The sequence below is a fragment of the Nicotiana sylvestris genome, chromosome 9, assembly GCF_000393655.2.
Source record: "Nicotiana sylvestris chromosome 9, ASM39365v2, whole genome shotgun sequence".
Classification (NCBI taxonomy): Eukaryota; Viridiplantae; Streptophyta; class Magnoliopsida; order Solanales; family Solanaceae; genus Nicotiana; species Nicotiana sylvestris.
In genome coordinates this window covers 67,626,391-67,687,223 of record NC_091065.1, presented here as the reverse complement: position 1 = coordinate 67,687,223, position 60,833 = coordinate 67,626,391, and the positions used below count along the sequence as shown (strand labels likewise).

Genomic DNA, 60,833 nt, shown 5'->3' with positions numbered 1-60,833 from the left:
AAAATTGCTAATTTTAAAAATAACTTCAAATGTCATTCATATTTCTCGATCAACTTCCTGAATTGTAATTTCTCCTTCCCAGAGGCGGCCCAACGGTAAAGTAGATTGTCACGACCCAAAATTACCCGTCGTGATGACGCCTATTGTGAAACTAGGCCAGCCTCAACTCAACAACCCAACACCAACAGCAGTAAGTTTGAAAACATTAATGGAAATATTTAACATTAAATGTCACGACCCTAATCCCGAACCCGGTCGTGATGGCGCCTCTCGTGAAGACAAGGCTAGCCAAACCAAAACAGAACACCTCTTTTAAACAGTTAAATACCATAAATAGTTCTAAAACATGATATAATAACCATAATTTGTGTAATTTACGATAACAACAGTAGAAACCATTCCGACACAGCCCAAACCGGAGTGTCACAAGTCATGAGCAACTAAGGATCCTGATACGAGTCTACTAGATATAATATCTGGTACAACTGTTTGAAGAATATAAAAGTAATAAGATAAGGGAGGCACGGGGGCTGCGGACGCCAACAGCTACCTCGTAGTCTCCGAAAACACTGCCTGGACTGGGAGGATCAGCTCTCAGGAGCGAACTCTGCGATGTCTGAATCTGCACACACGGTGCAAGGAGTAATGTGAGTACTCTGACCCAGTGAGTAATAAATATAAATAATGGCTGAAAGCAAGAAAACACGTAAAGGCACAAAGCCATTCTATATCAAGCAGTAAAAATCACTTAAAGCAGTAAATCAGTGAGGAAGTCAAATGAAATTCTTTTAAACAAAGTAAAAGAGGTAATTTAACAGGTAAATAACAAGTGAAAATACGCCCATCGGGTACAGTATAAATCACTCAGAATAGTATCAACTCCTCGGGCTCACTCTCATCACTTAGTGCTCATTCTCAGCTCTCGATCCATATATCTCTCATAATAACAAAAATTAAAATAATCGCTGCGGCGTGTAGCCCGATCCGTACATCGCTGCGGCGTACAGCCCGATCCATATAGTTAGTCGACTGCGCTCACTAGGGGTGTGCAGACTCCGGAGGGCCTCCTACAGCCCAAGCGCTATATTGCTATGGCGTGCAGCCCAATCCATATAAGTATTGCTTTGGCGTGCAGCCCAATCCATAACATATATAATATCCTTATCATTGGGTTCTCAACCCCTCTCAGTCATTAACCTCACAGCCTCTCGGGCACAATAATAGAAGATAGGGATCTCAGCCCACAAATTCCTCTCATTTAGTAATATTATGATAAAACTGACTCGAATCATTTAAAATAGATAGAAACATGATCGAGGATATGATTTTTAACAAGTATAGTGAGGAAAAATCTACCTCGTCCAGTAGCTCGCATCCTCACCATCTATGAGAGAATAGAATAACAGAAGTTTAGTTCTCGGATCAACAAAGTCGCACGACAAGAATTTCAAGAATATGAAGTTTTTCCTAAAGGTTCTGCAGCCTCTCGAGGATAAATACAAACGTCTATGTACCGATCCGCGAGACTCTACTAAACCTGCTCATGACTCGTGAGACCTAAGTAACCTAGGTTCTGATACTAACTTGTCACGACCCTAGCCCCGAACCCGGTCGTGATGGCGCCTCTCGTGAAGACAAGGACAGCCAAACCAAAATAGAACACCTTTTTTAAACAGTTAAATACCATAAATAGTTCTAAAACATGATATAATAACCATAATTTGCGAAATTTACGATAACAATAGTAAAAACCATCCCGGCACAGCCCAAACTGGGGTGTCACAAGTCATGAGCAACTAAGGATCCTGATACGAGTCTACTAGATATAATATCTGGTACAACCGTTTGAAGAATATAAAAGTAATAAGATAAGGGAGGCACGAGGGCTGCGTACGCCAACAACTACCTCGTAGTCTCCGAAAACACTGCCTGGACTGGGAGGATCAGCTCTCAGGAGCGGACTTTCCGATGCCTGAATCTGCATACACGGTGTAGGGAGTAATGTGAGTACTCCGACCCAGTGAGTAATAAATATAAATAATGGCTGAAAGAAAAAAACACGTAAAGGCACAAAGCCATTCTATATCAAGCAGTAAAAATCACTTAAAGCAGTAAATCAGTGAGGAAGTCAAATGAAATTCCTTAAAACCAAGTAAAACAGGTAATTTAGCAGGTAAATAACAAGTGAAAATACGCCCCTCGGGCACAATATCAATCAATCAGAATAGTATCAGCTCCTTGGGTTCACTCTTATCACTTAGTGCTCATTCTCAGCTCTCGACCCATATATCTCTCATAATAACAGAAATCAGAATAACCACTGCGGCGTGCAGCCCGATCCGTACAACGCTGCGGCGTGCAGCCAGATCCATATAGTTAGTCGACTGCGCTCACTAGGGGTGTGCAGACTCCGTAGAGCCTCCTACAGCCCAAGCGCTATATTGCTGCGGCGTGCAGCCCGATCCATAACATATATAATATCCTCACCATTGGGTTCTCAACCCCTCTCAGTAATTAACCTTACAGTCTCTCGGGCACAATAATAGAAGATAGGGATCTCAGCCCACAAATTCCTCTCATTTAGGAATAGTATGATAAAACCTGCTCGAATCGTTTAAAACAGATAGAAACATGACCGAGGATATGATTTTTAACAAGCACAGTGAGGAAAAATCAGTCAAAATCCCTGAAGGGTTCAAATAGTTGGCACGAAGCCGAAATATGGCAATTAGCCCCAAATCATGATGATAACAAATAAATTTCAGTCAAATACGCGGTAAAATCATCAGTCGGGATGGACCAAGTCTCAATCACCAGTAGTAAAAGACCCCACACTTATCATCCAGCGTGTGTCTCACCTCAATATAGCACTACGATGTGCAATCCGGGGTTTCAAACCCTCAGGACATCATTTACAATCATTACTCACCTCGAATCGGCTACAACTCTAGCTCGCGACGCCTTTGCCCCTCGAATCGGACTCTACGCGCGTCGAATCTATCCAAAATCAGAACGAATATGTCACAATATGCTAAGGGAACAAAGCCCAAGCAAAAACAATCGAAAAATATAAAAAATCCCAAAATCAGCAAAAGCCGAGCCCTGGGCCCACTTCTCGAAACTCAGAAATTTTTACATCAACGGGTTTCTTATCCTCCCACGAGTTCATACACATCAAAAGTTCTCAAATCCGACCTCAAATGGTCCTTCAAATCCCAATTTAAAAGTTCAAAATCCCAAGCCCTAGTTCTTCCATTTTAGCTCAGGTTCCATGAATTTCTAGGTTAATTTCACAATAGAATCACATTTTAGGTTCTTAAATCTTACCTCCAATCACTTCTCCTTGAATCCCTCTTTAATCTCCCTCAAAGAGCTCTCAAAAAGATCAACTATGGTGGAAAAATGACTCAAAATCGCGGATGAAATAACTTATAAACTTTCTGCCCAGGTCTGACTTTCCTTCTATGCGAACGCGGTCAACCTCTCGCGTTCGCGTAGCACAAATTTACATTGACCAACTTTTACCTTACGTGAACGCCACACGCCAGTCGCGAACACGATGCCTCTTCCGCCTTGACCTTCGCGAGACACCTGATGCGAACGCGATGAGCAATTTCCACTGGACCCCAAATCCTTATACGCGAACGCGGAGAGCCTCATGCGAATGCGAAGCACAAACTCCTAGCCTTCCGCGAATGCGAGACCTCAAACGCGAATGCGAAGGCTAAACTCAGGCCAACCCAAAATCCTTATACGCGATCGCGATGGACCCTATGCGATCGCGAAGGCTTCGCGATCGCAAAGGCTTAAAACCTGCAACATTTGATCAGCCAATTCTGCAACTTCTCAAAACCAAAAATGGTCCGATTGACCATCCGAAACTCACCCGAGGCCCCCGGGACCTCAACCAAAAATACCAACACATCCTAAAACCTCATTCAAACTTGCTCCAATTATCAAAACACCTCAAACAACATCAAATTACCCAAAATTCATCGGATTCAAGCCTAAGTTTTCTAAAACTTCTGAAATACGCTTTCGATCAAAAACCCAACCAAACCATGTCCGAATGACCTGAAATTTTGCACACACATCACAAATGACATAACGAAGCTACAACATCTCTTGGATTTCTATTTCGACCCTCGGATCAAAATCTCACCTAACAACTGGAAATCGCCAAAATACTAACTTCGCCAATTCAAGCCTAATTCTACACCGGACCTCCAAAACCAATCCCGATCACACTCCTAAGCCATAAATCACTTCTCGAAGCTAACCAAACCATCGGAACTCTAATCCGAGCCCTCTAACACACAAGTCAACATCCAGTTTACTTTTCCAACTTGAACCTTCTCAAAAGAGACTATATGTCTCATTTCGCAACCTACTCAACTGAGCGGTAACAAAGCATAATAAAGCAAAAATGGGGGAAACGGAGTAGTAACTCATGAGACGACTGGCCGGGTGGTCACATTAAAGAAAAATAGTTGAAACATAAGCAAAACCCAAAGTGATACCATCCAGCCCAAAACCAGGGTGTCACTGAGTACATGAGTGTCTAGATCAGAAAATACAACCTAATAAAGTGTCTAAAGATATAAACTGAAAGTACGACAAAGATAAGGAAGGAGAGTCAAGGCTTGCGAATACCATGCAGCTACCTCAATAATCTCCAAACTCTAGAACCTCATCAACAACCGCCGCTACGATCGGTATCGCCTGGATCTACACACGAGGTGCAGGGGGTAACGTGAGTACACCAACTTAGTAAGTAACAAGTCCAAACTTTAGACTGAAAGGTAGTGACGAACTCAACCTCAACAAGTATAACAGAAATAAATGTGCAGAAACGTAGACATGCTTTCAAGTCAAATATAAAGCTCAAAGCAGTAAAGGTAATACAGATCTGAACAGTGTAAGGTATAAAACTCAGCTATCTCTACATGCCAATGCATAGACTGTATGAAATGCACCATGTATTCTCACTCACAAGTGCTCAACCACTCGGTGTTGTATATGGCCATCCGGCCCAGGGAAATCCATCCCGGAATATATACAACATTGACAATAAGTCACCAGTACCAAAGAAAAAGGGCAATCCATCCCTGTGGAGAAATCCATCTCCAGTTATCAAGTACTGCAGACAAATCCATGTCCAGGGAAATCCATTCCTCAATAATATTGTTCGCGCTCACTTGGGGTGTGTTACAGACTCCGGAGGAGCTCCTGCAACCCAAGCGCTATCATAATCATCAATATAACCGTTACGGCACGCAGCCCGATCCCATAAATGTCACTCATAACTAGGCTCTCGGCCTCACTCAATCATCAACCTCTCTAGTCTCACCACGGGCTCACAATGTCATGAAAAGACCTAGAACAATGATGTGATGAATCAATAAATAACTGAGACTGGGATATGATATAAAATGCATGATCTTGACTGAATATGGAATATTAAATGAAAACTAGTGAGATGACAGTAAGAAACGACCGCCAAGGGTCCAAACAATACCGGCACAAAGCCTAAACATGATATCTAGCATAATTTACAACTCAACTACTTTATCAGATGATAAGAACATGGATATCAACATGATAGAGTCACTAAACGGTTCCATGGAATCACCCAGGTCACAATTCTCACGGTGCACGCCTGCATGTCCGTCACTTGGCATGTGCGTCACCTCAATACTAATCACATAACACATTTTCGAGTTTCGAACCCTCAGAGCTAAATTTGGAAGCGTCACTTACCTCAAACCAAGCCAAAATATACTTCGCGATGATTTTGCCTCTCAAATCGGCCTCCAGACCTCCCAAATCTATCCACAAGCAATACAATACAATCAATATAGGCTAAAGGAACCAATCCCACAAGAAAAATACCAAATTATAGCCAAAAACCCGAAATCGGCTCAAACCCGACCCCCGGGCCCACGTCTCAAAATTCAAAAAATTTCACAAAACCCGAATGCCCATTCACTCACGAGTCTAACCATACCAAATTTACTCAAATCCGACAACAAAATCCCCTTCAAAACCTCAAAATTCCATCTCAAGAACTCTTTCCCCCAATTTTCACCCCAAATCACAATTTAGATGATAAAAATCAAGATATAATCTTGGAATATAACCAAAACCAAGTAAGAAACACTTGTCCCAATCAACTCCCTGAAAATCCCTTCAAAAATCGCCCAAATTCGTGGCCACTAGCTCAAATATGAAAAATGGGTTCAAACCCTTGATTTTGAAATTTAATACTGCCTGCCCAGATTCTTTCTTCGCGAACGCGACAGCCCCCTCGCGTTCGCGTAGACCGCTTGGACTGCCACTCAAATTTACTCTTCGCGAACGCGACCTATTCTTCCCGAAAGCGAATCTTTACCAGCTCAACCCATCGTGAACGCGGCCAAACCCTCGCGAATGCGTAGACCAAATAAATGGGGTTCCCAGTTACCTCTCCTCTTATTCGCGAACGCGTTAGTCCTCTCGCGTTCGCGATGCATACACACCTGAACCTTCACGAATGCATCCTCTCCTTCGCGGACACAAAGACCATTTCTTCCTCGACCTCCAGATATGCTTCGCGAACGCGAGACCTACCTCGCGAACGTGTAAGAGAAAACCAGCAACAGCCAAAAACCAGCAGATCAGCTATCTCTCAAAGGCCACAAATGATCCGTTAACCACCCGAAACTCACCCAAAGCCCTCAGGACCTCAACCAAACATACCAACACATCCGATAGCATTATTCGAACCTTTGAATCACTCAAAACAACATCAAAACACCCAATTACCCCGGATTCAAGCCTAAGAACTTCTAAACTTCCGAATTCCACAAACGATGTCGAAACCTACCAAACCACGTCCGAATGACCTCAAATTTTGCACATAAGTTTGAAATGACACCACGAACCTACTCCAACTTCCAGAAAATCCAATTTGACCCGGATATCAAAATTTCCATTGCTAGCCAAAATCGCCAAAATTCTAACTTTCGCCAATTCAAGCCTAATTCTACTACAGACCTCCAAATCACATTCTGAACGTGACCTACGCTTCACCAACGCGAAGCTTTACTATCTAAACCCATCGCAAACGTGGCCAAACCCTCGCGAATGCATAGACCAAATAAATAGGGTTTCTAATTACCTCTCCTCTTCTTCGCGAACACATTATTCCTCTCATGTTCGCGACAGATCTACTCCTGAACCTTCGCGAACGCGTCCTCTCCTTCACGGACGCAAAGAGAATTTCGTCCTCGACCTCCAGATTCGCTTCGCGAACGCATAAGAGAAAACCAGCAATAGCCAAAAACCAGTAAATCAACTATCTCTCAAAGGCCATAAATGATCTGTTAACCACTCAAAACTGACCCGAGGCCCTCGAGACCTCAACACAGCATACCAACACATCCCATAACATCATACCAACTTAGTCGAACCTTCAAATCACTCAAAACAATATCAAAACACCAAATTACTCCAGATTTAAGCCTAAGAACTTCTAAACTTCCGAATTTCACAAACGATGCCGAAACCTACCAAACCACGTTCGAATGACCTCAAATTTTGCACACAAATCAGAAAATGACACCACAAATCTACTCCAACTTCCGAAAATCCAATCCGACCCTGATATCAAAATTTCCACTAGCGGCCAAAATCGCCAAAATTCTAACTTTCGCCAATTCAAGCCTAATTCTACCACGGACCTCCAAATCACATGTCATGACCCAAATTTCGTATAAGGTCGTGATGGCGCCCAACACCATTGTTAGGCAAGCCAATACTAATCAACTAGTAAATTCTCATTTGAATAACTAATACGTGATAACTTTCCATTATTTATTAAGAAATTTAGAGTATAAAATTTAAGCATAGCTAAATGGAAGTAATAAATATGAATTAAAATCATGAAATAAGCCAAAAATCATAAGTTTACCAATGTGTGTGCCAAGACCTGGTGTCACAAGTGTGTGGGCAATCTAGTAGAATATACAAAACTATACTATCCTACTATCTGGAAAAGAAATACACAAGAACATAAAGACAAAAGAGAGACTCCAGCTGCTGCGGAACGGCTCAGAAGGGCAGCTCACCGGAAAGTCTCAAGCTGAGGAGTCCAAATCTATGCACCGGGCTGATGGCCAGATGCACCTGCCTCAAAGCCTGTACATTCAAGGCAAGATTCCTAAAATTACGCCCGGGCCCATGTGGTCGGATTCAAAATTTTCGAAGGAAGTTGTTACACATACCCTAAGGAACATAGATATATGATTAATACTAAGTTTCATGGTGATTTTTGCGATAAAAATCTAATTCTTGCTAAACCCTAGGTTTTCCTCAAATTCCATGATTTTCACTAATCTTTACATGTTAATCTACCCAAAATCTAACTATTTAACTCACATATAGTAGGAATTACTTTCCTCAAAAAGCTTGGTGGAAAACACCTCTCAAGAAGCTCCAAAATCACCCAACAATGGAGTGAAATGTGTCAAAAATGACTAACTCCATATTAAATGAAGGCCACTGCCTTTAGCGATTTCTGCATCTACGATCTCGCTTCTACAGGCAAGTGTCCGCTTTTGCGGAAATGGGTTGGGCCAACTAGGGCCACTTATGCGGAAGGCCAACCGCTTCTGCAGAGAAGGGGCCGCATCTACGATTTTTGGGATGCCTACCCTTATCCGCATCTACGAGTCATGTCCCGCACCTTCGGGCTTGCATCTGCGACTGGCCAACCACAGGTGAAGTTATGACAGTAGCTGGAGCTTCAGCTCCTTCTCAAATTTTCAACTTAGCTCGAGCCTCGTTCGGGGCCCTCGGGGCCCGAACGTACCGACAAGTTTGAAATCATAAAAAGGACTCGCTCGATCCCTCGGAATGCCTAAAACAACATTAAAACTAAGAATCACACCCTAAAACCAATTGAATCAAACTTATGAACTTCAAGTTCTTCAATCTACCTCCAATGTGCCGAAGTATATTATACTACTCGGAATGATACCAAATTTTGCGTGCAAGTCTTAAATGGCATTACGGATCTATTCCCGATCTTAAAATTCTCTTTGGACCTCGATATCACCAAAACCCGCTCCAAACCAAAATTTAAAGAACTTCTAAAACATTCAAGAACTAATTTTTCACTATTAGGCGCCGAAATGCTTCCGGGTCATCCAAAACCCAATCCGGGCATACGCCCAAGTACGAAATCATCATACGAACCTATAAGAACCGTCAAATCTCAATTCCGAGGTCGTTTACTCAAAATGTTAATCGAAGTCAAACTTGGTCTTTTAAGCCAACCTTAAGGAATCAAGTGTTCCGATTTCAATCCAAACTCTTCCAAATCCCCAACTAATCATCCCCGCAAGTCATAAATCAGTAAAAGCAAGTATGGGAAGTCTTATTTAGGGGGATGAGGTTCTAGTATGCAAAACGACCAGTCGGGTCGTTACATTCTCTACCTTTTAAACAAATATGTGTCCTCGAATGCGTTTAGATTCATACCTAATGTGCTAAATAAGTGTGGATATCTGCTCTGCATGTCCTCCTCAGACTCCCAAGTCTTTTTCTCGATGGTTGGCTCCTCCACTGGACCTTTATCGCAGAAATCCTCTTGGATCTTAATTGACGATCCTATCTATCAACAATGGCAACCGGCTCCTCCTCATAACCCAAGCTCTCATCTTGCTGAATAGCACTAAAGTCTAACATATGAGACAAGTCGGCGTGATACCTCCGAAGCATAGACACGTGAGAAACTGGATGAACCCTTGATAGGCTGGGAGGTAAAGCAAGCTCATAAACAACCTCCCCAACTCGCCTCAACACCTCAAATGGGCCTATAAACCTTTGGCTCAACTTGCCCTTCTTCCCGAATCTCATAATACACTTCATCGGTGAGACTTTCAAGAGAACCTTCTCGCCGACCATGAATGATACATCACAAACCTTCTGATCCGTGTAACTCTTTTGTCTGGACTATGGTGTGTGAAGTCTATCTTGAATCATCTTTACCTTTTCCAAGGCATCCTTCACAAAATCAGTACCATATAACTTAGCCTCGCTAGGCTTAAACCACCCGATAGGGGAATGACATCGCCGACCATATAAAGTTTCAAATGGAGCCATCTCGATGCTGGATTGATAACTGTTGTTGTAAGCAAACTCAACCAAAGGCAAAGACCTAATCCCACTGTCCTCCAAAGCCAATCACACATGCCCTTAGCATGTCCTCTAATATCTGAACTGTCCACTCCGACTGTCCGTCGGTCTGAGGATGGAATGCTGTGCTGAGCTCCACACGGGTCCCCAACTCATTCTGAACAACTCTCCAGAAATGCAAAGTGAATTGGGAACCCCTATCTGATATGATGGAAACAGGCACACCGTGCAACCGACTATCTCCCGAATATAAATCTAGGCCAACCTCTCTAAAGTATATGTAGTCACAATTGGAATGAAGTGTGCCGACTTGGTCAACCTATCGGCAATGACCCAAACCGCATCAAACTTTCACAAAGTCTGCGGCAACCCAACTATGAAGTCCATAATAATGGGCTCCCATTTCCACTCAGGTATAGTCATCTGCTGAAGTAGGCCCCTTGGCCTATGGTGCTCATATTTGACTTGTTGGCAATTTAAGCACCTAGCTACATACTCCACTATGCCTTTCTTCATTCGCCGCCACCAATAATGCTGACTTAGGTCACGATACATCTTCATAGCACCTGGATGAATAGAATATCATGAACTGTGTGCCTCCTCAAGAATCTTCTCCCTCAAGCCATCGACATTAGGAACACATAGGCGACCCTGGAGTCGTAGAACACCATCCTCGCCAATAGAAACCTCCTTAGCACTACCCTGTAGTACCGTCTCTCTAAGGGATGAAAAATACGAATCATCAAACTGTCGGGCCTTGATCTATCCCAATAATGAAGACTGCGCAACAACACATGCAAGAACCCAGCTGGGCTCTGAAATATCCAACCTCACAAGTATGTTAGCCAAGGACTGGATGTCCAAAGCAAGTGGCCCGCTGAAATGAATGTCAAGCTACCCATACTCTCTAGCTTTCTGCTTAAGGCATACGCGACCACATTTGCCTTACCCGGATGATAAAGAATGGTGATGTCATAATACTTTAGTAACTCAATCTATCTACGCTGCCTCAAATTAAGATCCCTCTGCTTGAACAAATGTTATAAGCTACGATGATCAGTATAAACCTCACATGACACCCCATACAGATAATGCCTCCATATCTTAAGAGCATGAACAATCGTGGCTAACTCTAGATCGTGCACATGGTAATTCTTCTCATGAATCTTCAATTGACATGAAGCATACGGAACAATTTGCCCCTCCTGTATTAATACACAACCCAAATTAACACGTGAAACGTCACAATACACAGTATATATCCCCAAACCGGAAGGCAACACTAGGACTGGTGCTGTAGTCAAAGCTATCTTGAGATTCTGAAAGCTCGCCTCTCAATCGTCGGACTAATGGAAAAGAGCACCCTTCAGAGTCAATCTAGTCAAAGGTGCTGCAACAGATGAAAAGTCCTGCACAAACCGGCGATAATAACATGATAACCTCAGGAAACTCCTGATCTCAGTCATCGAAGTGGGATGTGGCCAACTCTGAACTGCCTCAATCTTCTTGGGATCCACCTTAATACCCTCCCCTGATACAACATGCCCCAAGAATGCAACAGACTCTAGCTAAAACTCACACTTGGAGAACTTAACATATAACTTCTACTCTCTCAATCTAAAGCACCACTCTCAAATGTTACTCATTCTCCCCCATGCTACGTGAGTAAATCAAGATGTCATCAATAAAGACGATAACGAAAGAATCAATATAAGTCCTGAACACCCGGTTCATCAAATCCATAAATGTCGCTGGGGCATTAGTCAAGCCGAAGGACATCACTAGAAACTCATAATGGCATATCTAGTACAGAAGGCAGTCTTCGGAACATCTGAGTCCCGAATCTTCAGTTGATGGTACCCCGATCTTAAGTTGATCTTAGAAAACAACCTAGCACCCTGAAAATGGTCTAACAAATTATTAATACGCGACAATGGGTACTTTTTCTTGATGGTAACTTTGTTTAATTGGCGGTAATCAATACACATCTACATAATTCCATCATTCTTCTTCATAAATAACACTGGTGCACCCCCAAGGTGACACACTCAGCTTGACAAACCCTTTTGCTAACAACTCTTCAAGTTTCTCTTTCAACTCCTTCAACTCTTTCGGATCCATACAGTACAATGTAATAGATATAGGTTGGGTATCTGGAACCAAATCAATGCAGAAATCAATATCACGATCTGGCGGCATGCCTGGAAGATCAGAAGGAAACACATCGGCGAACTCCCAAACTACTGGAGACTCTACAGTGGTGTGTCGAACATATACTAGATACACCAAACAACCCTTCTCGACCAGATATCGAGCCTTCAGAAAAGAGATAACCTGACTAGAAGTACTAACGGAGGAACCCTTCCACTCCAACCTCGACAACTCTGGCATCGCTAAAGTAACAGTCTTGGCATGACAATCAAGGATGGCATGATATGGAGATAATCAATTCATGCCCAAGATGATATCAAAGTTTATCATATCAAGTACTAGAAGGTCCGCTCTAGTATCGCGACCACAGAATGTAACCACACAGGACTGGTAGATTCTATCCATAACCACAGAGTTGCCCACATGAGTAGACACATAAATAGGGGTACCCAAGGACTCACAAGGAATATTAGGGGAAATGAGCAAACAGAGATGACATATATGAATATATAGACCCTGGATCAAATAATACCAAAGCATACCTATCGCATACAGAAATAATACATGTGATCACGGTATTTGAGGCCACTGCATCTACTGTGGCCGAAAAAGCATAGAATCTAGCTGGAGTGCCGGCTGGCTGGGCTCTGCCTGGCTGAGCAATAGCTGGTTGAACTCCCCATACTTGGCCTCCACCTTTAGGACGACCCCTACCAACTTGTCACCCACCTCTAAGTGGCCGGACGGCCGGTGCTGTAATCATAGGCTGATGACCCTACTGTACTGCCTTGCCCCGAAGTTTGGGATAAAATCTCTTCATGTGACCTGAATGCCCACACTCGTAACAACCCTGCGGTGCCGTATACTACTGTCCTAAAGTCTGACCCTGATGGCCCGAATACCCACTAGAAGAACTCTGAATGGCTGGTGGGAGGTATGAACTCTCTGGCATAGCACTAAAGTAGGCATTGGAATAACCTTGATGACCAGAATACCCGCTGGAGGAGCACTGAATAGCAGACGGGTGGCAAGAACTCTCCGTCATCGCACTGAAATGAGGCCTCACTGGAGCACCTCGAGAAGGTGGTGGTGGTGCTAAATATGGGGGCCTGCTAGGCTGACCTCTCCCAAACTGAACTCTGCCCCTAACTGGGGCACCTCTAAACTCTCTAGAGAATCGGGTCCTCTTGTCCTGCTGCATCTCCTCTCTAAACCCTCTGGTAGTAACCCTTAATCCTCCGAGCAATATCCATCACTAGCTGATACTCAGTCCCCACCTCAACCTCTCAAGCTGTGCTATACCGAAAACCGGGGTGTAAACCCACAACAAACCTCCACACTCTCTCTGTGTCAGTAGGAAGTATCATGAGTGCATGCCGAGACAACTCAGAAAATCTCGCCTCATAGTCGGTTACTGACATCTGACCTTGCTCAAGCTGCTCGAACTAACCTCGCAACTCATCCCTCTAAGATGGTGGAATATACTTGTCCAATAGAAGCTGTGTAAACTGATCCCAAGTCATGGAAGGAAAACCTGCTGGTCTGCTAAGAAGGTAAGATTGCCACCATCAACGGGCCCTACCCTCTAACTGGAAGGCGGTGAAATCTACTCCATGGGACTCCAATATCCTTATTGTGCAGTCTGTCCCTACACATGTCAATGAAATCCTGGACATCCTCATGACGCTCACCTCCGAAGATAGGAGGGTGTAGCCTAGTCCATCTATACAATAACTTCTACAGATCGCCATCCGTAGCTGGTCTAGGCTCAGGTACCACTGCTGCAATTGGCTGAGCACCACCCACGGGTAGGGGTCTGTGCTCCCCCTCCTGACTAAGATGTGGGTGGGTCTGCTGGAAATAAACTAGCCTGAGTTATAGAGTCCATGAACTGCAGCATATGACCCATGACCTCCTGGAAGCCCGGTGCTGTCATGAAATCTGTCGGGGCAGGCTCCGCTGCGGGCATCTTGCTCTGCTCCTCAATAATGGGATCCCCCGCTAGATCCGCCTGTGGTACAACTAGGGTAGCTATAGGATGCCCTCATCCCCTACATCAGGCCGGTGCCCTCCTCCGGTCTCTACCTCGGCCTCTAGAAATGGGGGGAGCAACTCATCCTGGGTCTGGAACGTTCCCCGTGCGCGTCTTCACCATCTATGGGAGAAAAGAAGAAGGAAATTTTGTATACCATTAACTGCACGATAGAAGATGAATAAAGAGTAGTTTCCTAACACCCTATAGCCTCTCGAAGATAAGTACTAACATCTCCGTATCGATCCGCAAAACTCTACCAGGTTTGCCCATAACTTGTGAGATCTACGTGAACCTAGTACTCTGATGCTATGTTATCACGAACCAAATTCCGTATAAGGTCGTGATGGCACCCAACACCGTTGTTAGGCAAGCCAACACTAATCAACTAGTAAATTCTCATTTGAATAATTAGTACGTGATAACTTTTTATTATTTATTAAGAAATTTAGAGTTTAAAATTTAAGCATAACTAAATGGAAGTAATAAATATGAATTGAAATCATGAAAATAAGCCAAAAATCATAAGTCTACCAATGTGTATGCCAATACCTGGTGTCACAAGTATGTGGGCAATCTAGTAGAATATACAAAACTATACTATCCTATTGTATGGAAAAGAAATACACAAAAACGTAAAAACAAGAGAGACTCCAGCTGCTGCAGAACGACTCAGAAGGGCAGCTCACTGGGAAGTCTCGAGTTGAGGAGTCCAAATCTACGAACCGAGCTGATGGCCAGATGCACATGCCTTAAAGCCTGTACATTCAAGCACAGAAGTATAGCGTGGGTACATAAAAATATGTACCCACTAAGTATCTCGTCTAACCTCGAAGAAGTAGTGACGAAGGGTCGACTCTGACACTTACTAGGGCCAGCAAATATAATAATATGAAGCTCAATATTTTAATTCACAATGTATGTAGATAGAAACAAGATCAAGCAAGAATAATAATGAAAATCCTTTCATCTAATTAAGAAATCAAGGCATTTTCTTCAATTAAAACAAGTGACATTCAAGCAATAAATCATACGACACTACCACAAAAAAGGCTTTTACCGATAATTATTTAGTGGCAATTAGCTACTTGCCCCTAATTTAATTCTCTCAGTACAAATATTAGTGGCATTTGTGTATTTGCCACGAAATCGTGTTCTTTTACTAGCCATTCAAAGTAATGGCCAGTAAAGGTTAAAAAATTAAGTCTATTTCTATTGGTTTTATTCTCCCTCCAACTTTTTGCTGTAAAATATTCCCTCCCTCCAAGTTGCAAATAGATCTTCTCTGCTATAGCAAACCGTAATATTGAGCAAACTTCTCTCTCTCTCTCTCTATCATCGTTGTCAGTGCCTAACTCATCTCTCTCACCATCACCGGCCACCATCACCAGGTAATCTCTCGATTTTTTTTCTTTTGATTTTGATTTTGATGACCCTTTGCTCGTGAAATGCAAAGCAAAAGTGTATAAATATTAATTTTGTGTTCGTAGTGAGCACAGAAGAAGGTGTGCCTTCTTTAGGTCCTTATGCCGATTAGATTAAATACAGATTTGATCGAAACTAGGGTTTCTCTACTGGTCACGGCTCTTTTGTTCGTTTCTCTGTACTTTCGACCTTATCTGTTTCTTCTTCCTTTGATGGTAGGCCTCATTAAATATCAGTTTTTTTTCTCTAGAACCTCTATTGGAAAGGTTCAATGTAGACTTAACCTAAGTTTGATCCATAATTTTTATGCGGAATTGAGAAAAAGAAAGTAAAATTTAAGGTGCATTCTGGTGAATTGGGTCTTGTGAAAAAATGGAGATTTCATTTGGTAATTAGAATTGCGATACGGGTATGCTTCTCAAGTTCTGTTGAAGGCAGACATGTTTTATATAAAATCAAATTGATATGCATTTAAATTGTTTGTAGTGAGTATAATTTAATTACTAATATTGTTTTTATAATAAGTGCAGGAGAATTCACAATATAGAGATATTTCTTATGCATTTACATTATGTTGTCTTGTCCCATACTCTAATAAAGTAAGTTTCCCCTTTCTGTTGATAATTGAGATTATAGAAAATATAGTAGCTGATTTTTTTGAATCACATTTCTAGTTCTTTATTATGTCTTTGTATTGAGAACTTGTTCTTGTATTGTTCTTGATATAATAATATTATACATCTGGTAAAAGATGTTCAATCATTTGCAGTAAAATGAATTAATTTATGTATGAGAGAACATTGTCTATCCAATATGTTTTTAAGTTATTTTAACAGTTCATTATATCATTCGTTAGATGTGAATTGTTTACGAACTAAATTTGCTTCACGTACTTATTCATGTTAATTAAATGTTTACCTTATTTTGAGTTGAAACATTCTTGGTTGTATTCCCAAGTTGTCTCATATAGAGAAGAATTAGAAGTGAATTTCATATGAAGTTCTTAAATATTGAAGGCTGAAACCTTATTACTCTGTTTTTTACTAACAAATTGTTCTTATAATCGAAAACTACAATTTTCTATCCACCTTATTCCATTTATGTGCTTGCGACTAACCTTTCAAGATTATATATATATATATATATATATATATATATACACACACATGCATGTATCTAATGTGTTCCGCCGTAATAAACTTGGATTCTTGTTTTCGTGGCATAATACTTTTTTTTCTTATTAAACAAATTAATTCGTATCTTCTATGCGCAATATTAATATTCATCATCTATCAAGCCAAATTATTAAGCATCATATGTCAAAACTATTGAAGTAAGTTAACTGATGCATCCACTGTACATATCAGTTCTGTTGAGATAGAAGATATTTTTCCAACTTTATTATCTTCAAACTGTTGGTGTAAGTTATTGATGGAAGGTATACTAGTTTTGGTTTGCATTAGATTTCATATTTTGACATTCATTTTATTTCCACTTCTAGCTATTTCTTGGTTCTGGTGATACCATTATTTTTTCAATGGGTTTTATTGAAGGTACTGTTATATTGTATCTTTTCGTCTTCTTGAACTGAGGGTCTTTTGAAAACAGTCTCTCTATCTCTCGAGGTAGGGGTAAGGTCTGCGTACACACTACCCTTTCCGGACCCCAACAGTGGGATCTCTATAACGACCCGACCGGTCGTTTTGAACTTTTGCACTTTGATCGCCAGTCTTCGGGCATGACTTGCCTCGTGTATACATTATGCCTTATGTAAATCGTTGGTTTTGGTTTTCAGAGTAATCAGAATGAATTTGGAAGAACAGTTCTCAGTTTGAAGCCTTAAATTTGAAAGGTTTGACCAAAATTTGACTTATGTGTATTTGATCTCAGATGGGAATTTTTATGATTTGGTTAGCTCCATTAGATGATTTGGGACTTAGGAGCTTGATCGGAATGCATTTTGGAAGTCCGTGGAAGGTTTAGGCTTGGATTGGCGAAATTGAGATTTCGCCAATTTCCGGTTGATAGGTGAGATTTTGATATAAAGGTCGGAATGAAATTCCGAGAGTTACAGTAACTTTGTTATGTCATTTATGACTTGTGTGCAAAATTTGGGATCAATCGGACCTCATTTGATATGTTTCGGTGTTGTTTATGGAATTTGAAATTTCTAAGTTCTTAAGCTTGAATCCGAAGTTGATTTGGTGTTTTGATGTTGTTTTGAGTGATTCGAAAGCTCGATAAGGTCTTAATGATGTTGTGGGACGTGTTGGTAAGTTTGGGTTGAGGTTTGAGGGCCTCGGGTGTGTTTTTGGGTGAGTTTTGAGCGAGTTCGGACATTCTTGAACTTAGAAAATGGATGGAGGCAGAATTTTTAATGCTGGGCGTGGTGAATTTAGTGCTGGGCGCGGAAAATGGTCCGCGGGCCGCGGTCATGAAGATCCGCAGGTCGTTGGTCCAACTTAGGAAGCTCATATCTGTTGATCTACAAGGAATGTTGAGATGGTTCAAAAACGAAAGTTGTAGCTCTTCGTGTCTAGTTTCCAGAAAGGTATAGATATTGCAATTTGGAAATCTCTAGCAAAAGTTATGGCCAAAATACTAAAGCCCGTCACTGCAAAGGAAGGCCTATGCGGCCACGGTTGTGTTTGCGCGGACCGCACTGGCTTGCACGGACCGCGGTCGATTTGGTGCGGCCCGCGGTTAGCTGAAATCTGAGGGGGTACCTATAAATACGAGGTTTTGGGTTTTATTTAATATTTTGACCTTGAGAGCTCGGATTTTGGCGATTTTTCGAAGGGTTTTCAAGAAATTCATCGGGGTAAGTGATTTTAACTCAGATTTGGCTAGAATACATGAATCTATCACTGAATTCATCATTTAATTCGTGATTTGGAATGGAATTTGGGAAGAAAATTGTGAAACCTTTCAAAAATGTAAAATGATGATTTGAAGGACCAAATGGTATGAGAATTGGATAATTTTGGTATGGTTAGACTCGTGAGGGTATGAGGATTTTGAAAATGTAAATTTTACCAGATTCTGAGACGTGGTCCTGGGGTTCGGGTTTTGCTAATTTCGGGAGTTTTGATATTTTTCGAATATTTTCGCTTGGGCTATGTTCCCTTAGCATATTGTGACCTATTCGTTCTGATTTTGGATAGATTCGACGCGCGTAGAGGCCAATTTGAGAGGCAAGGGCATAGCGAGCTAGAGTTTTGGCCAGTTTGAGGTGAGTAATGATTTTAAATGATGTCCTGAGGGTTTGAAACCCCGGAATTGCACAACATAGTGCTATACTAAGTTGAGATACACGCTGTGTGACGAGCGTGATGCTATGGGTATTGTGACTTGGTCCATCCCGAATGATATTTTACTACATTTTTGATTGAGACATATACTTTATTATTGCAAATTGGGCTTGTTGCCATGCTTGGGGCCTTGTGCCGACCTGTAGAACCCTTGGGGGATTTTTGACTGGTTTTCCTCACTTACTTTGTTAAAGAATTTATATCCTCAGTCATGTTTCCAATTGTTTAAGAATGATATGAACCAGATTTTCAAAATGTTAATCATAAATAGAAAGAGATATGAGGGCTGAGATCCCGACCGTACATTATGCCCGAGAGGCTGTGATTTTTAAATGACTGAGAGTGGTCGAGGACCCAATAGTGAGGATATTTTATATGATATGGATCGGGCTGCGCGCCGCAGCAGATATATATTTTATATGATATGAATCGGGCTGCGTGCCGCAGCAGATATATATATTATACCTATTATGGATCGGGCTGCACGCTGCAATAATTATTTATATGGATCGGGCTGCACGCCGCAACAATTATATAGCGCTTGGGCTGAAGGAGCCCCTCCGGAGTTTGCACACCCCCAGTGAGTGCAGTCGACTATTATTATTATGGATCGGGCTGTACGCCACAGCGATATACGGATCGGGCTGCACGCCGCATCGGTATATATATTTATTGATTCGGTTATCGTGAGAAATATATGAATTGAGAAATAAGGATAAGAACGAATAAATGAACTGAAATGCTTGAGGAGCTGATTTATACTGATTATATCCATTTTACCTGGTTTAAAGAATTTCACATGATTTCCTCATTAACTGCTGCTCAAATGATTTTACTGTTTTGATATAGAACTGCTTAGTGCCTTTACGTGATTTCTTACTGTCAGCCATTATTTATTGTTATTACTCACTGGGTCAGAGTACTCACATTACTCCCTGCACCATGTGTGCAGGTATAGGTATTCCTGAGGCATAGAGCGAGCTTTCCTGTTGTTCTGTTTTCATCGGAGTTATCGAGGTAGCTGCATGACGTTCGCAGACCCGATTTCTCCTTCTATCTCCACTTATTATTCTGCATTTTAGACATATTTCTGTATTAGATTATTGAAACCTTGTATTAGAGGCTCAGACTTGTGACACCGGATCAGTGAGTTGTTTTACAGAGATTTTTTCGTGATTATGGTTTCCGCACATTTCATCTGTTAAATTCATACTTCTATTTATATTAAATTGGTATTAAATCCCAAAAAATTGGAATTGAATTATAAAGAAAGAGATTGTGAGATGTTAATTGGTCAGGCTTTTCTAGCATTGTGTTGGGCGCCATCACGGCCGGGGTTGGGGCCGTGACAAGTTGGTATCAGAACCTAGGTTACTTGGTCTCGCAAGTCATGAGCCGGTTTAGTAGAGTCTCGCGGATCGGTACGAAGACGTCTGTATTTATCTTCGAGAGGCTGCAGAACCTTTAGGAAAACTTCACATTCTTGAATTCTTATCGTGCGTCCTTGATTCAGCTTGAAAAGTAACTCTTGAAATTCCTTCCACGCGTTCGTATGTGCGCATGAGCGCTCAGTATCAGATATGCCTTGATGGCTTGTGATTCCCTGATCGAGGGGCGAGATGTGATCTCTGTGAGTTTGATGTTGGGCCAGTCTAGAGGACTTGAGGCCGAATATTTGCCTATGGCTTGAGCACCAAGGTGCTGATTGTGTGAGCAAGGATTTTTGAACTTATATGTTCGGTAGTGTCCCTATTAGTAGAAGTGATGGCTGACAACTATGTGATGAGTATGTTAGTATTACGAGATGTATCCATCTTGACTTGAGGTATAGCCCCGAGTTATGGGTGTGCAAAGAGTCTTTTCATGTCTCCTAGTTGGAGTGAAGTAAATTTCATGTTGCGGTATGTGTTCAGACTCAGGAAAATTAAGTGACTGTGTAATGTGTATGACGGTGGAAGGTATACATAAATGTTAGTTTAAGGCGAAGAAGGTGGGTTATCTCATGCGAAGTATTCTGAGATTGTACGATCCTTATGTGTCTGTTAGATTTGCGAGTGAAGGATATGTGTTGCAACTTAAATTGGGTCGCTTAGTGACTGGGTGTAACTGTTGCGAGAGTGGAATGCGAGATTTGCAGAAGAGTTAAAACTCTAGATGATCTGTGTTTTCACAAGCTTATAAAAGATTTGAGTTTAATCTCATTATGGTATCATGTCATCAATAAAGTATAATCGTTATGAGTTATTGAGCGTATGTTGATCTATGGCCTCGAGCCAAGTAGGGGAGTCCGCTATTGAATAGTTGATTGCACGGTTATGTGTTCTAATGGTTCCAGTTTGAGGCATATTTGTGAATCAGTTATGGCTCGAGTAAAGGAAATTTCAATAAAGGTTATGTTATGCTTTATGGGTGTACAAGAATCGGGGAATGACTTAAGTCGTGGTTGGTAAGGAATGCTCGGTGCATAGGGCAGGAAATTGCTTTGTTATATTGAAATGAGGTCACATTCTACAGTGTCGGAGTGCAAATGAAGCACAGGTTGTTCGGTTTGTTTAATCAATTTAACTACGGTTTAAGTAGAGTGGATGCCTCTAGAGAATGGTCCTATTGTGTTCAAAATTTTACATGTAACAATTGGATATTTTCAAGTTGTACTTATGGATAGAAACTGAGTTTTCCTTGGAAGACGTCAAGACTTGTGGTGTTTTCTATATTAATTGTGGGATTCTATGTATTAATATTAGGAGGTAACAGATTTAGATCCGCAGGAAGTTCTTCAAAGCAAAGTATTTTGAATGTAGTGCTTTTTGGAATATTTGAGAGAGTAGTCAGCGGCTTATGGTTCTTAAACAATGTGGTTTTATGCTTGAATCTTGTGTACTAAGCCTGGGTTGAAGAATTATGGTGCTATAGCAAGAGGGAATTGCAAGTTGAAGATGAATCAGAAGGAAGTTTAGATAGATGGAGCAGCTTGATAGTAGACCGGATCAGTATGGTAAGGATATGATTAACTCCTTGTGTGTGTTCGAGGTAATGAGCTCTTACAGGTATTTTGCAGCAATGCTCTTGGGTTTTGATGGCTTGCTTAGCTTGGTCTAGTATAAGGATCAGTTTAATTTGTGCAAATGGAATTCGAAGAGTCCTTGAGGATTTCTACTGCAGTTTGGAGATGTATATTTTCTATAGGCATACAGAGCATGTGATGTATAGTGATTTTTCTTCGTGATGGTATCAATGGAAAGTTCTTGACTAGTTGAGTACGTAGATGTATGTGGCTCGGAAGGGATATGAAGTTCTCATGGGTATCCTAGAATGGTATGGGTTATGCAGTATGTTATAAATGACTGGGAAGTGTGTGCATGAGGTTGCGGTTCAGTTTTGAATGGAAAGTCATATAATTCTTAGGCAGCACAGGCAGTTTCAGATAATTAGAGGAGCGAGTTTCAGATAATTAGAGGAACGAGCTTAAGATAATTAGAGGAAGGGTCTTCGGATGATTAAGGAAATGGTATTGCTAATTTAGGGTGATTTGACGAGGGCATATGTTTCAGAAAGGGCAATGTGATTAAGTTGGTGATACATCGGTAGTATTGCGGCATTTTCCGGTTAGAACGACTGCTGATACTCGTGTTTACTTGGTGGCACAGAGGAATTCTAGATTATCTCTCGTGGAATGATTGAGTATTCGAGGTGTGGTATGCATTCAGACGGCGGAATTGGAACCAGATATGTGGATTCATGGGCCATATGGAGTTGGAGACGGGAAGTTCTCATATTCAGGCTATGTGGAGGTTGTGAGTCGTGTGTATCAGCACTGTTTAGTGACTATCGAGATATGGAGACTCGAGCGGATCTTTTGTTGCTTAGTATGTTAGATTTTGGATCTGATATTGGGTTCAGACTGGTTGTCTCCGTATTGTGTCATTCTGGACTATTACACTAAGGCGACATTGTTGGCTATGCCGGAAATGCCACGGATTGAGTGGCGAGGTCCGTAGGATTATGCCCTAGTGGAGTGGTTTTATATTTAGAAGGCCCATCGGACGGCTGGGAAGGATTTGCCTTTCTTAATTGGGCTCTTGTAATGGGAGCCAGTACTGAGGCTCTTCATATTGATTCAGTTCCGGTGGTGAGGGACTTTTCGGATATGTTTCTTGTGGTCGGGCATGTCGTCGGGCAAGGTTATTGATTTCAGTATTAATTTGATACCGGGTACTATATCGTATGGCACCGGCAGAGTTAAGGGAGTTGTAGAGCAGCTTCAGGATTTTTGTGATAAGGAGTTCGTTGGCAGGCCAACACAGATTCATGTTCTAATTTGACTCGGCTTGGTTGGCTCCGAATTGTATTGCTGAGGGATGTGTTGATTCGATTGTTATTGAGCTTATTAATAATCTGGGGAGATCTATGAGTTACCTTTCTGTGTTGCAAGGTGTTGTGATTCGTTGGCTATAGGCACTTATGGTACGGTTCGATTAGGGTTTCATAGTGGAAGTTGAGCGGGAAGAGAAATTTGGTGTTGCTTGGTGAATGGTGTATTGGTTATGTCCTGTCGGGTTTGTGTGATGTAGGTTATTTGCTCTACCGTGGGTATGATGATTTTCTTTGGTTCTAGACATCAAATTGTACGTGGTTATCGATTTCGAGCATAGTGACTTGAGGTGGTCCATATAGAGCAGTGTTGGATAGGATCGCACATCGCAGAGAGGTTATGTGGAGGTATGATCTTGCAGGTTAGATTCGTGTGTTACGTTCCTACGATGCGAGTCGGGTTCTCAGCCTTGTGCTATGGCGGTACTAGTGAGCTTGAAGTACAACTCTTTCATTTGAGTCATTTTCATGATTGGAGGTATGTTCGGACTGTTGCTTATTGGTGCACGTATTATGCAAGTTGTGGCTTAGGCCTATATTAAGGTACCATGTCACCAGAGTGGTGTGCTGGATTAGAGGAGATCGTTGGGATCATTAATGAATACGAATAGGTTCGATTTCAACATATTGGAAGGATAATATCGAGCTTCAACTCAAAAATTTGTTGTGGTATTTGCCAAAGGAAGAGTGTCCTCTTGAATGGTTAATCTGGGAAATGGTTATGGCTTACCGCGTGTTTTAGTGATCATTGGCAGTATATGAAGGTGTTGGGGTGAGACTCTAGTTGATAAGAGTTTTTCTATCGGTGTTCCGGTGTTGTGTGCAGCTGCTATAATTAGAAGTTATCACTACGAGTGTTTGAGTTATGTGTCATATCAAGTGATTGCACCTGAGATTGCAAGTATGGTGATTACAGCTTGTTCGGGCTAATTATGAAAATAGAAGTGAGATTCTGATCGTATCGATAACTTTAGAAGTGGAAATGTGGTTCTATGGTTTATGGGATTTGGACTGTAAAATTTTTAGTTACAATGTGTTATCAGACCTATATGAGATAGGGTGACATGGGATCACCCCCAGACATATGCATGGTAAAGTTATTCAGCTATTGGTTTGCTTCTAGAACAACTATAGGCACGTTCGAGGACGAACGTGTGTTTAAGTGGGGGAGGATGTAACGACCCGACCGGTCGTTTTGAACTTTTGCACTTTGATCGCCAGTCTTTGGGCATGACTTGCCCCGTGTATACATTATGCCTTATGTAAATCGTTGGTTTTGGTTTTCAGGGTAATCAGAATGAATTTGGAAGAACAGTTCTCAATTTGAAACCTTAAATTTGAAAGGTTTGACCAAAATTTGACTTATGTGTATTTTATCTCGGATGGGAATTTTTATGATTTGGTTAGCTCCGTTAGGTGATTTGGGACTTAGGAGCGTGATCGAAATGCATATTAGAAGTCCGTGGAAGGTTTAGGCTTGGATTGGCGAAATTGAGATTTCGGCAATTTCCGGTTGATAGGTGAGATTTTAATATAAAGGTCGGAATGAAATTCCGAGAGTTGTAATAGCTTCGTTATGTCATTTATGACTTGTGTGCAAAATTTGGGGTCAATCGGACCTGATTTGATATGTTTTGGCGTTGTTTGTGGAATTTGAAATTTCTAAGTTCTTAAGCTTGAATCCGAAGTTGATTTGGGGTTTTGATGTTGTTTTGAGTGATTCGAAAGCTCGACAAGGTGTTAATGATGTTATGGGAGGTGTTGGTATGTTTGGGTTGAGGTTTGAGGGCCTCGGGTGTGTTTCGAGTGAGTTTTGAGCGAGTCCGGACATTCCTGAACTTAGAAAATGGATGGGGGCAGAAGTTTTAGTGCTGGGCGCGGTGGTTTAGTGCTGGGCACGGAAAATGGTCCGCGGGCCGCGGTCATGAAGATCCGCTAGTCGTTGGTCAAACTTCAGAAGCTCATATCTTTTGATCTACAAGGAATTTTGAGATGATTCCTTCGTGTCGAGTTTCCAGAAAGGTATAGATATTGCAATTTGGACATCTGTAGCAAAAGGTATGGCCAAAATACTAAAGCCTGTCACTACAGAGGAAGGCCTGTGCGGCCGCGGCTGTGTTTGTGCGGACCGCGGTCGATTTGGTGCGGCCCGCGGTAGCTGAAATCTGAGGGGGTACCTATAAATACGAGGTTTTGGGTTTTATTTAATTTTTTGACCTAGAGAGCTCGGATTTTGGCGATTTTTCGAAGGTTTTTCAAGAAATTCATCGGGGTAAGTGATTTTAACTCAGATTTGTCTAGAATACATGAATCTATCACTGAATTCATCATTTAATTCGTGATTTGGGATGGAATTTGGAAAGAAAATTGTGAAACCTTTCAAAAATGTAAAATGATGATTTGAAGGACCAAATGGTATCGAAATTGGATAATTTTGACATGGTTAGACTCGTGAGGGTATGAGGATTCTGAAAATGTAAACTGTACCGAATCCGAGACGTGGGCCCGGGGCTCGAGTTTTGCTAATTTCGGGTTTTTTGATATTTTTCGAATGTTTTCGCTTGGGCTATGATCCCTTAGCATATTGTGACCTATTCGTTCTGATTTTGGATAGATTCGACGCGCATGAAGGCCAATATGAGAGGCAAGGGCATAGCGAGCTAGAGTTTTGGCCAGTTTGAGGTGAGTAATGATTTTAAATGATGTTCTGAGGGTTTGAAACCCCAGAATTGCACAACGTGGTGCTATACTTAGTTGAGATACACGCTGTGTGACGAGCGTGATGCTATGGGGATTGTGACTTGGTCCATGTCGAATGATATTTTACTACATTTTTGATTGAGACATATACTTTATTATTGCGAATTGGGCTTGTTGCCATGCTTGGGGCCTTGTGCCGACCTGTAGAACCCTTAGGGGATTTTTGACTGGTTTTCCTCACTTACTTTGTTAAAGAATTTATATCCTCAGTCATGTTTCCAATTATTTAAGAATGATATGAACCACATTTTCGAAATGTTAATCATAAATAGAAAGAGATATGAGGGCTGAGATCCCGACCGCACATTATGCCCGAGAGGCTGTGATTTTTAAATAACTGAGAGGGGTCGAGGACCCAATAGTGAGAATATTTTATATGATATGGATCGGGCTGCGCGCCGCAGCAGATATATATTTTATATGATATGAATCGGGCTGCGCGCCGCAGTAGATATATATTATACATATTATGGATCGGGCTGCACGCCGCAACAATTACTTATATGGATCGGGCTGCACGCCGCAACAATTATATAGCGCTTGGGTTGAAGGAGCCCCTCCGGAGTTTGCACACCCCCAGTGAGCGCAGTCGACTATTATTATCATGGATCGGGCTGTACGCCACAGCGATATAAGGATCGCGCTGCACGCCGCAGCGGTATATATATTTATTGATTCGGTTATCGTGAGAAATATATGAATTGAGAAATGAGGATAAGAACGAATAAATGAACTGAAATGCTTGAGGAGCTGATTTATACTGATTATATCCGTTTTACATGGTTTAAAGAATTTCACATGATTTCCTCATTCACTGCTGCTTAAATGATTTTACTGTTTTGATATAGAACTGCTTAGTGACTTTACGTGATTTGTTACTGTCAACCATTATTTATTGTTATTATTCACTGGGTCGGAGTATTCACATTACTCCCTGCACCATGTGTGCAGGTACAGGTATTCCTGAGGCATAGAGCTTCCTGCCGTTCTGTTTTCATCGGAGTTATCGAGGTAGCTGCATGGCGTTCGCAGACCCGATTTCTCCTTCTATCTCCACTTATTATTCCGCATTTTATACATATTTATGTATTAGATTGGTGAAACCTTGTATTAGAGGCTCAGACTTGTGACACCAGATCAGTGGGCTGTTTTACAGAGATTTTTTCGTGATTATGGTTTCCGCACATTTCATCTGTTAAATTCATACTTCTATTTATATTAAATTGGTATTAAATCCCGAAAAAATGGTATTGAATTATAAAGAAAGAGATTGTGAGATGTTAATTGGTCGGGCTTGCCTAGCATTGTGTTGGGCGCCATCACGATCGGGGTTGGGGTCGTGACAATCTCACTAGATCGTTGTTGTTGTTATTGTTGTTGTTGTTCTAGCTATTTCATTTTCAAAGTTATGCGTTTTTCTTTTATTTTGAAAATGAGGTAAAAGAAAATAGTTCTGCGCGTCTACATTCTTAGCGTGAGATGATTATTTTATGGTGTTTGCATTTTTCGAAGCTGAACAATCCAAACCAAGTATTCAGGCACTAGTCTTTTCTGAATCGATTACTAAGCTTTTGTACAAATTCTAAGTCATTTGGAATTAATAACTGGAGTTATACACCATATGTTTGTTGACAGTTGCACCTTTCATGCTAATTTATTTGAATTCTAGTATTTGTAAACTCTAAAATATACTTCATTGTGTTTGTTTTGTCGATAAACATATCAAAATTACTAAAAGGAAAACGAAAGTATATGCTTATAATGGAGTTGGAACAAAGCCTACTGATTAGTATATTTTGTCGCAATGTGCCACTTAGGAATATAAATCTCGAAATTAGGTATTTTTACTGTGCTGAACAATGGAGTTTATGTGTAAATTTTTTCAAAAAGTTGGCAGTGTAGTTACCTGCTCTATTTCTGATTCTTTTTTGTCAGAGTTTGTTAATAGTGTATAATAGTTAGGCTTTAAACTCCTAAGGTGGCTTTTCAGATTTAATCTTAACATCTATTGTAACCTTCTACTGCTAAAACTTCCATGTAGTTTTCAATGCCTAGAAGAAAAATGAAAAGCTTGACTCAGTGGAGTTAAGTAGATTTAATTTTCAATTCGTTATATGTTCGTGAGGATATAAATCACTAGATACCGCCTCTTCTTTGATGTTTCAATGAGTGTTTTTAAGTGGCTCTAAAATGTTTAGTGTGTTTACTTTAGTTGTTTGGAGCATTCTAGGAGTCAAATTAATATTCTACTAACTTAAATTGTGTAGTGATATTTTTCTAGATTATAAAAAATTATTGCCATGAATCTGCTGAAGTAGTCTCATTGGGGTAGGCACAAATATAAATCCAACATTGATAGGCTAGTCAGACAAGTTCTTGGAGCATTGGAACACTGCTTGAATTATATTTTGAACTGGAGGTAAGAGATGATAAACCCGATGAACTGAATCAGAGGCTATCAAATTTGTGAATTTGTTCTCAAGACATAATAAACTAAATTTAATAAAGTTTACGCTTTATTCTGTACATTAAGGTACACTTTTTTTCTGCTGGTGAAGAGAGATTGGATTGCGAAAAGTGGCCAGGAAAGCAAGTAGGGTCACAAAGCAGGTGAAGAGAGATCGGATTAAGTTGCTCATTCAAGCTGTGTACTTCTTTTTTGGTGTTGACACTGTAAAAGCTATGAATTTATCATTTTTGTTTGTATATGTGATGAAATATTATTTTGTAGAGTGAATATTATCATTCTGTTAGAATGAATAAAAGCAGAGTATTTATTTTATCATTTCAGGCTATAGCAAATGCTGTTAGAAAGGTCAAATTTTTACCTCCAATAAATTGAATATTTGTTAACCATAAACAAAATTTATTAAATGCAAAAAATGCAGATTTAGTTGCCACTAAAAGATGTTACCATTACTAAAATATTTGTTAACCGACAGTTAAGTTCGTCTTTACCGGCAATTGTGATTGCCCCTAAATGTATGAACTAAAATATCCTTTAACCACTTTTAGTGGTCATTTTAATTGCCACTAGTTGTCAGACCTTTAGCAGCAATAATTTGGTGCTTTACCAGCACTCCTATTTATTGCTAAAGCCTTTAGCGACGATGGATTCAACGACAAATGATTAATTGCCGGTAAAAGATTTTGCAGCTATTTTTATTGCCACTAAAGGGATTATCTTTTGTTGCTAAAAGACTTTTTTTGTTGCAGTGCGAATTATACGGGGGTTCCAATTCTATTATCATACACAAGTACTACCGAGGACGTTCGGCCCGATCCAACATAAAAGTAAATTGTGCACTGTCGAGGGTCGAACGACCTGAACCATATATACATTTAATAACCTGACGAGGCGAACGGTCCGCTCCCATGAGATTAGTGAAAATAATCACCCAGCTCGAAAAATATACTTGCGACGCGGTTAAATATAAATATAACGTAATGTTTCCTCAATTCTTTTAAAAATAATAGTTTACTTGAAATCTTTGAAATCATGACATCTTCAACTTAGTTCCATTCAATGCAGATCAACAAATTTAATCATGTAGCGGTGCCCACAAAATATGGTGTAAGCCTAGAACTACCCGGACATAACAGGAATAGTAGCTACGTACAGACTCTCGTCACTTCGTGCGTACGTAGCCCCTGCAATTAATCATACCTTAATTTAAGTTCATTTATGGGGAAATTTCCCTCTTACAAGGTTAAAAAAAAGACTTACCTCATTTCGGGCCTACTTCCAACTCAAGAATGCACTTAAACCTTCAAACCGGAGCCGAATAATTCGAAACTATTCAAGTAGTGTAAAAACCAATCATTATAGGTTCACAAGTTCATATTTTAGCTATTAAGGTGATTGCCCAACCCCAAAGGCAAGATCCCTAAAATTTACCCCCGGGTCCACTTGTCCATATTCTGAAAATTTTCGAAGGAAGATGTCACCCATACCCTAAGGAACATAGATATATGATTATTACTAAGTTTCATGGTGATTTTTGTGGTAAAAATCTCATTCTTGCCAAACCCTAGGTTTTCCTCAAATCCCATGATGTTCACTAATCTATACATATCAATCTACCAAAAATCTAAGTATTTAACTCACATATAGTAGGAATTACTTACCTCAAAAAGCTTGGTGGAAAACCCCTCTTAAGAAGCTCCAAAATCGCCCAACAATGGAGTAAAATGTGTCAAAAATGACTAACTCCCGTATTAAATGAAGGCCAATGCATTCAGCGATTTCCACACTTGTGGTGCTTTGATCGCATCTGCGGTCTCGCTTCTGCGGGCATGTGTCCACTTCTGCGGAAGGCCCACCACTTCTGCTGTTCCGCTTCTGCGGATAAGGGGCCGCATCTGCGGTTTTTGGGATGCCCACCCTTAGCCGCATTTACGAATCATTTCCCACACCTGCGGGCTCGCATTTGCGGCTGGCCAACCGCAGGTGCGATTATGACAGCAGCTGGAGCTTCAGCTCATTCTCAAATTTTTAACTTAGCTCGAGCCTTGTCCGATTGACGCTCGGGGCCCCCGAGGCCCCTTCCGAACATATCGACAAGTTTGGAATAATAAAACGGACTCGATCAAACCCTCTGAATGCCCGAAACAACATTAAAACTAAGAATCACACCCTAAAACCAATTGAATTAAACTTATGAACTTCAAGTTCTTCAATCTACCTCCATTGTGTCGAAATGTACTTATACTACTTAGAATGATACCAAATTTTGCGTGCAAGTCTTAAATGACATTACAGATCTATTCCTAATCTCGAAATTCTGTTTGGACCTCAATATCACCAAAACCCACTCTAAACCAAAATCTAAAGAACTAAAATATTCAAGAACCAATTTTTCACTATTATGCGCTGAAATGCTTCCGGGTTATCCAAAACCCAATCTGGGCATACGTCCAAGTCCTAAATCATCATACGAACCTATTGGAATGGTCAAATCCCAATTCCGAGGTCGTTTACTCAAAATTTTGACCGAAGTCAAACTTGGCCTTTTAAGCAAACCTTAAGGAACCAAGTATTCCGATTTCAACCCAAACTCTTCCAAGTCCCGAACCAACCATCCCCGCAAGCATAAATCAATAAAAGAAAGTACAGGAAGTCTTATTTAGGGGGACGGGGTTCTAGAAAGCAAAATGACCAGTCGGGTCGTTACATCACATTCCGGACGCGCTCCTAAGTCCAAAATCACCTAACGGAGCTAAAGGAACCATCAAAATTCAAATCCGAAGTTGTTTTCACATAAGTCAACTTTCGGTCAATTTTTCCAACTTAACCTTCTGTAACGACCCGACCGGTCGTTTTGAGCTCTAGTGCATCGTTCAACAGTTTGAGGCCATGAGCAGCTTGACTTCAGGTATTATGACTTGTACGCATTGTCGAAATTGAATTTTGGGAAGTTCGGAGTTGATTTGGAAGGAGAATCCTTATTTCGGAAGCTTTAAGTTGAAAGAATTGACTAAGATTGGTGAGTAAATGACCTTGAAATTGGGATTTGAAGCTTCCAGCAGGTTCGTATGATGATTTCGGACTTGGGCGTATGTCCGGATCGAGTTTTGGAAGACCCGGGAACATTTCAGCACATATTGTGGAAGTTAGCATTTTTGGAAGAATTTTATAAATTTGGGTTGAAGTGCATTTCAATGCTATCGATGTCCGTTTGGGATTCTGAGTCTGGAAATAGCTTCGTATGGTGATTTTAGTATTGGGAGTGCGATTGGAAGTGAATTCAGAGGTCTGTAGGTCGTTTTGGAGCCATTTGGCTAAAGATAGAGTTTGAAGGTTTTGAGAAGTTTGACCGGAAGTGGACTTTTTGATATCGGGGTCGGATTCCGATTTCAGAAGTTGGAGTAGGTCCGTAATGTCAAATATGACTTGTGTGCAAAATTTTGGGTCAATCGGACGGTATTTGATAGATTTCGGCATCAAATGTAGAAGTTTGAAATTCTAAAGTTCATTAAGCTTGGATTGGAGGTCGATTCATGATTTTAGCGTTGTTTGATATAATTTGAGACCTCAAGCAAGTCCGCATTATGTTATGGGACTGGTTGGTATGATTGGTTGGGGTCCCGGGGGCCTCGGGTGGATTCCGGATAGTTAACTGATCAAATTTGGAATTTGAAGAAGGACTTAAGCAACTCGTATCTAGTGTAACCGCACCTGCGAGGTTTTGGCCGCAGGAGCAACCTAGGTGCCGCAGAAGCGGAAGTGGCTGGGCTAGGCTGGGACCGTAGATGCGGTCATCTTGCCGCAGAAGCGGGACCGCACTTATGGAAGGAAGGACGCAGATGCAGAAGTTGGGGTCATGGAGGAAGACTGCAGAAGCGGTTAGTGGGTCGCACCTGCGCAACTGCAGAAGCAGTCAAATGACCGCAAGTGCGAAAATGCTGGAGGCAGTGAGGTTCTTTTAAATCGGGGGTTAGGTTCATTTCTTCCATTGGAGCCAATTTTGGGAGCAACTTTGAGGTGTCATTTTCACCACCAAGCTTAGTTTTGAGTTAAATACATGATTGTATATGGATTTGAACATGAAAATTTGTGGAAAACTTGGGGTTTGAGGGAAAACCTAAAAAATTAGTATTCTTGGATTTTGACCATGATTTTGGACATGAAATTGAGAGTAAATTATATATTTGAGTTCGTGAGGTTATGGGTAAACTTTATCTTCGAAAAATTTCGGAATCCGGACACGTGGGCCCGAGGGCAATTTTGTCAACTTTTCGAGTGGAGTTGGGATTTTATATAAGTTGAATTGTTATGAATATTAGGGTGTATTTTCATTGGTTTGCCCGTTATTTGGCTAGTTTTGGAGCGTTGGGGCATCAGTTTGAGTCATCAGAAGGGCTTGGAAGCCGGTTATTGAACTTCGGAGCGGGGTGAGTCTCCTTTCTAACCTTGTAAGAGGGAATTATCCCCATAGGTGAATTAATTGGATTTGTGCTTATATTTGTGGGGGCTGTGTACGCACGAGGTGATGAGAGTCCGTGCGTAGCTACTATTATGTTTAAGTCCGGGTAGTCTAGGACCCAAAAACATGCTATACCTGAAATATTTGTAATCTTATTGACAATCTAAATTGCTTAAATCATATCAAATTAGTAAATGAATTTTCTAAAAGGTTTAACCTCATTTTCTTAACTGATAAAAGAGAAATTTCCTGTCACGACCCGGATTTCCCACCCTCGGGAGTCGTGATGGCGCATACTCGTGGAAGCTAGGCAAGCCAAATATTGTAAAATCATTACCTTCCTTTTTTAAACATGTTCAACAATTTAACATAATAAGTGATTAAACAATAGAATAAATTAAGTAACCAGAATGCGGAAGACGAAAAACTTAATAATTCAACCAAACACTGCTACATAATCTGAAGTACAATACTACCCAGAATTTGGTGTCACAAGTCACATACTATCTAAGAATGCTACAAATAAGGTCTGAATGGAAATACATAAGTTTGTCTCTGAATAAGTAAAAACAGAAAGAGAAAAGATAGGAGGAGACGCCAAGGCCCGCGGACGTCTGCAGGACTATCTCGGGTCGCCTGAATGGATTGAAGACAACACCCTTACTGTGGTCCAAACGCTCCGGTATCAGTATCTGCACACAGTGCAGAGTGTAGTATCAGCACAACCGACCCCATGTGCTGGTAAGTGCCTAGCCTAACCTCAGCGAAGTAGTGACGAGGCTAGGACCAGACTACCAAATAAACCTGTGCAGTTAAATCATATACAACAGAAATAGATACAGATAATTACAACTAAAGTTGGGCGGGGGAAACATGCTGCGAGGAGTGATAGATAACAACAGAATAACAGTAGAGAAATGTAAGGAATGCCATAAATCAATTACCAGCAAAAGATAAGGAAATAAGAAGAACAAGTACACATGTAATACATGCAGGCGTGCAACCCGATCCCATTTCATATAGTACCATTACAGGCGTGCAACCCACTCCCATTTCATATAATACCGTTGCAGACGTGCAACCCGCTCCCATTTCATGTATTACCGTTACAGGCATGCAACCCGCTCCCATTTCATGTATTACCGTTGCAGGCATGCAACCCGCTCCCATTTTATTTATCAACACCAATCATAAAAGAATCCCGGCAAAGGAACAATAGCATAATAACAACATCCCGGCAAGGGAACAATAATATTACAACAATATCCCAGAAAGGGAACAATAATAAAATTCTCATATGAAGCACGAATAAACCACAACGGAGTCATAAAAATTACAATACAAGACTCAGGGCATGCTTGACACCGACGTATAGATACTCGTCACCATGCCTATACGTCGTACTCCATAGTTAACACGTAGAAAATAAGACATGACTCCTAATCCCTCAAGCTAAGGTTAGACCAAACACTTACCTCAAACTTCCACGGCCAACTCAAGCCTCCAACACCGCTTTTCCTTTAGAATTCGCCTCCAAATTACTTATATCTAGTCCAAATTAATTTAACAACATCAATATATACTAAAGAATTCATACCCAACGCTTAATTATAGGTTTTCTATCATTTTCTCCAAAAATTCAAAAATTGACCCCAGGCCCGCTTAGTCAAAACATGAGGTTCGGACCAAAATCCGATCACCCATTTACCCACAAGCCCGAATATGCTAGTTTCGGAATTCGACCCCAGAAAGAGGTCTAATTCCAATTATTCAAAAAGCCTTAACTCTACCCAAATCCTCAATTTCTACCATAAAGAATCATGATTTAGGCCTAGAAATCTAATGGGTGTTAATGGAAATGGAAGAAAACAAGTCTAAGAACACATACCTATGGCTTTGTGGTGAAATCACTTTTCAAAAATCGCCCAAGTTTGAGTTTAACTGATAAAGTTATGAAGTTTTGAATAAATTCCGTTTTGCTACTGTTTTAAAATAACTAGGCAGGGAACCTATGCGTTCGCACACGATTGGATGCGTTCGCATAGAACAAATGGTGACCCCCAGAATTAACTCTATGCTATCGCGGACCTACCTATGCAATCGCATAGAAAAATGATGACCCCCAGAATTAACTCTATGCTATCGCGGACCTACCTATGCAATCACATAGAACAAATGATGACCCTTAGAATTAACTCTATGTTATCGCGGACCTAGCTATACAATCGTATAGAACAAAAACCTGGACACCAACAAACAACAAAAACACCAGATTTTCTAAGTTCGAATCACCCCAACGCCTATCCGAAACTCACCCTAGCCCTCGGGGCTTTAAATCAAACATGCACGCAAGTCTAAAAATATCATACAGACTTGCTCGTGTGATCAAATCGCCAAAATAACATCTTAAAGAACGAATTTAGCATAGAAATCTAAGAAAAATCTCAAAACTTTCAAAGTATCAAATTTTGCAACTACGGGTCCGAATCATATCAAATGACTTCTGTTTCTTACCAAATTTCACAGACGAATCTTAAATGTCATATTGAACCTGTACCGGGCTCTGAAACCAAAATACGGGTCCGATACCATAAATTTCAAATGTAATTAAATTTCCAAAACTCTTATATTTTCAGTAAAATAATTTCTTTCAAAAATTTATTTCTCGGGCTTGGGACCTCAGAATTCGATTTTGGGCATACGCCCAAGTCCCACATTTTCCTACAGACCCTCCGGGACCATCAAATCACAAGTCTGGGTCCGTTTACCCAAAATATTGACCGAAGTCAACTTAAATTTAATTTTAAAGGCCAAATTAACATTTTCATCACATTTCCACATAAAAGTGTTCCGGATATGCGCCCAGACAGCACATGCAAATCGAGGTGAGGAAAAAGGAGGCTTTTAAGGCCTTGGAATACAGAATTTACTCGTAAATCAAGTGACGACCTTTTGGGTCATCAAATCCTCCACCTCTAAAATAACCGTTCGTCCTCGAACGGACATAAGAAGGAAGTACTTGAGTCGGGAAAAAGATGGGGATAACAGCTCCGCATATCGGACTCGGACTCCCAGGTCGATGCCTTAGCAGGCTGACCTCTCCACTGGACACGAACAGAAGGGAAACTCTTCGATCTCAACTAACGAACCTACTGATCAAGAATAGCTACCGGCTCCTCCTCATATGCCAAGTCCTTATCCAACTGGACAATGCTGAAGTCTAATACGTGGGATGGATCGCCGTGATACTTCCGAAGCATGGACACATGAAACACTTGATGCACGGCTGATAAAATCGACGGCAACGCAAGTCTGTAAGCCACCTCTCCCACTCGATCAAGAATCTCAAACGGGCCTATGAACCTAGGGCTAAGCTTGCCCTTCTTTCCAAATCTCATTACGCCATTCATAGGCGACACTTGAAGCAACACCCGCTCGCCAACCATGAATGCCACATCACGAACCTTACAATCGGCATAACTCTTTTGCCTAGACTGAGCTGTACGAAGCCTATCCTGAATTATCCTGACCTTGTCCAAGGTATCCTATACTAGATCCATACCCAAAAACCGTGCCTCTCCTGGCTCAAACTATCCAACCGGCAACCGACACCGCTTACCATACAAAGCCTCACAAGGAGCCATCTGGATACTCGACGAATAACTGTTGTTGTAGGCAAACTCTACTAAAGGCAAAAACTGATCCCACGAGCCTCCAAAGTCAATGACACAAGCTCGGAGCATATCCTCCAAAATTTGAATAGTATGCTCGGACTGCCCGTCCGTATAAGGATGAAATGCTGTGCTCAACTCGACCCGTGTGCCCAACTCTCGCTGAACTGCTCTCTAAAAATGCGAGGTAAACTGCGTACCTCGATCAGAAATGATAGACACGGGCATACCATGAAGACAAACAATCTCCCGGATATAGATCTCAGCTAACCTCTCGGAAGAATAGGTGACTGCCACAATAATAAAATGCGCTGACTTAGTCAGCCTATCTGTTACAACCGATATTCACGTATGTTAGTTCATGCCATAAGGTAGTCGATGTAAATCCATGAAGATATTATCTTTAAGAGGATAAGAAGTTAATCCTATTGGTCTTAAATGATACAAAGGTGCATAAGGGTGGTTAACAATATTAGAAGTTAAACGAATCAAGGATGTTGTCAACCGTATTTTCGGGTAAATCTAGAGGTGCTTAATACACTCAAGAGGTCATGTTTTAAGGTATTTGAATCATATAATATCTATATCATAAGTCTTGAAGTCAAATGAGTTATGAAACAAAGGTCGACAAAAGTTGTCGCAACTTAGGTTCATAATTTTACTTAAACATTAGGTCAAATGTTACAAAGCTTTTCTCCCAATTTACAAGGAATTACGGGGTGATGTACCCACAAAATTAAATATCTATGATCCTAGTTTCCAACGCATTAAACTATTCATTGATACGAAATTGGAGTAGAGAGATATAGGCATTTTTTGCGAGACTACACAAGCTGCTAGATGACAAGTAGGTGTGTCACCTACTTGGTTAAATGATAGCCCAAACCCAAAAATAGGAAATTTCAGGTCAGCTAAAGAGCCCATTTAAAGGGTTATCTCCTGCATTATAACCCTCATTATATATCACAAATAACCAGACCTAAACCCCTACAAACTTCCTCCCAAAAATTATCGACAAACCCTAATCGATTTTCCCTCTCTTTCAAGTTCTAATTGGGGGTAAAACCTAGAGTTTGAAAAACCAAGGGTAGGGCGGAGTTGTCCAACAAGTAAGGTAAGTTTACTGCTCTCTTTCATACATTTTTTCTATTGTGAATTCATGGTAATTCGTTCTAAACATGTAAGAACTCACGGGACGGTGATCGAAAGCCGTGAATTCGAGTTATTCAGTTGTAGCGGACTGGTTTGTGGACTGTTTTGTGTTGCTGTTAGGCTGCGTGTTTTACTACCATTTTGTGGAGTTTTGGAGGAGGAAGGCTGCAGGTCTTGATAGACAGGCAGGTGCAGCTCCCCTACCATAGTAGGCTGTCCAGTTCAGTGATGATTGGCGAGATCCCTTCTTCGGACTTGCCGTGGTCTTGGTATACATTTTTGTTATAGACATTATGGGTATGTTGGGGCCCTGTTCCGGCTATGTTGCAGCACTTATGTTCCTTTAGAGGCTCATAGACAGGTGTCGACTCATGTATAGTTTGGTATGCCTTGTCGGTTGAATTTTTGTTGTATAGTCTTTCATGGCAGCATGGTAGCTCGTACCTTATATATAGTTTCTTGATTGTCTGGTTATCCCATGTTAAGTATGTTCATGCCATCATATTTTATTGTTGGTTGTCCATGATCCATGTCTACCATTTATATTGATCTCGTCATCCCTAAATGATAATAAAGAAAGTTAGATAAAATGTACGTTGGTGCTCGGCAAGTATGGCCGGGTGCTAGTCATGGCCCTCCAGTTTGGGTCGTGACACTATCAAGAATAACCCACATTGCATCGAACTTCCTCTGAGTCCACGGGAGTCCAACAACAAAGTATATAGTGATACGCTCCCACTTCCACTCGGGAAGCTCAATCCTCTGAAAGAAACCACCAGGTCCCTGATGCTCGTACTTTACCTGCTGGCAATTCAAACACCGCGCCACATACGCAACAATATCCTTCTTCATCCTCCTCCACCAATAGTGCTGCCACAAATCCTGATACATTTTAGCGGCGCCCGGATGAATAGAGTACCGGGAACTATGGGCCTCCTCTAAAATCAACTCTCAGAGTCCATCCACATTAGGCACACAAACTCGACCCTAAAACCTCAAAACTCCATCATCTTCTAATGTAACCTGCTTGACACCACCGTGCTGCACCGCATCTCTGAGGACACACAAATGAAGATCATCATACTGCCGATCTCGGATACGCTCCAATAAAGAAGAACGAGCGACTGTGCAAGCTAATACACGGTTGGGCTTAGAAACATCCAATCTCACGAACTGATTGGCCAAAGCCTGAACATCCAAAGCATGCGGTCTCTCACCGACCGGAATATATGCAAGACTGCCCATACTAGCTGACTTCCTACTCAAAGCATTGACCACCACATTGGCCTTCCCTGGATGATATAAGATGGTGATATCATAGTCTTTCAATATCTCCAACAACCTCCTCTGCCTCAAATTCAACTCCTTCTGCTTGAACAAGTATTGCAAACTCTTGTGATCTGTGAACACCATACAGATAATGCCACCAAATTTTCAATGCGTGAACAATGACTGCTTCCAAATCATGGACCGGATAGTTCTTCTCATGAATCTTCAACTGACACGAAGCATAACAATGACCTTGCCATCCTGTATCAACACCGCACCAAGTCCAATATGAGATGCATCACAATAAACTGTATATGGACCTAAACCTATGGTCAAAACCAACACCGGCGCCATCATCAAAGCTGTCTTGAGCTTCTGAAATCTCGCCTCACATTCGTCTGACCACCTGAACTAGGAACACTTCTGGGTCAACCTAGTCATCGGGGCTGCAATAGATAAAAACCCCTCCACAAACCGAAGATAATAGCCTGCCAAACCCAAGAAACTCCGAATCTCTATAGCTGATGCGGGTCTAGGCTAGTCCTTGACTACCTCTATCTTCTTTTGATCTACCTGAATACCTTGTACTGAAACAATATGACCCAAGAAAGCAATTGACCCCAACCAAAACTTGAACTTCGAAAACTTAGCATACAACTGACTATCTCTCAAAGTTTGAAGAACAACTCTCAAATGTTGCTCATGCTCCTCCTGGCTGCGAGAATTAATCAAAATATCATCAATGAAGACTATCACGAATGAATCCAAGTAAGGCCTAAACACTCGGTTCATCAAATCCATAAAAGCTGCTGGGCATTGGTCAACCCAAATGACATCACCAAGAACTCATAATGCCCGTACCGAGTGCGGAAAGCTATCTTAGGGACATCAGATGCCCTAATCCTCAACTGATGGTAGCCAGATCTCAAGTCAATCTTCGAAAATACTTTGGCACCTTGAAGCTGATCGAACAAATCATCAATCCTCGGCAATGGATACTTATTCTTGATTGTAACCTTGTTCAACTGCCGGTAATCTATACATATTCGCATCGATCCGTCCTTCTTCTTAACAAATAACACCAGTGCACCCCAAGGCGAGACACTAGGTCTAATGAAGCCTTTCTCAAGCAAATCTTGCAACTGCTCCTTCAACTCTTTTAACTCAGGCGGGGCCATGCGATATGAAGAGATAGAAATGGGCTGAGTGCCCGGAGCTAAATCAATGCAGAAGTCAATATCCCTGTCGGGTGGCATACCCGACAGGTCTGAAGGAAATACCTTAGGAAACTCACGAACAACAGGCACATAATCAATAAAAGGAACCTCGGTACTAGAATCACGAACATATGCCAAATAGGCCAAACACCCCTTCTCGACCATACGCTGAGCCTTTATATATGAGATAACACTATGGGTAGAATGGCCAAGCGTCCATCTCCACTCTAAAAGAGGCAACCCCGGCAAGGCTAAAGTCATAGTCTTGTCATGACAGTCCAAGATCGCGTGGTAAGGTGATAACCAGTCCATCCCCAATATGACATCAAAATCAACCATGTCCAGAAGTAACAAGTCTACTCGGGTTTCAATACCCCCAATCACAACTATACAAGAACGATGGACACGATCTACCACAATAGAATCACCCACCGGTGTAGACACATATACATGAGCACTCAAAGAATCACTAGGCATGATCAAATGCAGTGCAAAATAATATGACACTTAGGATTATGTAGACCCTAGATCAAATAGAACTGAAGCATCCCTACTACAAACCAGAACAATACCTATGATAACTGTATCAGAAGCCTCAGCCTCAGGCTTGGCTGGAAGAGCATAACATCGGGGCTGGGCTCCACACTCTAAACTACATCTCTGGGATGACCTGCTACTGGCTGGCCTCCACCTCTAGCGGCCTGAGCTCCACCTCTAATACCTCTACCTCCACCTTTAGAACCTCTACCTCCACCTCTAGCTGGCTGAGCGGGTGGTGGGACACTCGGTGCCTGAACCATGGCATGGGAACCCTGGTGCTGAGAAATGCTCGGTTCTTAAGGGCAATATCTAGCAATATGCCTCGTGTCGCCATAAGTAAAACAAGCCCTCGGCTGCTAGGGCTGACGACTCTGAAAACTCTGAAGCGGAGGTGCACTGATAGGAACTAGTAATGCACTGTAGGACTGCTGATCGGAATACTGCATGTGAGAACCATGACCACCTAGGGCACTATGAGAAGCCTAAAGTGCTGACTGAAAAGACCTAGGAGGATGACCTATACCAAAAGAATCCCTGCCTCCAGACAAGGCACCACTGAATCTGCCTGAATGACGAGGCCTCTTGTCAGACCCCTGACCACCTCCCTGTGATAGAACCATCTCAACCCTCCTGGCCACATTGGCTGCATCTTGAAAGGAAATCTCCCTCCCGGTCTCCTTAGCCATCTGAAATCGAATAGGCTAAATGAGTCCCTCAATGAACCTCTTCACTCTCTCTCTCAGTGGGAAGTATAAGAAGAGCATGACGTGCCAAGTCAATAAATCTGGTCTCGTACTGAGTAACAGTCATAGAACCCTGCTAGAGATGCTCAAACTGCCTCCGTTAGATCTCTCTCTGAGTGATGGAAGAAACTTCTCCAGAAATAGCTGAGAAAACTGGTCCCAAGTCAAAGCTGGTATTGTGATCATGCCCAATACCTTGAACAACTCTCACTTGGTGGTATCAGTACTATATACTCAACCCAAGGAGAGGAAAACAAGGGATGGCACAAGCACGACATGACAGATTAAAGGGGAGCAGCTTAGTGATCTAGTGGAAATTTTGACCATCGTGCTGTAATATCAGTTTTCTAGTCTTATATGGAACATAATATGCTCAGCTGTACAGTCCAACAAAAATGCAGACACGTATAGTAACAACTACAAAAGCCAACTGCTGCCCAGTTCTTCAAACTTATGCCAATACTCTCTAATGGAAACCACAGGTCGTGCAAAATGGATAACATGCAGTTGCGTTACACTTTTGACATCACTGGTACATATACAAGCAACACTAGAGAGGATTTCACACAGCTGGACTAAGAATGAGTTACAACTAGGGACACAACAGGCCAACAAATGCACAACATTTAGAACACAGAACAGATGAGTACTAAACAAATTGTCCTCAACATTAAGGGAAATGATCGGAATATGGATTCAAGTAACCAATGTCACGATGAGGTTTCGGAAAATTGAATGAGGAGGCTACAAGACTTTTAATGAAATTCCAGTTGGTGGTATTAATGCTATGAATTCATTCCACTGTAAGGAAATTAAAAATAGGCAAAGGAATGGGATCGAGGATAATTACTCGATAGGAGCAAAAAGCATTGAGGAGTGGGTGCACATGCCAAGGAATATGGTCCATAGTGTAGACATGCGCCTTGGGACAATAAAACTAGGAACTTTGGGTGGATTCTTCAGTACACCTAAAGAATGGGACAAAGCATTGGACATTACAGATTACAACGGAACATTAAAAATAAGATAACTTCTTCTATTTTAGAGGTGCTGGGCAGTGTATGGCAAAGCATGGAATCACAACTGTGAGCGTGTTATTGGACTGCCAATCACAAGTAATCAAAATAACTTAGGCTATTATGGCAATAAGATGTTCACAGAATTTTATAAGGGGCTGGGATGCAAGCAGCTGGGAAAGGCAATCTGGACTGAATCTTCAATAGGCTACGACTGGTACTGGACATTGGCTATCTTGTTCATAGAAGTAAAAAAGTGGAACAAGGATGCATTTTTGGACACTCATTATGCACGACTTATTTTTAAACACAATGCTCATTTTAGATCAAATGTAATATCAATGATGAGTTTCATACTCAATATTGATAATAGGAGTCATGTAATCGTTAAAGTTTATCTCTTTCATTATGTTAGACCACCTGACACTGTATTTTATTTTTGATTTTATTATATATAAAAACTAGCCCTAGGCACTTGCCTAGCGGATTACCAAAAAAAAAAAGTTAAAGCTGGTGACCCAACTGGTCTAGCCAAACAATAATCCCTCCACCAAGTCTTGGCGGATCCAGATAAGTGAAAAGTAGCAAAGTCGACCCCATTGGACTCCTCTATCCCCATGTTCCTGAGAACCTCATGACAACTGTCTAAATAATCCTGGGGATCCTCAGAAGATGCACTGCTGAAAGTTGTAGTGAAGAGCTTGGTGAACCTGTCCAATCTCCACAAGGCATCAACAGACATAACTGCTCCATTACGGGTCTGAGCTACCACACCCAACTGAACTGCTCCAATTGGCTGAGCTGCTGGAGTCTGAAACTGGGGAGCCATCTGCTCCGGAGTGCGAGTATCAGGATTCTGGGCTCCTCCTCCAGCATGAGAGACGGCTGGTGCTATCGAAAGCAAGCCTACCTGGGTGACACTTTCCATAAGGCCCACTAGACGGACCAGAGCATCCTAGAGTATTAGGGTAGCAATGAACCCCTCTAGGACCTAAGCTGGGCCCATCGGAACTGCTTGGGCCAGAACGTCATCATCATACTCAACCTGAGGCTCCGTCGCTGGTGCTACTGCTCTAGGCTGAGCTCTGCCCCTGCCTCGGCCTCTAGCACGGCCTCGGCCTCGCCTTCTGCCCCTCGTGGGAGCTGCTGCTGGGGGCTCGGGCTGCTGATCAGTGGATGAGGAAGCACATGCTCTCACCATATGCGAAAGAAAAGAGTAGAAATTCAATTAGCATTGAGAAACCAATCTGCATGACAAGAAAGAATAAATGTGAAGTTTTTCCTAACTCTGTAGCCTCTGGGGGATAAATACAGACGTCTCCGTACCGATCCCTCAGACTCTACTAAGCTTGTCCGTGAATTGTGAGACCTATGTAACCTAGAGCTCTGATACCAACTTGTCACGACCCAGATTTCCCATTTCATATAGTACCATTGCACGCCTGCAATGGTACTATATGAAATGGGAGCGGGTTGCACGCGTGCAACGGTACTATATGAAATGGGAAATCTGGGTCGTAGCATTTCCATTTCCCTAGATAATTATTCCCTGATGACTTTTTGATTGATTGTTTGTGTGTGTTTAATTTTGGAATGGGCCGAATGCCTCGGCAGATTAAATAGATGCATCTATGGTTCACGCCATTCGACCCTCTAGCAGTGCACAGTTAAATATTATTGGATCGGGTCGTACGACTTCGGCATATTTTGCCCATGCTTGTAATGCTTGCTTGAGATTTATAAACTGATATTGCCTCCCTGGTCTGAGATAAATTGATAAATAATAGATTATGAATTTGGAGACTTCTTAATATAAAAAGGAATGTTTACTTGTTTCTTGACTTACTTGAATTTACTGCCATTTTTAATAAATCCATAATTATTCGCATTATTAATATATTACTATTGGACCACTAGTAAGTGTCAAAGTCGACCTCTCGTCTCTACTTCTTCGAGATTAGACGGGATACTCACCGGGTACACGTTGTTTTCGTACTCATACTACACTTGTTGTGCATTTTTGTTGCACAGGCGCATGTAAGTCTAGTGGCCTAGTTTGGTGTAGCGGTATGGTTGATACTGCTACTTAGGCGAGCTGCACCTCTCGAGACGATCCGCAGCGAGTAGAGTCTCTTTCAGAGTATTGTACTGTATTTTATTTTCTGTCCAATTGTATTTCGGACAGTTGTTGTATTACATTATTTCCTAGAAATTGCTCATGCACTTGTGACACCAGGTTCTGGGATGATTATGGGGTATTCTGTATTAACTTCTAAATATTCTTTTATTTATTTTGTAAAGATTATCTTTTACTAGCCAAATTGAAGGAAAATCATAGTTTTCACAATTATTTAAACGAGAATTTAATTAAGTATATATGATTGGCTTGCGTGACAGCGGTGTCCGGCGCCATCACGACCCTTAGTGGATTTTGGGTCGTGACACTTTCAATTAAGAGACTATGTGTCTCAATTCACTCCGAAACCACTATGAACCCGAACCAACTAACTCGTTATATTATAATGTAGCTGAAGAACACAAAAGAAGCAGGAAATGGGGGAACAAGATATAACTCTCGAAACGACCGGCTGGATCGCTACATAGATGAAGCGGCTGCTTTGGGCCTCCTGCTTTGGAGGCCTAAAATTTTCTATAATTACATATGTCAATTTTTCTTTAAGAATTTTAGATATTTTAAAATAAAGTAAACAATTTTCAAGGAAAGACGGAACCTTTGGAGAGGAGAGTAGTATTTTAGGATTCACTCCCTATTTAATAGTGTGAACATTTACCATCTTGCCTTTTTTTAATGAAATTTTCACCTTCCTATATACTTTTTGAAAATTTTATTTTGGCTGAATTTTCGATTGAAACTCGAACAGAAAGAAGAAGAAGAACACATGACATACAATATACTTATGAAATTGTAGTAAAGTTGTTGTATAATTGTATGTAAATTGTATTCTATTGTAGTTATATATATATATATTATTTTTATTTGAATGTTGTATGAAAGTTGAAAAATAGCTGTATAATGTATAAATTATTGTATAAAATTTGTATCTAATTATCAATATAATCTTTTTACATAAAGTTATTGACATGTATCAAAATTGTATTAAGAGAGAAAGTTTTGATTGGAACTTTGGAGAGGAAGAAGCACACACCACAAACAAATATATACAAATCAGATACAAAATATATACAAAATACATATTGTATAAAATTTGTATGAAAATTATATATAAATTGTATGATGTTGTAGATGTATTTCAACTGGGTAAAATAATATATGAAAGTTGTAGATAAGTTGTAATTAAGTGTATACTATATAATTAATTGTATGAAATTTATTTTTTCGTATGTACGTTATTGTAAATATATCAATTTGTATTAAATTTGTATGATTTTTTTTTAAATTTGTATATTATTGTACCATCAAATTGTAATATTACTTGTAAGTACGATGTATCCATTTTAGTGCTGATTTAAATAGGTTTCATTAATTTGTGATAGATTAGTGTATTGGGTAAGTTAACCAATCAAGTGAAGCAGAGTACTTTACTAGTCCCGCACGATATTTATTAACCTTGTAAAATTTTGTCACAACCCAAAAATCGACACGGTCATGATAACGCCTATCGTGAAACTAGGTCAGCCGACACAATCCTGAATCAACCATTATTCAATAAAAGTCATTTTTATACCATTTATTAATCAAAAATCTCATAATGTAAGTCTAAATAAACAGTGCGGAATAACTACACAAGCCCGACATCGGGGTGTCACTAGTCATGAGCATCTACTACAACTTTCTAACAACATCAAGACCAATATGGCCGGGAAAATCACAAGAATACATAAGGAAGAATAAGAAGGGAGAAAAGCAGGGCTACGATCGCCAGACAGCTACCTTGCTAACTCCGATGAACCTACCACCGAGCTCAAAAATACCTGAAACTGCACACAAGGTGCAGGGAGTAATGTGAGTACGCCAACTTAGTAAGTAATAAAAGTAAATAAAGAATGAGCAGTAAGAAATCGCGTAAACCACGTCATAGCACCACAGTGGGTACAAAATATTTTCAAAACAGGATACAAATCAAATCATCTCGTTCAACTCCCATTTCGGGAAAAAATCTTTTGAAAAATGTCTTTCTAACAGTTTCAGTAGAAGTTCAATGTAATTTATAGTGAAAGTGGTGAAAATCATAATCGGCCCCTCGGCCAAAACATAGTTCGTATACAAACCCTTGGGCAAACATAAGTTCATAACTATCTCATAACTTAAAAATCTCAGTGGAAGTAACAAAGTCAAATCAGTGACTAAATTCCGAACACCTCATAAAAACTTCAGTTTAACTGAAAGTTGTTTAAAATATTTGTTTAACATTTTCAATAGAGGCTCGGTCTAAAGATGAGTGAAAGTAGTAATTTAATCAACATATTCAATAGAGACTCACTTTAAGGAGGAGTGAAAACAGTAAGTTCATAAACAGGCCCCTCAGGCAAAGCATCACTCGTATATGTGTATATATATAGCCCCTCGGGCAAGCCACTCAGTCACTCATGACTCAACTCTCAGCAATTAGTGCTTACACTTAGCACTCACGCTCAATAGGTACCTCATCATAATCGCTGCGGCGTGAAGCCCGACCCATATATCTAGTCGACTGCGCTCACTAGAGGTGTGCAGACTCCGGAGGGGCTCCTATAGCCCAAGCACTATATCGCTGTATCACGCAGCCCGATCCAACATATCACTGCGCCGTGCAGCCCGAACAACCTGACAAGCCACTCGGACTATCAGTCAAAATAGGGCGTTCAACCCAAAATATCATTTATAGCATCAAAACTGGGTAAATAAGGCTGAGTTATGAAATCAGTAAAACACATCATGATTGAGTACAAATATTAAGTCAAAATAGTTAGGAATAGTAGTTAAAAATCCCCTAAGGGTCCAAACAGTTTGCACGAGGCCCAAATATGGCATTTCGCCCAAAACATAGCAATACTTTTCAAAACACAATGATATCAAATAGTTTTCAATAAATACGCGACTTAACAGTCGTACGGGACGTACCAAGTCACAATCCTCAACGGTGCACGACTCCACGCTCGTCATCTAGCGTGTGCGTCACCTCAAAGTGGAAAAACGATGTGAAATCCATAGTTTCATACCCTCATGACAACATATACAATCATTACTTACCTGAATCCGGCCCAAACTCTAGCTCGCGATGCCTTTGCCCCTCGAATTAGCCTCCAATTGCTCCAAATCTACCAAAAATCAAATTCATACCATCAAAATATGCTAAGGGAACAAAGCCCACTCGAAAATAACCAATTTATATAAAAAATCCCGAAATTGGCCAAACCCGACTCCCGGGACCACGTCTCAAAATCCTTTAAAAATTACATCAATAGAATTCGTATACTAGGGCTGTGCATGGATTGGATCGGATCGGATTTAGCACATTTCGGATTGAAATTTTGGATTTTGGATTCCATAAAATGCAATCCGAATCCGATCCGAATTATATCGGATTGGATCGGATTGCATAATTTCGGATCAGTTTGGTGATCGGATTTTAGGATCGGATTCAACAATTCATAATAGAACAAAATTAACATAAACAACAGTTCAATTCAACATAGTTCTAATTCTTGTGAACATTAGTCCTAATCCACATAGTTCTTGGTCATCTCTATAGTTCTAATTCTTGTGAACAAAGTTCTCGAACATCAGTCCTAATTGACATACACATAGTTAATAATTATAATTCAACAAGAAAAGTAAAGCTGCAAATCCTAATTCTTGTGATAGAATCCATTACATAAACAAAACACTATCTTCATAACAAAACAAAATATACTGAAATCTCAAATATATGTCTAATGAACTGAAACCCTCAACCAGAATTCCTTAATAGACTACACAAAAGAGTTCCAAGTTCCAACTTCTATGGCCATCGCACTCAATCCTGATTCCTGGCACACTTTCAAGTTCTGCAACACTGCACTTGTCAAAAATGAGAGGATCAGTAAATCACAGCCCTAAGTAAATGAGAGAAACAATGGTACAAGCAATTTCCACGCATCAGCCATTCAGCCTAATACTGGGCAGAACATTTCTCAAACTTCAAACACACTACAATTGTACAACAGAACAAAGTAGTCTATTAATGCATGTTGCAATATCCATTCCAACAGAACAAAGTATCAATTTGGAAGAAATACCTTAGTAAATGACATATTAGCAAATGCCTCTTTTGGCTACTCTTGCTCTAGCATTTCAAATACTTGGTGTGGTATATGGTGATACGGGCACAAGCCCTTTATATGTTTTCTCAGATGTATTCAGCAAAGTCCACATATTGCCATATAAATAGGAAAGCAACATATACATTTTTTGGATAATATACTTATATTACCATACAAAGATTTCGCAAATGAAACAAATCAAAGTAATTCCTTCAAGTAAACATAAATGGTTAGTAATCTGCCACCAAAAGCTTATTTGTAAGAAAATCATATAATCTTAGAAACTTCACTCCCAAATCATATACTGGATAAAGTCATAAAACTGATGAACACCATAAATGTTGTTAGATTGAACATACTAATGAACACCAGATATACTTTCTCATGCATAATATATCAGCACCCAAATGTATCAATTCATTTGGATAAAAGAAGAATTACTAAAGTCTGGGAAATGAAATCCTACCTTCTACATGTCGACGATGCAAGCCTCTCTTCCAGTATTAATAAAGTCTGTAGAATAAGATAGTAATAGAATAAATTAGTTTAAAAATAATCTAAAGAAACATAACATAAGTATACATTAAACACAAGTAAAGTAATTGAAGAAATAAGATAGTCTTACCCGCTTCAAGTTGTTCAAGATTATCTAAATCTTCTTCAATTTTAACCGGAGTTGTTGATTCGTTCCGAAGTTGTTGATTCACCATCTCTACCTCATCTTCCATCTATGAAACAAAACAAAAAATTAAAAGTAAAATCGGATTCAAAATAGTAGTATAGTATGGTCTATTTCTGTTTAAGAAAGTCAAGAGTGAAACCCCCAATTTATTTCATCAATTTTATCCAAAAAATAAAAGAGAACAAACACTTCCTTTAAGCTCTAAGAAAAGGGGAGAAAGAGAGAGAGAACGAGAGAGAAGGAGTGAGTCTTAGTGTCTTACCAGTGCGGTCGCCGGTCGCTGGAACACAGAGAAGAGATAGAGGAAGCGACGAGCAGGAGCAGCTTGAGGCGTGAAGTGAGCAGCAGTCTCTGGGTGTGGGTGGATTCTGAGTCTCAGATAAGGCTGTGACTTATGAGAAAAGAACGAGAATGAAATAAGACCTAGCCCTAAAAATAAAATTAGTATTTATACTTTCCTTAATAAATTCAGATTTCTGATCGGATCGGGTTCAAACTATACAAATCCGAATCCAATCCGAAAATCCAAAATTTTAATAAATCAAATCCGAATCCGATCCAAATATCCAAAATCCAAAATCCGAAATCCGAAATTGAGCGGATCGGATCGGATTTCGGATATCCGATCCAAATGCACAACCCTACCGTATACCCTCACGAGTCTACCCATAACAAATTCATCAAAATCTGACCTAAATTGCCCATTCAAATCCCCAAAAGAATTCTCAAACTTTTCCTCCATTTTTCTTCAATTTTCACTCTAATTTCTCAAGTTAAATGATGAAATTCAAAACTAAATCATGGAATTAAACCAAATATAAGTGAAGAATACTTACCTCAACCATTTCTCTAAAATTCCCTTCAAAAATCACCCAATTTCGTGGTCTCTAGTCCAATATATGATAAATGGGTTCAAACCTTCGCAAACCCGGTAGCTCCCTCGCTTTCACGAAGAATAATTGCCTCTGCCTCAGAAATCCTTCTACGTGAACGCAATGGCCACTCGCGAACACGAACCTTTACCAGCTCAACCATCGCGAACGCAACAGCCTCCTCGCGAATGCGATGAATACTCAGATCAACCTTCGCGTTCGCGTCCACACCTCCGCGAACACGAAAAACAAAATTACCATCTCAGAAAACATTCTTCGCGAATGCGAGGCCCTCCCGCAAACGCGATGAATAACCCTTTAGCAACAGAAAACCAGCAAAAATCTACTAACACTCAAAACCAAGAATTGGTCCGTTAACCACCCGAAACTCACCCGATGCCCTCAAGACCTCAAAAAAATATTCCAACACATCCCTAACATCATCCAAACTGGTTCCAACCCTCAGAATGCCTAGAACAACATCAAAACATCAAATCATCATCGGATTCAAGCCTAACGATCTGACCGGTCATTTGCATTTCGCGGTAGTTTGGGGGCACGAGTATCTCTATATGATGTATTAGGAATTGTGTACAAAATATGGGTTCATTACGAGTTGATTTGATATGTTTCAGCATGAGTTTTTGGAAGTCGAAAGTTCGAAAGTTCATTAAGTTTGATTTAAGGTGCATTTCGTCGTTTCGATATTGTTATCTGTGTTTTAAGGCCTCGAGTAGGTCCGTATTATGATATGGAACTTTTGGTATGTTTATATGGGGTCTCAAGGGGCTCAGGTGAGTTTCAGATAGGTTTGGGTTGTGTTGCGCTAGTTTTTCTTATGTTTCGACGTCGTTTCTTCAAGCATAAATGATACCACATTGAACACATGAGCTCTGATTTCTGTTTTTATTAAAGCATTAGATCCGTATCGTAATTATGGAGCCATAGCAAAAAGAATCGTCAAAGTTGGACATCGTATGAGGATTTTATGGTCATTTTACTAAGAATTGGGTTACTAGATTTTGTTTCAGATTAATTACGAAATTGCCATTGTTGCGTATTTAAAAATCTGCACTATTTCCAAATATTGAAACCAACATATCTCCTTCAATATAAGGTCAAATGGAGTGATTCAAGAGTCTAACTTAACTAGAATTTTACAAGGAATCTATTGGAGGTATCAAAAGTGAATTTTGAGATCTTTTGGCATAAGAAACGAGGCAGAACAATATTAAAACGAGGATTTTATGCATTTAACATATTTTGAGTTGGGGAGCTCGGAACTGGGCAATGTTTTGAGGCGTTTTTCAGCATATGAATTGGGTTAAGTGTTCTCTACTCGGTTTTGTTTATATTTCATGAATCTATCTTCGATTTTAGCTTTTGGTTGATAAATTTTAAAGAAGAAATTGGGGGGGGGGGTTGGCTTAAAGTTTCATAATATGATTTTTTGAGTTTTGAACACCGATCCGGAGTCGAATTTGAGTGAAACTAGTATGGTTGAACTCGTAATTGAATGGGTTAATGGATTTTGTGAGTTTTGGCGGGTTCCGAGGTGCGAACTCGGGTTGGGCGTTTTAGACGATTTTGGGCTTTTGATTAATGATTCGACCTTTTTCGATTGGGATTGGTTTCTTTAGCATTGTTTGATGTATTTGAGTTATTTTTGATTAGTTTCAAGCCATTCGGAGGTCGGAACACGCGTGATGGAATTGTTGGAGCATCGCTTGGCTTGCTCGATGTCGGAATGGGCTTGTTTAAGATAAGTAACTCTTCTAAGCTTAGTGCTGAGGGTATAAAACCCCGAACTACGTGTTATGTGATTGGTATTGAGGTGACCCACATGCTAGGTGATGGGCGTGTGGGCGTGCACCCTATGAAATGGACTCTGTTGTTCCCATGTCCCTGTATAGTGGCCCTATTTTGTTGATATTCATGTTTTTATCACGTGATAAAGTAATTGAGCTGTCAATCATGCTATATATCATGTTTAAGCTTTATGTTGATATTGTTTGCACCCATAGTGGTTATTTCTTGTTGTCATCTCACTGATTTCCATTGATATTTTGTACTCAATCATATTCATGCATTCATATCGTATCTCAGTCTCACCTATTGTTGTTGATGCATCATATCATTGGCTAGTTTCATGACATTTTGAGCCCATGAGAGAGAGTGATGACTGAGTGAGGCCGAGGGCCTGATTGTATGGATATAAATATATATATATATGGATCGGGCTGCACTCCGCAGTAATATATGGATCGGGATGTACGCCGCAACGATATAGCCCTTGGGCTGTAGGAGGCCCTCCGGAGTCTATACACCCCTAGTGAGTGCAGTCGACTATATATATATGGATCGGGCTGCACGCCACAACAGTTATTATACATCGCTGAGTGATTTAGTGTGTTGAGTATTGAGCTTAGTAAGAGAGGATGCAGGGTAATGAGATTGAGTACTCTGAAAGTGTGAGTACATATTTTATCTATGAGATACATGGCATTCACATGCATACATGACATACATGCATAGAGATGCATTCTTCCTCATGCTATATAGTATCACGTCATTCATGACTTATTATATACATTGATATGTGGGTATGGAGAGGCACTTTACACTTGTTATTTGGAAAGAAAATGAAACATTTTATTTATTGTGGAAAGGATATTTGGAAAATTACAGTTTTCAAACTTACTCGTACTTTTGGCATTTTCGGTAAGAGATCTGGGATTTTTTTTCACTGAGATATTTGAAAAGCATGACCATTTTCTGGAACTGTGAACGAGCTGAGTATTTTACTTTTGAGATATCTCTTTTATTCTTGCATTTATGTTGTTATGACCTGTTGTGAAAATATTGGCTTTGGACCTGATCCTGTGTTAGCTCGTCACTACTTTCAACTTAAGGCTAGGTTTGTTACTTTTTAAGTACATGGGGTCGGTTGTAATCATACTGCACTTCCTACACAGTGCGTGCAGATCTCAGATGCCGATATTGCTACGTTCGATGGTTGCTGGATTTGAAGGCGTACCCACGTTCCTGCTATAGCCGCCTCTTGTTCACGGTAGCCTTAGACTATAAAATTTTGTTTATGTACTTTTCAAATAGACTGTGTGTTCCATTGTTGCTCTATAAACTCCATTCATAGAAGCTCATGATTTGTACTACCATTCCTTGGGAAATGTATAAGATTTCGATAATTTTCTTGTTTAATTATTTTATTAAGTTAAATGAAACTGGATAATTGTTAATTGGCTTACCTAGCGAGTTGGATTAGGTGCCATCATGACGGGTGGATTTTGGGTCGTGACAAGTTGGTATCAGAGCTCTAGGTTCATAGGTTCTACAAGTCATGAGCAAATGTCTAGTAGGGTCTTGCGGATCGGTATGATAACGTCCATATCTATCTTCGAGAGGCTACAGGACATTTAGGATATACTTCCCATCTTTCTTTCCTTATCGTTCGACATTGATTCAACTTGAAGTGTGACTCTTTGAATTCCTTCCACGCATTCGTATGCGCATGTGAGTGCTCGATATTAGTTGTACATCGACGGCTTGTGATTATAGAAGAGGTGCGAGATGTAATTTTGGTATGCTGATGATGGGCTAGTCTGGAGGACTTGAGGCCGGGTTTTGACTGTGGTTTGAGCATAGATGTGTTGATTATGTGAGCATGTGCTTTTGGATTTATATGTCTAGCAGTGTCCCTATTAGTAGAATTTATGGCTAAATGGCTATGCGATGAGTATGATGTGATTGCGGGATGTGTTCATATGGTTGAATGTGACGAGAAGGGTCTGCTTGGAGTGTAGAAAGAACTATTTGGTGCTTGATTTCCACCTTGATTTAATGTATAGTCCCGAGTATGGGTGTGTTGAAGGGTCTTTTCATGTTATTTAGTTGAGGAGTGAAGTAGATTTCATGTCGTGGTATGAGTTCAGACTCAGGAAGATTAAGTGATTGCATATGGTTATGACTGTGGAAGGGCATAAGAAGATGTTAGTTTGAGGCAAAGTAGGTGGGTTATCTCCTGCGGGGTGTCTTGATGTTTGTGTGACTCCTATGTTGTTTGTTGGGAGTTCTCTTTTACCAGTGAAATATATGTGTCGCAATTTGAGTTGGAATCGCTTATGAGATTAGGCTTGACTATTATGAGGATGAATACGAGATTTGCAAATGATTTGAGGTATTATATGGTTTGTATTGCATGAACTTGTGGAGGATTTAGTTGAATCTCACTGCAATATTATGGCTACAATAAAGAATGGGCATTGGGAGTTACGGTGTGTTTTGGTCTATGGCTTTGAGCCAAGTGGGGGAGTCCGCTATTGATAAGCTGATTCCACGGTTATATGTTGTATTGGTTTCGGTTTGAGGTATACTTGTGAACGAGTTATGTTCTGTAGAGGGTGAGACTGAGGATGAGTTGAGTAAAGGAAATTCTGGGTAACCGTTATGAGTATATAAGAATCACGGAACAATTTGAGTTGTTATTGGTGAAGGATGTAATGTGTATGGAGCAGGAATATATTTGGTTGCATTAAGGTGGATTAATTCCTTGTGTGTTGGAGAGCTAATGGGGCACTGGTCGTTCGGTCCGTTTGGTCAGTCTAATTGAGATTTGAGCAAAGTGGAAGACTCTCGAGAATGGTTCAAATGAATTCAAGATTTGAGTGTGGCAATGGGGAATCTTCAAGATGTGTATTTGGCTAGAAACTGAGATTCATATTGGAGGGTGTCAGGACTTGTGGCATTTCTATATCATTATGGATTCTATATATCAGTATCAGGAAGACGAAGGTAATGGTTTTAGATTCGCAGAAGGTCTCTTCAGAGTGGTTATCTTGGTTGTGGTACTTTTCGGGTAATTAAGAGAGCATTCAACAACTTATGAGCCTTAGGGCAGTGTGGTTTATGCCAGGGTCTCGTGTGGTAAGTCTTGGTTGATGATTGTGTATTATGGCAACGAGAAGTATCAATTTTAACGTAATTCAGAATGAACTAGGATAAATAGGACAGTTTGGTAGTAGGTTGGATCGGCATGGTAATGGATATGATTGGCTGTTTTGGTCCTTATGAGGTAGTGAGTTTCTACAGGTGTTTTGTGGCAGTACTCTTGGGTTCTGGTGGCCTGCGTGGCTTGGTTGAATTAGAGAGATTCAGTTCTGATGGTTTGGTTATGTGCATTGGGTTTTGGAGAGTTCTCGATAGTTTCTACCACGGTTTGAGATGTATATTTTCTACTGGCCTAAGGAGCATGTGATGTATAGTGATTTTCTTCTGATGAAATCAAATGGGAAGTTCTTGGTTAATTGAGTGAGTAGTTGCTTGTGATTTGGAGTGAATTATGAAGTTCTCGTATTTTTCGTATGATGGCATAGTATATGCGATGTTTTGTGTAAGATTGAAATTTGCATGTGTAAGATCACGGTTCAGTTTTGAAAGGGAGGTCATGAGAGTATCACTGTGCAACATGGACAGTTTCAGATGACTAGGTAAATAACATTACTATTTGGTATGGCTTGATGAGAGTATACATTTCAGAAGGGGGGATGTGTTTTGGTTTATGGATACTTCATTGGTATTGCAGTACTCTCCTAGTTGATCGACTGCTGGTGTTCAAATTTTGCTTTGTGGAACAAAAGAATTATAGAAGTATTCCTCACGGGATGATCGTATATGAGAGATGTGTTAGACATTCAGGCGGTGTAGTTGGGATTAGATATGGTGATTCATGTGTTCTATGGATTTGGAGACTGGGAGCTCTCAGGAGCAGATTGTTGCATGGTTGTGGACTGTGAAGTGTGGTCGAAGCTAGACAGGTGATAATATGTGTTACGATTCAGTCATTGTGGACTTTCGGAGGATTATTTATCTATTTGTGGGTGACCAGAGTTGATTTGGGGGTCCATTGGTAGTCCCAATTAGGATGTGTATTTTACACTGAGTTGGATTGGTTGGCTCCATATTGCTATTGCTGAGGTATGTGCCATTTGGTTGTTGTTGAGCTTATTCATGTTTTGAAATGATCTATGAGTTACTCTTCTATGCCACGAGGAATGGTGATTCGTTGGTTATATGCACATATGGTGCGGTTCTATTTGAGCTTTATAGCAGAATTTGAGCGAGATGAGTATTTGGGTATTGCATGATTGATTGCACGTTGGCTATGTTCTTTCCTGATTGTGGTATTGTGTTATTTGCTCTCCATGGTTATGGTAATGCACTTTGGGTGCTTGATGTTGAATTTTGCGTGGTTATTGATTTTGAGCAGGGTGGCTTGAGATACATAATATAAACCAACGTTTGGATGGGTCACATGTTGTAGCGGAGTTATGTTGAGACATGATCCTTTGTGTTAGATTCATGTGTTTTGGTTATACTATGTGTGATAGGTTCTTAGCATTGCTTTGTGGCGGTACCTGTTGAGCTTACGAGATAATTCCCTCATGTGAGTCATTTTCCATGATTGAGTACATTTGGAATGTTGCTTATTGGTGCAAGGATTGCGCGAGTTGCGGCTTTAGACTATATTAATGTGTCATGTCACTAGAGTGATTATGTTAGATGGGATGAGGTCATCGTACCTAGAATGGGTGCTATCGGATCAGATTGCGGTATATTTGGAAGTATATTGATGCTGATCGCCTTAGAAATTTGCTATAGTTCCTATCAAATGAAAGGGAGTTCCACAACTTGTTGGTCTAACGAATGGTTATGAGTTTATGCGTGTTTCTTTCATCGTTGGCAGTATATGAAGGTGTAAGAACGAGGCTCTGTTTGATAAGAGGTTTATTACCGGTATTGGGTTGTTTTGAGCAGCTATTATGATTAGAAGTTATTGCTATGAGTGTTTGAGTTATATGGTATATCATGTGATTTCATCTTGGGTACGAATATGGCTTGGTACAGCTTGTTCAGACATACAGTGTGTAGATGCAAGATTCTGATTTTATGGAAAATTTCAAATGTAAAAAATTTGGTTCTAAGGCTTATGGGCTAGGTTGGATTAAGAAATTTCAGTCATGTTGTGTTATCAGACCTATATGAAATAAGGTGATGTGGTATCACCCCCGGGTATATGTATAGTGAGGTTACATGGCGATTTGATGGTTTTGGAACAACTCTGGGCACGTTCGAGGACGAACGTATGTTTAAGTGGGGGAGAATGTAACGACCCGACTGGTCATTTTGCACTTAGTTTGGGGGCACGAGTATCTCTGTATGATGTATTAGAAATTGTGTGCAAAATTTGGGTTCATTACGAGTTGATTTGATATGTTTCGGCATGAGTTTTTGGAAGTCAAAAGTTAATTAAGTATGATTTGAGGTGCATTTCGTCGTTTCGATATTGTTATGTGTGTTTTGAGGCCTTGAGTAGGTCCATATTATGATATGGAACTTTTTGTATGTTTAGACGGGGTCTCGAAGGGCTCAGGTGAGTTTTGGATAGGTTTGGGTTGTGTTGCCCTCGTTTTTCTTATGTTTTGACGTCGTTTCTTCAAGCATATATGGTACCACATTGAACAAACGAGCTCTGATTTCTGTTTTAATTGAAGCATTAGATCCGTACCATAATTATGGATGTCACACCTCCTTTTTCCGCCCCCGCGGGGGGCGTAGGGAGTTTTTCCAATTAAAGGACAGTCGAAACGGGATTTATTTATTTATTTCAGAGTCGCCACTTGGGAGATTTAGGGTGTCCCAAGTCTCCAATTTTAATTCCGAATCGAGGAAAAGAATGACTCTGTATTACAGTCCGCGAACCAGAAATCCGGATAAGGAATTCTGTTAACCCGGGAGAAGGTATTAGGCATTCCCGAATTCCGTGGTTCTAGCACGGTCGCTCAATTGTCATATTTGGCTCACTTATCTGATTTTTAAACAATTAAGAACTTATGTGCAAGTTTTATCCTTTGGCCGCTTTTATTATTATATTTTTTTTAAAAGAATGTGAACATCGTTTAAAAACATGTCTTTGGATTGGGTCACATAAAATGCATCCACGATCCGGAACGTATTTTTATTCAATGTTTTGGGATTTGGATTTGGGTCGCATAAATGCGTACCCGTGTTTAAGGATGTATTATTATTAGTTCGCGCCTAAAACAATTAGCGCTTTATTACTTTCTAATAATCTGGTTAAGGCGTTATTTAATATATCGCTATAACATGCCTAGTTATGCCAAATGACAGTGATTTACAGAATAATAATACATGAATAATCTAAATGCAATTAATAAAAAAAAGAAAAAATAACTAAATTAAAAATTTAAACTTCCATTCTTCACTTTTAGCTTACAAAAGGCCAAAATTACAGTTGTGTACCTGGTATTGCCAATATAAGAAGAAGAAAGTCAGCCACGCAGTACGTAACACAACAACAACAATAATAACCAGCAATCCAGTCAACAGAAATCCTAGTGACAGATTTGAAAATCAAAATAAAATCCAGAAACACTGTCAACAAACAACGGACAGAAGCCAAGGGAATTTTCAGATTTGAAAAGGCTAATTAATGTTTAACCCTTAGTTTCTAAACCCGTATATCAGAATATTTATCAGGTGTGTACTACTCTCTCTTCTAATTTCCAGAATGTTTTTCTTTTTATTTTCTGAAGTCTTAGTATTTTTCGGAATTTCCTCTCTATTAAAATTTTCTTCTGTATTCTCTTCTTCTCTCCTCTTCAGATTCATTTTTCTCCGTATTTTTTCTTCTCTGTGTGTTCAAGATTTACTATATATAATCCCAACCCTTAAATCAATTAAAATCAATCTCTTTTCCCTACCAAACCCATTATCTTTCCACTCATCCCCATTACATTAAATAAATATATCATCACCACCCCATTATATTTTGTCCCCCATGCTTCACTAAACAAATACAAGATTCTTCCCCACTAAATTTTGTCTTGTCCCCCCTTTATATTAAACAACTATATCACAACCCACCCCAATACATTTTTTCCCCCATGCTTCACATAAAGAATTCCAAAATGTATAATTCCTAAACTACCCCTCCGACCTTATTGCAATTACTATTTTACCCCCAAACGTACTGCGATTTACCAAATTACCCCATCAACTATAACAAATCAATTAATCAAACTTAACCAAAATATAGTCAATATGACCAATTTCTACATCAATTCAAACAACAAATCTCATGAACATGATTTCTTCAACATTTCAACAACAAATCACATGAACATGATTGAACAACAAGGAACAACTAAAATTTGATTGAACAATATTTTTAGCAACAAACAAACCTATTTTCAGATTCAACAACAACAATCAAACAAGTATATTTAGATTTCTAAATTCAATAATATTGAACTTAAAATCAACTCTAACAACATTACAACAAACAATTCCTATATTAAACTTTAAACAAGATTATGAGACAAATTCAAGAAATAATCATAAATGGTAAACAAGAAATCAAGCTATACAAATTTCGGATTCAAGAACAATCAAACAAAGTATGAACATGAATTAAATCTATTTTAACACAACAAACATGACGGATTAAATGACTCAAACAACATTAATAATTTTCTGGAAAATACATAACAAAATGAAACAAATTGAAAAAATAATCAATTAATTTTCAATTTGAATCTAACAAACATTAAACTAACAAATTTTTACCTAAACAATAAAAAAAACATGAAATAAACATGAAAAACAAATTAATTAATTTCCATTTGAAATCTGAAAATTAATTCAACAAAACATATGAACAAACTAGAAAATTATTTCAACGACGAACAAACCAAACAAGAATTGAATCATTTATCGATTTTGGATCCGAAAAATACCAAACAAAAATATGGACGATAAATGAGATTCAAAACCCAACTAACCGGAAATGAAACAACGAACAACGAAGAAGATGAAGCAACCACAACTAGGCTTCTTTGGCCGTAGAAGAAACAACAAAAAAAACAAAAGCGTGAAGGCGACGCGGCAAGCCGAAGCAGAAACGTGAGCAGCTGTGCGTGCTCGTCCATGGCGGAGAAGCAGCAGCTCGGAGGAGGAGAAACAGCAGCGACGCAGCAGGAGCTTCGACGAGCAGCAGCACGATGGAGGAACTGGTTTTGGACGCGTCGAACGTGGAAGAAGCAGCTGCGGCGAGCAGAAGCACCGGCAGCAGCACGACGGAGAAACTGGTTTCTTGAAGCAGCGACACTGCTTGACGCTGCCATGTTAGCTCATATTCGAGCTCGACGAAACAGTA

At 40.3% G+C, this 60,833-nt stretch overlaps 1 long non-coding RNA gene across 1 annotated transcript; it reads left to right on the top strand.

Moving 5' to 3' along the window:
• The first annotated feature begins 15,569 nt into the window (after positions 1 to 15,569).
• LOC104238730 (uncharacterized) lies at positions 15,570 to 28,953 on the top strand. Its single transcript, XR_011402491.1, has 5 exons — positions 15,570 to 15,753; positions 16,318 to 16,386; positions 27,181 to 27,240; positions 28,562 to 28,648; positions 28,763 to 28,953. It is a non-coding gene; the product is annotated as an uncharacterized lncRNA (long non-coding RNA).
• Positions 28,954 to 60,833: the final 31,880 nt, after the last annotated feature.